The sequence below is a fragment of the Nelumbo lutea genome, chromosome 6 (genome assembly GCF_056320005.1).
Source record: "Nelumbo lutea isolate HS-2025 chromosome 6, American lotus-T2T, whole genome shotgun sequence".
NCBI lineage: Eukaryota > Viridiplantae > Streptophyta > Magnoliopsida > Proteales > Nelumbonaceae > Nelumbo > Nelumbo lutea.
This window is the reverse complement of record NC_142689.1, coordinates 69,320,964-69,374,864: the sequence shown is the minus strand read 5'-3', so window position 1 is coordinate 69,374,864 and position 53,901 is coordinate 69,320,964. Positions and strand designations below refer to the sequence as shown.

The following is a 53,901-nucleotide window of genomic DNA, read 5'->3' as shown; positions in this document are numbered from 1 at the left end:
TTACTTTTTCTGAATTGACTCTTAGACTCTAACATGAAGGCAAGCCGTATTCTCCAGCATATAGAGTCCATCAACCATATGTCCCCTACCAATCGTCCTCCCCAAGGCCAGATCCTGAATCACACAATAGAAAGGGAAAAAGGTCACCAAACAGTTTAAGGAATTTGTAACACTACTGACTGAAAACAAATTCATAGGGAATTTTGGAACATGAAGAACATTAGAAAGAGTAAGGCCGAGGGGAAGAGAGAGAGTTCCTTGACCAGCAATGGAAGTGTATGATCCATCAGCTAGTCTCACTTTATCTCTTTCGGAAAGAGGGTGATAAGTTTGAAAGTAAGAGGGCATACTAGTTATGTGTTTTGACGCTCCAGAATCAATGATCCATGGAGAGTCAAGGTCATGAGAAGCAACATGGAAAGCTGTGGCAGGTTACCTGATGTGGATGCAAAGGAGGTGGTGGGAGGAACATCCATCTAGCAAATTGCTCTACCATAAAGTTCCAAATGGTCATAGAAGGAATTTACAATATCCTCCCTTAGGTCAGATCCAAAGTAGCTATGGTGGCCATGTGGTGTTTAAGTCACAATAGAAGTGGATGGATGATTCTCCCGAGTAACCATATTGGCCATGTGGCGTTTCTTGGTACTTTGTTGCCTGGGTCTTCTAATTACATCTGAGCCTTGCTTCTTGGGTAAATCCTGAACCCACTTTGATTTCCCATGGAGATCCCAACAAGTATCTTTGATGTGCCGAGGCTTCTGACAATTAGTGCACCACAATTTTTTCTTATCTTCTGCTTTCTTCTGGTTATTCCCTCTCTTGGAAGAATGTCCACCACTAGTAGAAGAACCCCCCTTTGTCGCCAACACAATTGCATCCCTCCGGTGCTATTCATCAAGTTTCTTCTGCTCTCTTCAGACTAGACAAGAGCATAGACCTCCTGAATTGAAGGAAGATCCTTAGAACTTAGAATTGGTACTCTAATGGATTCATAGATAGGATTGAGACCATGTAAAAAGGCAAACATCCTTTGATGTGAGACAAGTTTCTTGTACAATTTTGCATCTTCATCACACTTCCAATCAACATTCTGGTAATGGTCCAATTCCTTCCAAACAGTTGACAAGTCAGAGTAATAAACTGATAAACTTCTCTCCCTCTGTTTACAAGTAGATGAAGCTGCTTGCAGTTGATAAATCTTGGCATAGTGTCGAAGTTCAAAATATGTGGATTTTGCCTATTCCCATATCTCATTTGCAGTTTCAGCCCACATGAAGCTTTTCCTTATTTGCGGTTGCATGGAGATCAAAAGCCAAGACATAACCATATTGTTCTCCTGATCCCATCTATCATGTTCTACATTTCCAGAAGGTGGTTCTTTGATCCCCCTTGACCACTCTAAGTAGTTTAACCCATCAAGAGGAACAACAACCATAGAGAAGGATAAGTCATTGTTCCCACTCATTCCATTCAGCATTGTGGAGATTCCGGATGTAGTTGAATCTTCACTATTCATGATTATAGGTTTAGAAGTACACAACCAAAAGCACACTACCTTACAGAGCTGCTACAGTCCACAACTAGGCACTTGCAGATTTTCGATTTCACGGAGAACCAAGCACAAACACTGCAGTTGCAGTACAAGGTTGTATGACCTACATTGTGTAGGAGTCCATAGAACAATATACGAACTGCACTTGCAGTGTAACCAGGTCTGAATGACCTACAATTTTACAACTTTAATACAACTTCTCAACTGAAAAAAAAAAATCAGTAGGAACAACAATACGAGTGGTGGTTCACCACACCTAATCGGTTGATATCCACTTTCCAGGACAGCCAAACAGTAACTTAGGGTCTAGGGTTCATCAACAGTCCCTACTCAGATTTTGGGACATCAACAGTCGTACAAGAAGAGAACCATAAACAGAAAAAAAAAAAATTCAGTTCAGTACCTAGGTCACCCGAACTGTGAATAGGCAATACAGTCATGGACTCAAACTTCTCTTCAGATCAAAACCTTCCTTCGTACATCTGGGATGGTTTTCTACAGTCTTCTTAGCCAAGCAACTCCAGTTACCAGCACCTAAGGCTGAAGAAGAAAAAAAAACTTGTAGCAGAACCCTTTTCTACACTAGGAAGTTGAACAGTCAGCCTTCTTGTAGCAGAACCCTACTCGACAGTGGAGACTAGTAGCAACACTAGAGAATGCTTCATCTTCCTTGTCTTCGAGCATCAGGACTATAGCTTCTACGCAGCAATGGAGAGAGACCTCAGCTGGTTGTTTTCTAGGCCTAGACAGTCCTGCTCTGATACCATGTTGAGTAGGAGAAGGAGAAGAAGAAAGGAGGAAGGAAGAAGAAGAAGAGGCAACTGAGTTAAGGCCTCAAAAGAACTGCTTCAGTCAAGTGAAGCATTGTATTTTATACTATACTGGCCGTACAACTCAATAGGCCTACAAAATTACAAAAATACTCCTGTAGGTACTAAACCTATGTACAGTACATATAATACACCTGTCAACATGGACCAATCTGAATTACCTATTCAGATGACGTGCTATTAAAATTCAGATGTTCCTATGAAGTTGAAATTTCTCGTATCACTAGTGAATCAAATCCAAGGATAGAAGTCTTTTGATCAATGCAAGTTTCAGGCTAGGGCTCACCTAATGACTGAAAGCATCCTAACTACCTGTTCAGATCCATGTTTGTGCCTACAAAACAGGAATATTGTTAACTGAAATTCTCAACAAGTTAGTGTTATTGACCTTGATTTATAACAAATGATAGACATGTGATGGTTGAGTATAGGTTTGTAACAGCTGAGTATTGGTTCAGCATGGCTTGTAATAATTAAGTACGGATTTGTAAGATTGAGTATGGTTTGTAATGGTTGAGCAGGTTCTCAAGTTTCTTATCTTTTTTCTTTTTCATATCGTGTTATTGACATAGAGTCCACATGGTTGATTTGTTCTTTATGGTGTGGCTCTCACATGTTTCCACTATATATCTGCTATTGAGTCTTATATTTATACCTATGTTATTATTTGATTAATGAAAAAAATAAATGAGAATGAAATTTGTAACCAAACAAGTTAAAATTTACTAATTCTTTCATTTTTTAGTAAATTGGTTCGTAGCAATATTTTCTCATTCTGCCCATTTTTACTCATTCTTTTTCATCTTAGAATTTCATCTTAGGTAAGAATGAGAGTTTAACCAAGCATGGCCTTAGCATCTGGAATGAATGTTAAAGTCTTGAAACTATGCAAACCTAGCACATTTATGTTAGTGTTAATCTGAGGCCTACTACTTAGCCTATGGTAGCCAGCCATGGTGGACTAGGCCCTAAGGTGATTACTAAGCTGTCCCCACTCCTGCAATATCGTAGATATGCTATTTAACCAATTCAACCCAATCAACTCAAAAGTAGATAGTGATTTATCAGTTGGATGGCCCAAAAAATTACAAAAATTGAGTCTATGGTTTTGTTTCATCCATATCAAGCACACATACGTTTTACCATAAATATATATATATATATATATATATATATATATATATATATATATATACATATATATTTATATAAAATAAAAAATCACGCACATATATGTGTCAAGGTCAACTCCATTTCCCAGTAACCTGAGCGAAGTGCAAATTATCTTCCCTATACAAACAGTCTGATCCAAATCTGGCTATCAAGTTAAATGAAGCAGGTAGTCAAATTTGATCACTTATGCAAGTGACTAACATCCAGCACTAGGAATTTCAGCTCATGATAGAAGACAGTGACACAAAGCAATAACCACATATTGGTGTCTAAATGAAAGAAATCATAGTTCAGGAGTTCAGAGCCTCCAGGTTTCTCAAATGATTCTTTACTAAAACTCATGGAAGGATATAATACAGTTTAAAAAGCTTAATTTAGTTTGAATTTCTACCTGCAGATAATTGGGAATGCCTTCATGGCCATGGGTGAAGCAGTAATATGTTAAGAACTTTTATTCTCTTCTCCTTTAACTAGTTGGGCTGTTGAGGTGACAACAATGCATTACTCTTTGTCACAGACTTGCCCAAGACATTCAGAACCGTCACCCGATGTACCTCCTTCCCTACAGAAGAGGAAAAACAAATGAAGAAATTAAAACATATTGGGTTCTTCTAAGTGTTAACTCTACCATTTATGTCTGTAATAGAACTGAAGAAATACAAATTTATGAGCAACAAATTGCCAATATATCTAATTTAACAATAAATACACTGGGTGGTGTATTTATGGGAAATAATCAAATTGAGTTGAGACAAGATGCAGAAATGCAGCCTTACAAAATCTCCTAAAAGCAACCCAAAAAAAGAGGTCTTGATTCCTAAATATATGTGGACATATTTTAGAGTTTTGAGTTGTGGATGTAGCATATGTACTCGTAGATACAAACCATCTAGAAATTGGCATCTGGTACTCCTTTTTCTATTGGTTAATTAGCATCTGATACTACTAGCTAGAGAAGAACCGCAAGAATTGTCAAAACCAATGCAAAATTGAAAACGTTGATGTGGATGCTGCTCTTTTTGATGATGGCATGCAACATACCCTCAAAAAGATGTGCTCCTCCAGCAAATATAGACAGAATAAAAGCAATCATTCATTTGCAATACTCTCATATGTAACTACCCTAATTTTAGAACTTCAGGCTCAGAGTGGAAGGAGTACAAATACAAATACGTAGAGTACAAAACCTTGTATTTTGTATTATTTTGTATGTATTTGCACTGTACATATTTGTATTTGTGCTCCTTCCAAACTGAGCCTTAAGCTCCATTTGGGAAGAGTGCAAAAAATACAAACACACAAGGTTCATGTATTTGCACTTAACATATTTGTATTTGCATTCTTCCCAAACAGAGCCTTAGGTACTCCACAGTCCATACCTACGTTTTGATAATTTTTGTTCTGAAACTTTGCAATAACATTTTCATCATTTAAAACAATGACAAAAACAAACATATTAGCCAGATATAAATAGAGTAGTCCCAACATCTTTCTGGTAGAAACTCAACTCAAATGCTCAGAATGTTCCAAATAGACACTAAATGAATATGATTCAATTATTATTCCAAATCCACCCCATTATATTTCAACAATTTCTGAATCACTTGCTCTTCCTGAGCACACTTACATTGTTTGCGCTACGCTACTAGATTTTTGACAATTTATTAGGAAGAACATTAAGAAGTGCAGAGTCTATACCTTCCTCTAGTGACAGATGGATTGCTCTTTTCTCCAGTTCAACTGCATGTCTGCTACGGCCAACAGGGGGTAATGACCGTAGCACTAATAAGTAACAGAAACAGAGATAGATCAGTTAAGACAAGAATTAAAAAACTTGTGAGCGAAAAACGATAAAATCTTAAATGGTTTACATAAATTCAAAGAACACTTACTCTGGATGTACTCCTCCTGACTCGAATGGTCACAATTCCTCAAGAATGTTTGTAGGCGGAGGAACCGCTCCTTCCAATGTGATTCACTAGGTGCCCGCTGGTTAACCATAAGAGAGTCTCCAGAAGTAACTATAGGATTTTCTGATTCTCCCAGTAACAATCCATTACCAGTCTTTCCCATAGAAAGGGGAACTGTAGGTCCTCCAGATGAGAAATTCGTCAGAGAAGCCATTGGAATGGGAGCATATGACAAAAAACAAGAAACCTTAGATTCTTTCATTTGGGTGTTTTGTCTAGGGGATTCTTGTTCATCATGGCTAAATTGTCTTGGTGGCGGATGACTAGCATCACTTCCCACATTGCTTTTCCCCAACTCCAGTTCCGATTTCCTTCTGACATACACAAGATGCCCGTTTTCACCATTACTACTAAGAGACTGATGACAGGGAGGGTTTGGTGGGATCTCAGGTGATGGTCTCTTATTTCCAGAAATCTTAATAGCATCTAAAATGGGTCCTTTCTCCTTTAGGAAAGGAGAATTACCTTGGGTTTTGGGTACCACAGTTCTGTTATAGTTCTGCAAATCTCTCAATGCTGTCTTCTTTGCTGGTACAGGATGTTGCTTATCACAAGTGTGGAAGCCTGGTCCAACATTGCCCAGCCCATTCTGGTTTGCTTTAGAGTCAATCGCTTGTTTAACCATCCAGAATATTAAACTTGGGCAAATTCTACAAGATTTCTGTACATGTTCAAGATAAGGTCTCATAGCAACAACACTTTCCTCATAACAAAGACTGTTCAGAATACATATGATAAGTATATATACATGCATAAACACACAGGAAAGTGACATAGAAGCTGCTGCTTTAAAGCCAAACCAGGCATTCAAATTCTGAACAGTAGGCATGGCCATTCAGTTAATCATCTGACTGTGAGAAAACATTTTTGATAGTGTAAACAACAGAAATGGCTGAGATGGATGACTGGAAAAGCTAGAAATGAAGTCATTCAGAGGACATTAGGAGTATCTCCAATAGGTGATAACAAGAGAAAAAGTAGAGTAAGATGGTTTGGTCACATGCATAGAAGATTTTTGATAGTACCCATAAATAAAGTGATCTTTTTCAACTAGCAAATTGAAGGGGCTAGAAAGGGGTAGGGGTAGACCAAAAAGGACATGGATTGAAGTAGTAGGAAATGATTTAAGCACAAATAATTTAACAATGGGTATGAAATTAAACAAAACAAAATGATGAAACAATGAAAATGACTATTGTGACTATTGACACATATGTTTTGGACATGAATCCTTTTGATCAATATAAATTCTTTTAAAACAAAATTGATTGTATACAAATAAAAATGTTATAGAGTGACAACAACATCCTTTTTTATCAATACTGATAACAACCTTAACAACAACAATAATAACAGTAATAATAGGGCATACTTAGGATTGGAGACCAAGGGATAACTCAACGTGACCTTTTTCCATTACCATGGTTCAACAATTCATAACAAGAGAGATTGGGGAGGGTGTCCCATAATGTTAGAGCAGGATGAGCAAATTGAGGGATGCATCCAGAAAACTAGACAGTAAGCAGGCCTACCTATTGTCATTTTACCAAGTGATTTTTTCTTATCTTCCTTTGCTACCACCTTCGTTAGCACCTTTGTCAATGACATGCAGTAAATCAACAACTAGACAAGAGAACTCTTGATCAAAGTAATACAACCCCATCTCTGCTTCAATGCTGCTAGTCTCTTATCTATTCTATCCATAATTAGGTTCAGATTTCAGAACCACCACCATTCTTGAATAAATGCCAACTGGTAGACCCAAATCAGTTATGACTTATGAGTAGGTAGACCACCAAGCAACCCATGCACCTAAAACAATCTCTTAAGAAATCTTCATCATTAACACTAACACTCACCATTATAATTTTCCTGAGGTTGGATTGGGAAATATTCATCTTCAGCACTTTGGGTTGGATCTAGTTGGCCTCAACATGACCAGATTTTCACCTCTACTTGGTTCAAGCAACTAAAGTACCATGTTAAGGATGATTTCATTAATTAAGGCGCTGATAAAAAAAATTAATAATTAGGTGCATCTACCAGTTAGGTCTTAGATGCAAAATGTCACTGAACCTTAATTTAGATATCCTAACTGCCCACACTTTTCTACATTAAGACTAGAAGTTCCAGAAAAAAAATATAAACTGAAACAGAGCTTTTGTCTTCTGATGATGACTAAAGTTCAAAAGTAACACTTACATGAGCTCAAAACCTAGTTAACATTTAACAAAATTCATAAGCATGGACGGACAGTCTATCATATAAAACACTCTGGATCCAGTGCAAGTCATTTTAAGATGCACCAGAAGTAAGAAAAGAGAAATTGGTTGTCACAGTGCTTTTTCTCTCCTCTAAAAGGCTAAAAACTTTTATCTTTCTAGTATTAAATAAATAAAATAAAGTTACAATGAGGTTACAACCATGTTTCTTCCCTATGCAAGTTGATATAATAGACGTTAGAAATGGACGGGCCTTCGAGGCTTGTTGAGGTTTTTTTCTCTTTTTTATTTTTTCTATCCAGCGATCCCTTCCTTCACTTGAAATGTCTGTTTCACAGGCCTATTTGACCAATTTGAAGATCTAACCAAAGCCGATGGAATCTGTTTCAGAGGCCTTTCAACCTTTGGTTCTTCCACAATTTTCTATTCTTCAACCTTAGTCTCTTCTTAGGCACTTGACTTCCCTTTCTACTTGAACCTTTGGTTCTTCCACAACAGGTTGTGGTCTCCTTGATTTGTTCAGTAGCAAGAATAGTAGCTTATCTATAACTGCTGGAGTAACTTCTGCTACTGTTTTTGGGGCTTCTGTTTCTGTTACCTCATCAAATGGGGGTTTTACCTAAGTTTCTTTTGCCTCAATGACCAGTTTTTTCCCTTCCTTAGGTACTTTTACATCTTTTTCTTTGGGTGTTTCTTCAGTGGTGAGTTGAGGTTCTCAGCTTTGGCTGCTGAAGGATCATGACTCTCAGGATTGTTTTGCAAGAAACCATTGAAGTGAGAGGACAAGGAACTTTTGAGATGCCTAATTGCTTTCATTGAAACTGTTTCAGTCTCCTCACTGAGTTCAGATTTGTTTTAAATTTTTAAGAGAATAAGCAAATAAGGTTGAGGATGAGGATTAAGGAGTTCTTGAGATGTTCAATCATCTTTACCTAAATTTTTAATTGCTCACTGTTGTACATAACTGGGTTTGTTTTTACTTTTTAGAGAAAAAAACAAATAAGATAATGGAATCGCCAGTTACAATGATGTAATCAATTAATGAAATGTCAAAAAATATGTAGAATTGAAGGGAAATCCTTTTGAGTCAAAACTCACTAGATCTGGAGTGTATATAAAAAAGAAGCATTAGATGCTGGTACATCTCACCTCGTGTTTTTATTACATGTCTAAGGGATGGGGTTCCATCACTCACTTACTCCATTGTCAAGGGACCAAAAAATTATGGAACTTCTCACATCTAATAGAACTGGAAAGGGTGTGAAACCAAGGTGCCTGGAATGTGGTCTACCAATGGAAAAGGACATGAACTCAAAACTTAGGGGCAAGATTTATTGATCTGCCATTATACATGCAGTTATGTGGGTATTTACAAAAGAGAAAAAGAACAACCACATTTTTCAGAACAAGACATCATCTCTGATATATCTACAAGGGGCTATAATGCTATATGCTTTTGTGTTATCAAAATAAGTCATAAGCCGATTCATTGAACCTACCTCAGTGAATCTACATATGTACAGACATACATACATGTTGATCAATTATAAACACTCCCAAATTTTTGAGTTTTTCGATTTTCACACTCCAGCAGTTGGATCCTGCTCAACACTCCAAATTTACACCTTGATATGGTGACTTATCATATTCATTTTTCACGCCACCCCAAAAGAAAAGGGAAAAAGAATTAAGAATTTAATGGGCCTAAAACAACCTACCAATTTTCCCTATATATTCTAAGTTTTAATAACTACTAATGTTTTTCCTTCAAGGAAATATTTTCTCAGCTAAAACTATGAAAGCTATTCAAACTGATCATTCCTTTTACTTTCTTTTCTTCACTTATACAGTATATTGATAACAATGTTCTAGTAAAACAAAAAAAAGAAAGGCAGTAAGGGGTATCATTTGGAGTCCTTTTTGGGCCCAAAACCATGTTACCATGCTGCATCCTGTGGTATTTAGCAGACCTATTCTCTTGCAAGTTCTTTTTTTTACCTACGTTGTGTTCTTTGATTGTGTACTTCCCAAGAAAGAAGCAACAAAACAATTTAGTACCTATCAACAACAGACTGTTTCTACTTTCTACTTTCACATTGTCTCAAGAACTTCAAACATATTCTTCATTTCAATGTTCAACATAACTACAGGGCCCCAAAGAGAAAAAAAAAAAAAAAACATCATTGCTCCACCTATACCCCAAAACACACAATAGCAACACTTCTCATTCTAGGAAATTCTGTATCCAAACAGTAAGAATTTCCTGTCTATATGCCTACATTCGTTTGTCATCTTATTCTTTTAGGTAATTCCCCAATCTCTTTAGCAAACCACGTATCATAAAAATAATTCTGTAAACCTCCCATAGTGTTCTATATTGACAAGCCCCAAAGTCAAAGTAGCTAAAAGCTTATAACAATTAACAACCACGTTATTCTTTCAATCTACAGGAATGCTAATTATAATCAATAATCAACACCAATTGGCATCGACCCAATATAAGGAAACGACTGACAACTTGTCAAAAACAAAGCATTGACTTCTATAAGGAACCAACTTTCATTTTGGTAATTCACCATATGAGCTCTCCAAATAAAAGCTCTTGCACTATCCCACCCTGCTTTAAGGTAATTTAACCACCCCACCCCAACACACGCACCAAAGCAAACAAAAGGACAAATAAATTAATAGAAACAAAACTAAAATACCGGGAAAATCAACTGTAGTATAAATGAACTGAATGAGAAAAAGAGAATCCCCATGGAAGGTTCATCATATTTGAGAAGAAAAGTAACCCGTCTATTGTAAAAAACGACTAACGCAGATCAAATTTCGCCAGAAACCCAAAACCTCGTAAATATAGACCCAGAAAAGGAGATTAGTTTTCCCATGTAGACACTGTGTTTCCATAATTAAACATGTCAATGAATCATTGATCACAGAGAAAAGAAAAAGAAACCAGCATAATTGCGGGGGGGAAAGGGTAGAATAAGAATTAAAGATGAAGATGGGAAACACGCGTATCTTAGAAGAATATTACCTTTGAGCATTGCACTCGATCGGAAAGGTTCAGAGATTGGCAGAGAGATAAAGAAAGAAGTTGGGCTTCAAAAGAAAGAAAAACAAAAACAAAAAAGAGGAAGAATAGGCAGCCTTGGCTCCACCCTCCAAAGGGACCAAAGTCTTTTTGTTCTTGGCTAGTTCTTCCTACAAAATTAAAAGAAAAGGTTTATGTATTTTGGTTTCAGGGTTCAATTAAAAAACAAATAGTAATTTTTTGCCCAGCGTACACTGGCGGGAAACCATGCAGTAAACCCGTTACCCATATCGTGGGATTTTTTTTTTTGTTTTTTTCTCGTATCGTATGAAATTTAAAAAGATAACCGGTTGCGTATTACGCACCAACGCTAGTTCCACTCCACTGCGCCCGTTGGAGTAGCAAGGTGGAGCCACAGCAATCGACGATGGAGCGGGTTTTTTCATCATTCTTGTTGATTGCTTATCAACTTATCATGTCTTTTCATAACCGTGATCGGCTTCAGTGATCGTCTTCATACCGTTCGTACCACTGTTTTGAAAATCGGATTGAATCGGATGGTCAAATCGTTTGGCCTGGAACCGTTATTTTACAAAAATTTATTAAAATGGTCAAAGAACCACCGGTCTGAGCGATCAGGCCGTTAAACCATTCGACTCAGGCAGTGGTTTGCTGTTTAATAAAAATTAAGAGAGAAAAGAAGAGATCGAGAGATGGGGGAGGGAGGGATTGAGACAAAATCTCATATCTGAGCTCACTTAGATCTAAGAGAGAGAATAAGAGAGATTTGAGTAGGCTGGAGAGAAATGTCACCATTGCAGATTTGTTGCCGCCACCGCCACTAGTATTATCGCCGGCGAACATAGTCTCCTCCTCCTCCTCCTCCTTTCTTCTTCTTTCCTTTCTTTTCTTTCTTTCTTTCTTCTCCTCAACTAGGGGTGGTAACGAGCTGAGCTCGAGCTCGATCTCGAGCCCAATTCAATGGCTTGATTAATAAACATGTCAAGCTCGAGCCTAATAGAGCTCGACTCATGAGGCTCACGAGCCGACTAGAATATATGTAATATATATAATAAAATTATAGAAAATAATATATATATAATAAAAATATTATAATTATTAATTTTTAAATATAAAATAATTTTTTTATATATAATTTTTATTTTTATAATAAAATGTTTATAAAATATATAATAAATATTTCTATAAAATATAAAACGAGTCGAGCTGAGCTGAGCTCAAGCTCAAAGTTCTAGCTCGAGCCTTATAGAATAGTCTCGAGTCGAGCTCGAGCCTAATACTATTTGGCTCAACTCGGCTCGAATCCAACCCTATCCTCAACTGATAGCTACTAACCTCTCTTTTCTCATAACCTTCTATCCTAATATTCCAATTCAACGCTTAAATACCTCAAACCGCTTGAACCATTAAACTCAGACGGTCAAATCATTGACCCAAAAACCAATGGTCAAAGTGGTTCTATTTCTTTTTAAAACCTTGGTTCGCACAGTCCCTTGCAGCCTCACATTGGAAATATCTCCCCATGAAAGAAAAAACATGTGAATATAGAGATATTCCTAATGTAAAGATGCAATGGTGTTATGAGTTTTTCAGGTATCATGTCTTTCTGGCATCAATCACCCTACCCATGTTCTTTTATTTCTCATGTAAATAAGGCAATGACCATTTTAGTCACAAAAATCCATTATTATAAAGGATATTTTTGTTCCATTTGACAACTTTCCCCCATGTGGGAAAGTTATTTATCCACCTAGAAGACCCAGGAAAATAAACTTTCCCTGTCCCACATAAATCTGAAAAAGGACATTGGTTTCTTGGTCAATAGAAATCAAAATTCCGTTAACTAACTTTCCCCCTCTCAAAATCCAAAACAAGAATGCCCCCAAGTGTTAACAGGGCTATAAATGCCCCACCCTCCATCTACATCTTAGAGAACAATAATGAAATTTATTTTATAAACAGTCATCAACAATTTTTTTTTGGGTAAAAGGTCAACAATTCTGGATATATGATAAATAATTATTGCCTTACGGAATTTTTTAAATAAATGGAAAAAATCAAAAGGAAATGATTGAAAAAAACTGTTGATAGATGAGACGGTTCATTATGTTTTGATTCCCATCCCACTGGCATAGCTATCTCTTTTCTCAAGTCATTGGAGGGTTTGAATATCTACATCTGATTCTTTTATGTGTAGAATCTGTTAGACTAACCACGCTTAGGTTGGTCACGTTGTTGCATTCATTGGGCTATTAGAAAATCGAAACATTTAGAGGCACCAAGGTCATTGATGGATAGACCTTTTGATTACCTCAAGAACATGTATAAATAGAGATAGTCACCACTCGGCCAAGTTCTAATTTTCAATCTTATTGGAGGCTTGGAGTCGAGTGGAGACTCGTCTGTCAAATCGATTTCCGGTGGGATCAAGTTTTAAGAATCATCTTTAAATCTAATTTCTATTGTTTTATCTTCAAAACATCATCAAAATTGGTATTAGAGCCTGTTTAAAATGCTTAAAAACAAAAATTGTGTTTTTCGGCGATTTGGCCAGATTCCGACGAAATATATGCCGGAAATAGATTCCCATTTGATCTCTGTCCATCTATGATCTATTGGAGGCTGACCAGTCGCCGGAAATGACCAAAAATAGACAGATTGAAATCAGTGTTTTAGCTCAGATTGCACAAAACCCAGTTGAGCAAGTTGGGCAAAGAAGATGATGTTTTCAGGTCAACTATGACCCATTTTTTACAAGACCCATACCGTATACGGTGGGTCGTGGTGGCCACAACACCATGTCCGGCACGTTACTCACACAGTAGACCCATACCATATACGATGGGTTGTCATGGCCACAATATCGTGTCTAGCATGGAATGGCCCGTGCAATGCACAGGGTATTTGATATTGATGGTGATGTTTGACTATGTTATATATTGGGTAGAGATTTGTAATTTATGTTTTTTTCTTCAATTTTTATGATTTTCTATTTTTTTTTGTAAATTTTCTATGTATTTCTTTGTTTCTATAATTTATATTATTTTCTTCATTTTATGTGTTTTTTCATAATTATTTTGCAATAATATACATATATATATAATGGGAAAAATATAAAGTTGAGGGTAAAGTTGGAAAGTAAAATTAGAGTATTTTGACCAAACCAATTGCACCATTCTCATTTTTCAGTATGCTATATAAGTTTCTATGATTTTCTACATTTATTTTTGTAAATTTTCAATGTATTTCTTTGTTTTTTGTAATTTATATTGTTTTCTACATTTTATGTTTTTCATAATTATTTTGTATTGACAATATATATAATGGAAAAAATAAAAAGTTGAGGGTAAAGTTGGAAATTAAAATCAGGGTGTTTTGACCAAACCAATTGCAACATTCTCATTTTTATTATAAATATTATATTGTTTTCTTCATTTTATATTTTCATAATTATTTTGTAGTGACAATATATATAATGGAAAGTATAGAAAGTTGAGGGTAAAGTTGGAAAGTAAAATCAAGGTGTTTTGACCAAACCAATTGCAACATTCTCATTTTTTAGTGTGTATATATATGACAATATATATATTTGAACAAATAGAAAGTTGAGGGTAAAGTTGGAAAGTCAAATCAGGGTGTTTTGACCAAACCAATTGCAACATTCTCATTTTTAGTATATATAACCATATATATATATGGTATAGAAATTTTTATCATTTTCTATTTTTTTTGTAACTGCTTTTGTGTATTTCTTTGTATTTTTTTTGTAATTTATATTGTTTTCTTTATTTTGAGGAGAAAGGTGCATAGGATAAAGAGACACCATTTCTCTTTCCTCTTTCCTACTCTGAAGTAGGGGGAATGGGTAAGATATACACTATATAGAGAGGGATTTAAAGGAGAGAACTGAGGTTTTAGAATTTATTTCTTCGCTTCATGTGTGCAAGATAATATTTGGCCTTTTGCCTTATGTCTTTCTACTCGTCAATGGTGGGATCGTTATTTGCATATCTAATGGCTAGCGTTTGGATATATGTTGATCTTGATTCCTTTATATTCGGATTTGAATTGAACATCCATCCGATTTTTGAAGAAGAGTCTGGATCTCCTGCTAACAAAATGCATTCCAAAACCCTACGACCCTACCAAGTACCAAACTCCTACGGTATTACGTTGGTAGGGTGTTAGATTATTGGATTGGCCTAATGATCGTCAAGAAAAAATACCCTAAAACAAATCAATATAATGAACTTGAAAGCATTTCCCGATCTAATACAACTTATTATGTTAATGGAGACAATCGAAATAGAGGGAAAATGGGAAAAATAGGAAGAAAACCAAAAAAGGCTTCATTTAATCATTTAATTGATTGTTCGATGATGAAAACAGAGAGGTCAAAAAAATCTATTCCTCCCTTCAATTTGAATTCGAGGGTTTTGGGAAAATCATTCGATACTTGACACATGTTGGCTCTAATCAATGAAGAGGTTCATCAGGTAGGCCTGTCAATGATACTCGAAAATCCGAGGCCCAATTCGACATCCAATCTAATTATCTTGGATTCAGACTACGTATTTATGTAATCGGATCAAATTCGAATGTTATAATCTACATTCAATTAATAATCAGATCGCATTTGGATTTGACCCAATATGATTTGATTAAAATTTGAATATGATTATATTATAATTTTTATTAATTTTTATATATAAATTCTATATAATTATATTAAAATTTATAAAAATATATTTTAGATATTATATTATATATGAGTTTATATATAATAAATTTAGTATATTATATTTATATTAATTTATTATATATAAAATTTTAAAAATAAATAAATTTTTAATTTTACTAGTATTTTAGAGAATTTAATGTTGAGTCAAATTAAAATCCGAATATGATATGGGTTTGTTAGGATTCAAATTCGAATCCGAGTCTTCTCCTGTACTATATCATCCTCCCTGGGTTGAGGAGAATCCATCATCTGATTCAAATCATCATCTGACTGATCACCAACATAAGGTACCGAGTGTTTGACAATGAAAACATTATGGGTACGTATATGGTTGAGTAGCTTTTGTCTATAAGCATTCTCATTGATGATTTCGACAATCTCGCGTGATCCAACCTTCCTTGGTGTCAACTTTTCACATTGCCCAACCGGTAGGTGTTGTTCTGTTAAAATGGCCCAAACATAGTCTTCCACATCAAATACTACTTTCCTCCTATATGTACTAAGATGAGTCTTCGGAAACCAATTTTATAAATGTTTATTCAATTGGTCTGAATCCCATACTACATCACCCCCTTAGTATTTATAATATATAGGTGAGAGGATGGGGGAATGGAGGAGTCAATGCAAGCATAGATGTGAGAGGACTACTACCTTCCCAGCTCCCACCATTTCCTCTTTCCACCATAATTAACATGGCATTCCATGCAATTCATATTCATGGGCTTTTATAGAACTTGGTAAGAGCATATAAAAAATAAATAAAATATCTCAATAAAGATGTCAATTGATCAAGTTGTCTATAGGTTTGCCTCAACCCAAACCCAAACCCAATACACCATTCTATAAAAAAAAAGAAAAGAAAAAAACCCAATACACCTTCTATTTACTTCAACCAAAGTCAATGTAATAGAATTATTAAATTTGACCCAATCTTATAAAATATAGGAGTTTTATTCTATATGAATACCATATTCATGGATTCTTCAATGTCACTTGTTCATGAATATTTCATTATATATATATTTTCGCACATTGTGTAGGTTAACCTGACTTAACCCGAATCCTGGCACTACACTCAACTAACGCTTCCCAAAACCTGATATGATAGGGTTGGATATTGAATAAATGTAGCTTTACCCTTTACCTTGACCATTGAAATCTCATTAGCTAAGAACAAGAGGTTTTTAACCACATGGTATGGAGGAGGGCCAAGAGGGATATTATCATCATATTTTACATTATTGACCATTAATAAAATGGGAATGTGTAATTGTTTCATTCGTCAAAATTACCCCTCGATATCCTTTTTATTTGTTTTATCATTTCTCCCATCGGTCAAAACACCCTGATTTTAATTTTCAAAATTATCCCTCACTTTTTTCTATTTAACTGCTTTACCATTACTTAAAATCTATTAATTTTTTACTTGAAAGCCCTGATTTTTGTTCCAAAATTACCTTCACTATTTTATTATCATCTATATGCTGTACCCTGTAGTTGTGTTTATTAATTTATTTTTATTGAAAACCAACAAAATAAGGGGCGATCAATTAGAAAAATCGGTGAATAGAAATAATGTAGCTTTTTAGATGCTTGGAATTAATGGAGTTCTAAGTGTTTTTGTGTTTCATTTTCAATCATATTCAGTATTTTTCCATTCACTCCAAGAAGTTTCAACAGCAATATATGTGGAAATCATACTTAATATAGTCTTTATCACAATTGAAAAGTCCTCTTATTTCTTTCACTCTTTTAAGTTGTCAAAATGCAAGAAGAGTTTTGGTTTAATTTCACATCATGTTTTAGTTTAGAATTTTGTATTCCTTTGATATTCCTTCCTATTTAATTAATTTTAAGTAGTTAGGCTTTTATTTTAACAGGTTTAGATTTACAAGTTTTAAACTTTTTCTTTTTGTCTTTTGGTTTAGTTCAGTATTTAATTTTGTGTCTTTAATAAATTTACATTTACCCAAATCAGGTTTGCATTATAAGTTCTAAGCATTTTTCTTGTGTTTTGTAATTTGTAAGTTCTCACACACCTGATTCTCTTAACCATCAATGAAAGACCCCCTAAAAAATTTACCAAAACTTAGTGCTTGTTCAACATGAAGATCTAAGCTGTTTGTTTTCAACATCATGCACTTGCAACTTGCAAACTAAGAGCATGCTCACATGGTTCATACAAGTTCTTATGGAGGGATTGCTCTTATTGAATTACTTACAAATATAGTAGGCATGATCTGTTTATGAACATGGTAGTTTATTGAGATTTTCTTAATTTATTTGTTTCCTTATACACATACACAAGGTATATACACAAATTAAATACAGATACATCAACCACAAGCAGCTGTTTACACTTTTTGCATACTTACACACACACACATACACACACATACATACTTTATATTATATATCAAATGAAATCCTTGATCATGTTTTAAGTCATTTTTGTTTTCTTAATCTTACCAATCCTACTTAAATAGGATTAGAGAAATTGAAGTATGATTTCATTTTGGAACAAAGCTTCAATATTTGAACAGATTGGTACTAACACAGGCACATGCAGTCAAGAATCAATCAAGTGATTACACCCAATTTGGTTAAGATCTATACTCGATTGTGGTTGATCATCCATTGGTTCAAATATCTCGTGCATTGCACAAGCCATTCTACTAGTTTTTATTCAAAAAATATATAAATCACAAGTGTGAAGATGGGAGTAGAGAGATGATTTTACACGAGAAAGGAGGTGAGAAAACCTCCCACTCTTCCTCTTTCTATGATATAGATAATGGTGATGTATTGTATCATGGTGTTGTGGAGCTATTTCACTACCATGTAATTAAGCATCATAGGTGTTTTACTTCACCAACCCAAAATTATGTTGGTTGAATTGGTGGAGTACCACCATTTTCTATTATTCTCTTTCTTGACTTATGTGAGTGACCATTTACATATTTCCTCTTATAGAGGGACATTTTCATTTCAGGTATCCTACATGGCACCTAAGCCTGGCACTTAGGTGTTATAAACAAGGGAAAATTCCTGATTAGTATCTTGTACTTTCGGCTTAGTGTCACTTTGGCCCTGAACTTTAAAATGTGACAATTCAGTACCTAAACTTTAAAAATGTGACAATCCAGTACCTACTGCTAACCAGCCGTTAAATGGCACTTGAAAAAGATATAAATGGCCTTTAAGTGTTATTTAATTTTCTTTACCATCTAAACATTGAGAAAAAATTAATAGTCCCAAATCTTTGCCTTTTCCATTCAAGAAAGTTGGGATCAGGTTTAAGTGGGCATTTTGGTGATCCCAACTTTCTTGAATAGAAACGACAAGGTTTTGAGACTGTTAAATTTTTATCAATGTTTGGATGATTGATAAAGAAAATTAGATGACACTCGAAGGACATTTGTGTCTTTTTCAAATGCCACCTAACGACTGGTTAACAACTACTTAATAGCAGGTACTAGACTGCCATGTTTTGAAAGTTCAGATATTGAATTATCGCATTTTAAAGTTCAGGGACCAAAGTGGCACTAGATCCAAAGTATAGGATATTAATCGAGAATTTTCTCAATAAACAATTATACATTGTAAATCGTGCAAAGCACCCTACTCTCCTAATTTACAATGCTTAAATCAAATATAAACACAACACTTATGCAACATCACAATACCAAAACACCCTCAATAATATTGATGTAGTGGCATGTATATACCATTGACCTCTTTATTTATTTGCAGGTGTCGAACATCCCAGTACAGTGCCATGTAGGACTGAACATTGGAATCTGCCTATTTACTTGGTGCTCTTGGTTTTTTTTGTTTCTCAATCGCTTCTTAGAGTTCATGATACATAAGCTTGGTGAAGGATTCCTACTATTTCTCTTGGCTACCTTGCTTTCACCTTTGGTATCTTCTATTTATCCTTTACTCATATAATTAAATTTCCATTATCATATTCGTTACAATTAATTATCCTCATCCCCGGGATGTATGATTTAAGAGGCATGGAAGAGTCGCCTATATGATTCTCTTCTCTTCCAACTTATGTGGTAAACAAAACTGTGTTTGATTTGCATGTGAGAAAGTATTTTCTATCAAATCAAATGAAACATAATTTTAATAATTTCTAACAAAAGAAGGTAATAAAATTTGCAGAGATGGGCATTCTCAAAATCAGGGGCGGAGCCAGGGGGTGACAGCGGGGCCATGGCCCCCTCCTATGCCTTGAAAATCTCTACAATACCCATTTTAACTTTACCTATATTTTGGTCCTCTATCTATATTTACTAACTTTTGCTCCATCTATGTTTATTACTTTTTGGCCCCCTCAAAAGAAAATCCTAGCTCTGCCCCTCAAAATTTATAAAGAGCTACCTGAGATGGAAATTTCCTCTGAAAAGTATGGAATGATGCCTAAACACAACTTTCAAGAAATCTTCGCATGCTCAATAACAACCTTGCCAGATAGATTTTATGACAGAGTGATAGAGGGAAGCTTCATTTTGAATAAATCAAAGAGCTTTAGCTTCTTCACAGATGGATTGATGATTGAGGATGAGTTGCACGTCTACAAACAGATATTGTTATATTTGCCACCGGATACAAGGGAGACCAAAAGCTAAAAGACATTTTTACTTCGCCCACTTTTCAAGAACAAGTGATAGGTCCACCCACCACAACGGTTCCACTCTACAGGTTGCTATATATGTTGTTAAAACTTTCTTATTGCCATCTATATTGAGAAAATAATCTGCATTTGGTTGGAGTGCAATTTAATTTTGCACTAGGACAAATGCATAGGAGTGCAAATGAAAAGAATGAAATTTCTGGTATAATTTTGTTTTAGAGTTTACTTTATGGGTCTACTGCAATCAAACAAAATAGAGTGATATTTGAAACAAAAACTAAACAAAATTTGCATCCAAATCATTTCCACTACCATAGTTTTGCATCAATGCAAGTAAATTTGCACAGCAATCACAAGAAGGTATTTAACATCAGTTCTCTATAACTCAATTTTGTGCCACTGCAGAGAGTGCATCCATCCTCGAATTCCACAACTGGCGATAATTGGATACTCAGAGTTTTGCAAACTTGTATACTTCAGAGATGAGGTGTCGATGGCTAGCACATTTCCTTGATGGTAGCTTCAAGTTACCTTGCATATCAGATATGGAGAAAGATATAGCAAGGTGGGAAAAATTCATGAAGAGATACAATGATCAGTTATGTAAGGATATGGGATGCAACCCTAAGAGAAAGAATGGGCCTCTTGCAGAACTGTTTGAACCTTATGGTCCTGCAGATTACAAAGATCTATCCCCTATTGAAAGCTCAAAATAATCTAGGAAGATGTTGCAACATCGTACATGAATCTCTCTCTCTCTCTCTTTGGGATACCATCCAAACAATGGTTTAACAGTCTACTAGACCATTTCTCTTAATCAACAATGTAGGATATTTATGTAATCTAATAAGCATTGGTTTATAGCTTCAATAGCTATTTCTTGCTCTCTGTTTGCTGTGCACATTTATTTTCTATAGTAGTAATACCCCCCTCCCCCAAATTAGAGATCAACCACCATGTGCTAAGTCATAAAGAAGAGTTTGGATCTGGTTCTCACAGCATATTCCAACTGCACATCTGGAATATCTCCCAATACTTGTATGCTATATTATTCATGGGAGATGTTCCAATATACAATGGGATGTGGCTATTTGGTCGGTGTGAGGAACAAATCCAAAGACACTGAGATTGGGTTCTTTTAGTTGACTTATGAATTATATAGACTACTTTTCTAATATTTTGAATTAGGAAAAGGCACATTCTTAGATCTATAGGGGATAAGGGACCCATACCAACATATATATCCACTGTTTTTTTTTTGGGGGGTGGATTTCAATTACTCCCCCCAAACCCACCCCAAATTTTTATTATGTTTTACAATTGGGAAAGTAACAATGGGGAATTGATGCCAATACAAGGGTGTATTGTGTCATAAGTAGGGTTTTTAAGTTTCAATTTGTTGTAACTGTATAGGTGAGAAAAACTTTCCATTAGCAAACTAATTTTGGGGGAGAGGGGAGTAGAAAAAAAAACTTTCCATTAGCAAATTAAAAACAAAAAATTACAACAAGGACGAGGACAAAACACAAAAATAAAGCAGCACAACTACAAAGTACAAACTAAAAAAACACCCAATAACACAAAAACGAATTCAAATCAGCCCGCCACAAAGTCCAACAGCACATCCCCACCTTTTATTCGGCCTCCACAAAAACAGTCATCAACATGCAAGTTTTTTAGGTAAAAAGAAAAATAATTCTAGATATATGACAAATAATTACTGCCCCACGAAAATTTTCATATAAATGAGAAAAATCGAAAAGAGAAGATTGTTAAAAAATAGTTATTGGATGGAGTTTCAAAATTTCAAGAATCTCTCTCCTCCCTCTCATGTTTTTGTCTTTTCCTCTTTCCACTCTTGAGTGTATGGAAATATTTCTTATTCCACATTGCTTGGAAAAGGAGTGGAAGTAGAGTATATTTGTATTTTTGCTCTCTCTATGGGTAGGGACCCATAGGAGGAGAGCACTGTAGATATTCCATGCATGTGAGGAGAGGTTGGGGGTGCTTTTCACATGCACCCGCCGAGCTGGACCAGGCCGGGCCGCCCGACTATATTGTAGGGGGCAAATGCGATTTTAAGGAGAGTGACCAAGTGGCACGACTCAACCTTCCTCTCTGCAATTCTTAGTTTCGACCTATCTCTATTCTCATAATCTCATCTCTCAAGTCGTTGGAGAGTTCGAATGGCTCTATCTAGTTCATTTATATGTAGAGTATAGGCTATGATTCAAGCATGTTTATAGGAAAAATTATACTATATTTCAAGGGTAGTGACACTAAAGAATCTGAACTTTCAAGCGCCACAAGTTTCCTAAACTTTCAGAAATATACATTCAAGTCCGACCTTTAGCATTTCCTCAATTATCTTGAGCAAGTGATGGCATATGTACTTCGAAAAATTTTAAAATCCCATCATAAGTATCATTCTCTTTAACCTCTCATCAAGCTTCAATTCTCACTCTCTTTCTCCTCCTTTAATTTATGAGTCGAACCTAGGTAAGTTGTACAAATACAATTCTCCATAGTTTAGATATGACACATCGAGGTCATCTATGCACATGTAATGAGGAAAAAACAAAACTAAATGAATATACCGTTTCAGGAAACCAGAAAAAAAAATAGATGCTTTAATAGTTTAGGCTTAGTTTGGGCTAAAGAGTGCAAATACAAATATGTATAGTGCAAAATTAACCTTAGGTTCCATTAGGAAAGAATGCAAGTCCAATGCATATATGCACCTCGGATTCAGTTTTCTTGGTATTTGGTAAGAATGCATTTATGTACTGAAATAAGTGACATTTTTCACAAATTTCAAAGTGTATTTACACTCAAAATGATAACAAAGTTTGTACATTGAAAAAAAGGATGTAAAGTTTACATTCAAAGTTATATCAATGTTAAAAAAAGGTCTATTCTAATTTTGGAATTCATGTTTGCACCTATTACAATTAAAAATAGTAAATTTATTAATGCAAAACTAAACCAATTTTGCACTTACATGGACCAGAATGCACTCCACGTATTTGTATTTGCACTCTATTTACATTCTTCCCAAATGGAGATTATATACCATGTTTCTAAACCATGTATTTTTGCACTCTTCCCAAACTAAAATACTTTGAATTCTTCGTGTGTACAACCGAAGTCCAACAAAAGATAACCAAACATTGTATCCTTTCTCAGTTTCTCCTCATTCTTAAATGATTACTTTTCTTATTATTGAATATTTGACCAAAAGAAGAGATGGACAAAGTGTTGAAGCAAAATACAAATGTAAGAAACCTCTTAAATTTGAATAAAATGCCAATATGATAGAAGTCAAAAGTCAAAACATTGAAAGGCGGTGAAGGACCAAAACCGAACTGAATCATTTGGTTTTCCATAACCAAAATCGGATTGATTCAATCGATTTGGGTTAATCGGTTTTTCGGTTTTTCTGTTTTTAAGAGTAGAGAAATGTCAATAGAATGAAGATTGAAAAGAGAATAAAAAATTAATAAAATGGACAATAAAAATCCCATTTTTTTTTATTTTTCAAATCATCATTGAAAAATACAAAGCAGAAAATATAATACCAAATGCTAAACATGAATGTAAGAGTCAGCAACCTAACAAAATCAATCACTATAATGGAGATATTGTAGATATATTTAGAAAGATATTATTTAGGAAGTTGCTAATATTGTATTTAGGAAGTTGCTAATATTGTGGATAGAGTTTTAGGAAGGTATGGTTTTAGGAAGTTGCTAATTTCTAGAGTTGCTAATTTGATCATGATGTAATTGTATATATATGGGGCGATTGCCTCCATTGAAAGAAAAGACAGAATAGCCATTCCTTTGAATTTCGATCCATACAATTATTCTTTATGGTATCAGAGCCATACTTACACTATGGCTGATTCGAAATCTCCTTATTACCTTGGTTCGCAAGACAACCTTGGCTTGGTCGTGACCCCTATCGTCTTGAAAGGGGATAACTATGATGAATGGGCCAAAGCTGTGAAAAACGCGTTCCAAGCAAAGAAGAAATTAGCTTTCCTTGAAGGAAATGTGATGAAACCTGGTGATGATGCCGGTGAATTGGAAGATTGGTATAGTGTGAATTCCATGTTGGTAGCATGGATATTCAATACCATAGAACCAGGGCTCCGATCTACGATCTCCTATATGGAGACAACAAAGGAACTATAGGAACATCTTCGGGAACGGTTCGCCATCGAGAATGATCTGTGGATTCACCAATTGAAGAGCAACTTGGCCAATTGCAAACAAGAAGGTATGACTGTATTCGCATATTATGGGAAGATGAAGACCATGTGGGAGGAGTTGGCTGGGTATGTGAAGAACCCACAATGCACGTGTGGTGGATGCAAGTGTGGAGTGGTGACCGAGCTGACGTTGGAGCGGGAAAAGGAGAAAATTCATCAATTCCTCATTAGTCTTGACAGTGCAGTTTATGGTACTGTTAGATCAAATATTTTGAGTACAGAACCTTTACCTTCTTTGAACCGAATATATGTAATAATTGTGCAAGAAGAACAACACAAAACGGTGGCTCGAGCACGTGAAGAATGAGCAGAGGCTATAGGATTTGCTATGCAAACTAGAAATAGATCCAAATCTCAGAATAAGGATGAGAAGACGTGCTCTCACTGTGGGAAAACTGAACATGAGGTATTCGAATGCTTCCAACTTGTAGGCTACCCAGATTGGTGGTTTGCAAGAAAAGGAGGTCGCTCTAGTGGTCGTGGAGGATGAGGAGGTCGAGGCACGGGAACCGGAAGAGGTCGAGGAGGATCTGGTTCAGCGGCAGCCAATGCTGTCCAGACACCAGGAAATTGTGGCACCAACACCACTGTTGCGGCTGTATGGACCAACGATAAAGCTGGTTTTCCCAGACTTAGTGATGAACAATGGGAAAAATTAATGGCGATGATCAATTACACAAGGAATCCACTTTAGAAAAATTGACGGGTAAGAAAATGTGGTTGATTGATTCAGGGTGTTCTCATAATATGACTGGGAATTTGGAGCTATTGAAGAATGTGCATGAAATCGCTCCTTGCGCCGTTGGACTCCCTAATGGAAAGAATATGATGGCGTTGCAAGAAGGAGGAGTGCAGCTTGGGAAAGGGTTGAACTTAAAACATGTTTTATATGTTCCCAACTTGAATTGCAATTTGATATCTATGTCTCAATTTATTGATGAATTAAAATGTATAATCACATTTTCTAACAATTTATGTGTAATGCAGGACCCCACTTCGAGGACAGTGATTGGTGTGAGTGAAAAGCGTGATGGGGTCTATCTTTGGCGCTATGTGGCAAGGACAAGTGCATGCAGGTTGGAAAAGGTGGACTCATATGAGCTGTGGCACAAGCAAATGGGACATCCCTCAAAACAAGTTGTTAGTTTACTTCCTTCTATTAAAAATAAACTTGCTAGTCAAGAAACATCTAGTGAGTTGTGTGATTTTTGTTTAAGAGCTAAACAAACTCGTGATGTGTTTTCTCTAAGTTCTAATAAAGTTTCTACACCTTTTGCCTTAATTCAATGTGATGTTTGGGGACCATATCATACTCCTGTTTCATGTAGTGCTATATATTTCTTGACCATCGTTGATGATTAATAACAGGCAGTGCAGATTTATTTAATGGTAGAAAAGAGTGAAGTTGGTGTTAATATTGTGAAATTTTGTGCCGTGGTAATGACCCAATTCGAGAGTAAGGTTAGGGTGATAAGAAGTGATAATGAGTCGGAATTTGTAACCTTGAGCAATTACTGTAATATTCATGGCATCATTCAACAAACATCTTGTATAGGGACACCTCAGCAAAACAGTAGGGTGGAACGCAAGCATCGATACATTCTGAATGTTGCACATGCTTTGCGTTTTCAGGCAAATTTACCGGTGAGTTTTTGGGGTGAATGTGTGTTGACTGTCGGGTACCTAATTAACTGTACTTCAAGTTCTTTACTTGAAGGAAAGAGTCCATGTGAATTGTTGTTTGGGAAGGAACCAACTTACAAACATATTCGTGTTTTTGGGTGTTTATGTCATGCTCATTATCAGGGGCGTGACAAAGACAAGTTTGGTTCTCAAAGTCGAATGTGCATATTTGTTGGGTACCCTTTCGGTAAGAAAAGATGGAGACTCTATGACTTAGATACAAATGAGTTTTTTGCATCTCCTGATGTTGTATTTTCTGAACATATATTTCCTTATAAAGCTGTTGTTTTTGAATCCCTTAACCCCGGTGTGGCCGAGCAACCGTCTTTCTGTATTAATGATGCACAATTCTTTGATGACCATGAGGCGAACAGTGCAGAAAATTCGAATGATGAATCAATTCCTGAAGAAGATGTGACTCCAGAAGCAAGGGGGAGTGGTGAAGATCTTAATGAACAGAGAGAGGGTAACGTGAACTTGGAAAGCAATAGTGAAGGAGAAAACCTTGGCCAAGGATGTAGGGAAAGGCGTCCTCCTGAGAAGTTGAAGGACTATATATGCCACACAACGCAGCACATTAACGACCCCCTCGCGGATCATGCCACATCATACCACTCCTCAGGTGCGTCCTATCCTATTACTTGTTACGTGACTTGTACTAACTTTTCTTTGAGACATAGACAGTTTTTGGCAGCTATAACTATAGGGAAAGATCCCACATATTTTTTAGAAGCAATCCGTGAGTCACATTGGAGACAAGCCATGAAGGAAGAAATTGAAGCTCTCAAGCACAATGAGACCTGGACCCTTGAACCGTTGCCCCCTGGGAAGCGAACCATCGGGTGCAAATGGGTATACAAGACCAAGTAAAATTCAAGTGGAACGATCGAAAGTCACAATGCAAGATTGGTAATTTTAGGGAACAACCAGAAGACCGGGATAGATTATAATGAGACTTTCGCACCAGTGGCAAAGATGGTGACTATTCGGTTGTTCTTGGCTGTAGCAGCGGCACGAAAGTGGGAGCTTCATCAGATGGACGTGCATAATGCCTTTTTGCATGGTGACCTGGCGAAAGAGGTGTATATGCGATTGTCGCCCGGTTTTTCATCTACACATTCAGGGAAAGTATGTCGTCTGCGCAAATCTCTGTACGGATTGTGACAGGCACCTAGAAACTGGTTTGCCAAATTAGGTACGACGTTATTACTCAATCACATTCAGACTATTCTTTATTCACTTACCATAAAAACGGAGCTACACTATGTGTTTTGGTGTATGTGGACGATCTTGTCGTGGGAGGAAACAATGGGGAGATGATACATCAATTCAAACAATATCTGAGTTGGTGTTTTCACATGAAGGACCTTGGAACACTAAAGTATTTTCTTGGCATCGAAGTCGCCAGAGGAGATGAGGGCATCTATCTCTGCCAACGAAAATATGCATTATATATTATTTCTGAAACATGACTGCTGGGGGCTAAACCGGCCCATCTGCCCATGGAACAAAATCATCGACTTGCACTGGCCGACGGGAAGTTCCTGGATGACCCAGAAAAATATAGACGTCTGGTAGGGAGATTAACTTATCTTACTATAACACGGATTGATATTTGTTATTCTGTGCATATATTGGCTCAATTTATGCAACAACCACGACAAGAACATTGGGATGCAGCTCTATGGGTGGTCCAACACTTAAAAGGAAATCTAGGACAGGGAATCAAGTTGAGCGTCAACAGTGATCTCAGATTATATGCTTATTGTGGCTCCGACTGGGCCAGTTGTCCTTTGATACGACACTCTTTGACTGTGTATTTTGTAATGCTTGGATAGTCTCTTGTTTCCTGGAAAACCAAGAAGCAACATACCGTCTCACGGTCATCTACAGAAGCAGAGTACATATCTCTAGCTACTACGACGTGTGAGTTGAAATGGTTGAAGAGTGTCCTTCGTGATCTTGGGGTGGAACATCCTAGACCTATGAAATTGCATTGTGATAGTTGTGCCGCTATATATATTGCGGCTAATCCGATGTTTCATGAGCGCACCAAACATATAGAGGTTGATTGTCACTTTGTTTGTGATGCCTTACATGCCCGGACTATTGAGACTGCTCATGTACGAACTTATAATCAGTTGGCAGATATTTTGACCAAGGCACTTGGGTGACAACAGTTTGATTTTCTTCTTTGCAAGTTGGGCATACGTGACCTACATGCTCCAACTTGAGGGGGAGTAATGGAGATATTGTAGATATTGTATATATTTAGAAAGATATTATTTAGGAAGTTGCTAATATTGTGGAAAGAGTTTTAGGAAGGTATGGTTTTAGGAAATTGCTAATTTCTAGAGTTGCTAATTTGATCATGATGTAATTGTATATATATGGGGCGATTGCCTCTATTGAAAGAAAAGACAGAATAGCCATTCCTTTGAATTTCGATTCATACAATTATTCTTTACACTGCGTGATGAGGGCGGATTTGGCCCTCCAATGACATTGTGACACGTGATATCTCGGAACAACTGGGTGACACCGGAACTACTTAGGCAACAACTTATCCAAGATGATGGTGTCCTAAACTGGCGACCTGGCATAGGCACTGAATTGGAGACCTCGACCACAATTTAGGTCGGCTAGAAGTACCTCGTCCAGGACCAACCTGTAGCACCTCATCACTAGCCGAAGTGACATTGGCGCAAGGAGCGACCTCCCTCGAGGGCGTGCCGGCCTGATTGAGGTCCAAGTGGCGACCTACGAGACGTGCTCACCGACAAATTCGGCATGCATATCCCAACATTCCCACGATCCTTGGAAGTTGGCCCACGTACTAAACGTTCCGGAGGGTGGTCAACGTGCATGGCGATTGCCTCTAGAAATCTTGAACTATTTAGATGACCTCGTGGAAATCTTGGATGCGGTGCTTGAAGCCCACACCAAACAATGCCTATATAAAGGCACCAACCCCAATGGCATGGGGGGGGGGGGGGGAGTAAGCATATTCTAGTTCTCATACTTCATGATTTTTAGCTTGTAGTCTACTATGAGAATACTGACTTAAGCATCGGAGCAACCTTGCCAGGTTAGCCACCCTGGGTCCTCTAACATTGATTCCTTGCAGGTCTCTAAAGAACTACGAAGCTCAACAATCAATCCAGCTCGCCACCAATCAACTCAACGCATAATATACAGCTCGGCCCTTTGGTCAGTTCAGCGCCTAATATGCAGCTCGGCCCTCTAGTCAGCTCAGCACCTAACCTGCAGCTCTACGCAGTCAGCTCGGCACCTAGCCTGCCCCCAGCTCGGCACCTAGTCCACTCCCAGCTCGACCTGGTCAGCTCGGCATCCAGGTCCTCACCTAGAAAAATTCTCCACCTTGGCCTTTGAGTCGTCGGTCACTTGAAAACTTACCGAATGACGAGATACTTAGTTCAAAAATTGATTCATCACTGCGCAATGGCACTTGTCCAAAACCTCAAATTTGTCTTTTAGAGCCACAAAACCTCAAATTTGTCTTTGAGAGCCACAAAACCTCAAATTTGTCTTTGAGAGCCACAGTTCCAAGCCTACCATGTGGGATTTCTTCACTTCTTCGATCACCAAAGCCGATTTCCATAAGTCGTTGGGGCAAGTTTTTGTGGTAGAGACAGATTACCAATAGAGACAAGAGAGATTTGAAAGTAGAGTGTGTTTTAGATGGTTAGTAAATGACAAATCGACAACCTATAGGTATTACTGTTTTGAATAAATAGCTATTTAGACTATTTAGGTATGGTAAACAGTAGGAAGTGTAGACTCCAAGATGACATTGGAGAGACAGAAATTTAAATGGGATTTTTTGCTCTGACGACTCTTAAACTTGTCAAAAAGCCAATTTCGATCCTAAAGAATAATAAAGAAAAAGGCTATTTTCAACCCTAAATTTTGGTGAAAAGGCCATTTGTAGGAAAAAACAAATCACATTGGAAACAACGTCGATGGATCCGTTAAATAATGTTATGTGGCTTTATCATGGTTTTCAAAATTGGACTGGACCAGAAAAGTCAGGAACCGGTTAGGTGACTGATTTTGTTTTACCCCAGAACTGTTATTTCCCCAGAAACTATTGATTTGGTCATCAAACCGCTGATTCGGGCGGTTGAATCGTTCAAACCGTTTAATGGTTTGACTGATTTTTATTTTTTTGTCAGAACAGGTCGTTTATTCAATTCAAACGGTTAGACCGTTCAACCCGGGAACCGAACCCTTGACTGGTTCATTGTCCAGTCCGATTTTAAAAACATGGGCTTTACTAAAGTTTGAAAAAGGCCACTTTCAACCCTAAAGTTTGAATAGGGGGCACTTTAACAAAGTTAATTAAGTAATTTACTTCAAGGTTTAAGTAAATGACCCTAAACTATAATTTAGCATTTAATTTATTAATTAATTATGTTAATTGATTAAATGGCCCTTAAGTATCCAACTTACTTGATTAAGTTAATAAAGTAAATTAAATAAATTACTTTAATTAAGATAATTAAGGAAACAAGCTAATTGGTTAAATTAAATACCTACCCAAATAAGTAAATAAAGTCAATTATACAATGTATGGGTCTAAAAAATTAACCCATGGAATTAAAAAAAATAAAAGTATAAAATATAAATAAAATAAAAATGACCTAAAAACCATTTACTGGATCAAACAGTTTAGCGGTTCAATTGTCTAGGGCAGAGTTTGTTGACCAAATCAATGTTTTTTGAAAAATATCTAGCTAAGTATAAAATGTAACTGGACAATTGATTGGTTGTAGGTCGAAAAGTGCGACCGCCTATGTATAAAATGGAACTAGACAATTGACCAATTCTTGGGTCAAATGGTTGGACCGTCAAAGTTTTGAACTTGGTCAACAAACTATTAACACAAATGGCTGAACCGCTGAATTGTTCAATTTAATAAATGGTGTCATTTTTTATTTTAATTATATTTTACTTTTTATTTCAAAACATCTTGAGTTAATCAGTTCAGACCAAACAATCGAACTATGAACCTAAATGCCGGTAGCCAATGGTTCCGTTTTGGGTTGATTTGAAAACCTTGCATAATTGACTTAATTTACTTATTTGAAATGATTAGCTTTGTTTATTATATGTAATTAATTAAATAAGCAAATTAAATACTTAACTATATATACTTTAGGTTCATTTAATTATACCCTAAAGTAATTTACTTATTTAACTTTATTAAACTGTTTATTAAACTGACCCGTTTTCAAACTTTAGAGTCAAAGTGGCTTTTTTCAAACTTTAGCTATGTCATATAACATTGTCTAACGTATCTATCAACATTGTTTCAAGCATCTTCCGTATTTGCGTATAAATGACATTTTCATCAAAATTTATGTTTCAAAATGGCCTTTTTATTCTTTAAGACTGTGTTTGGTTGCAGTGCAAATTTATTTACAGTAGTACAAATGTATGGGGTGCAAATGTAAAAAATGCAAATTCTTGTTTAATTTTGTTTTGGATTTTACTTGATTCTGTTTCATGTCTTAATTTACTTATCAAATAAAATAAGTTAAAATTTGAAATAAAAATAGGTTAGAATTTACATTCAAATAATTTGCACTGTCATAATTTTGTATCAGTGCAAATTTAAATGCATTGCAACCAAACACAGCCTTAAGGTCAAAATTGGCCTTTCCAAAATATTTAGGGGTGATATAGCCAAAAGTCCAATTTAAATGCATATGTCAGACACCACCTAAAATTGAATAGAGCCAATCAGCCAACAGGGACCATGTCCATTTGTATTTACACCAAACCACTCATAGAATGATCCTCTCTCTCAATCAAACTGACTACAACAATGGCGAAGAGAGTGGCGATTATCGGTGCCGGAATCAGTGGCCTCCTTGCCTGTAAGTATACTTTGGAGAAGGGTTTCCGTCCGATCGTCTTCGAATCCAGGGGAGGAATAGGTGGAGTTTGGACACAAACTTTAGAGACTACCAAGCTCCAGACACCGAAGCTTGCGTATGAATTCTCAGATTTTCCATGGCCATCTACTGTAAAAGAAGAGTTTCCCAACAGCAACCAGATCATGGAGTATCTTGAATTGTATGCTCGGGAGTTCGACCTTCTTCGCCATATCAAATTCAATTCCAAAGTCATCGGCATCGACTACGAGGGAGAATCTAACGATGAGATTCTCTCATGGAGTCTTTGGGGTGGCACTGGTGAGGCCTTCGGTCCTAGAGGCAAGTGGAACATCACCGTTCAAAAGGCCAACACTGAATCAAATCAGGTAACGGAAAACTGTAATCTTTCTATCGATCTTCCACAGACACACACAACTGATGACTGATGAGATTGGTCGGGTTAAAAAAAAAACAGGTTTACGAAGCGGAATTTGTGATCCTTTGCATCGGACGCTATAGTGACCTTCCAAATATTCCAGCATTTCCAAAAAACAGGGGACCGGAGGTGTTCGATGGCAAGGTAATACATGCAATGGACTACTCAGCCATGGATAATGCTACTGCAGCTGAGTTTATCAAAGGAAAGCGTGTTACAGTGGTGGGGTTCCAAAAATCAGCGTTGGACATTGCAGCGGAATGTGCCAAAGCAAATGGTAAGTCTCAAACTTGTGATCAAACCTTTTTTTTCTTTTCTGTAGTCTCGACTGACTGCACGTACAGCTTCTACAAATTGCGTTACCATAGCCGAGAGTAAACATTAATGGAACCTGGAAACCACAACTTTTAACCAGTCGCTCGGAGAAGGGTTAAATTATTAAGCCGGCGTTACCGAGATTCCGAGAACTAGAATCCTGATTTCATCGGTTCATCCTCACAAAAGTTGGTCCTCGTACCCTATGCACAACATTTTCAGTCGTGCATGGTGCATTGGCATCGCATCTTCTCAATTCTCATGAATGAAAAACATATTATTCTCAAGGCTGAATAAGGACGAAATCCTATTTCCGATAATCTAACTGTCTACGCATACCAATCGACAAGACATTAATTGCAGCCATACATACTTCCACGTCCCACAGGCGAACATTTTCTTACAGATAATAACTTTGGATCATGTTCCCGATGCATGCTGAATGTATACGGGCGCCCTCATTGGAGTGCAGATGTGATCCAGAAGTAGGGTGTTCATGCATTAATTGTTTTGGTTCGTTTGGTCAATTGAATAGAATTGATTAGGTTGGGAATTGGGGAGCGGATTAGCTGAAGACAAAAACATAGCTGAATTGATGGACCATTATAAAAAGCGGGCAATTGTATTGATTTGAATCAATTTAAAAGACTGTTCATAGTCAATCAATTCATTTGTAATGGTATTATTAAAAAATAAATTTAAAATATAAAATAGGTTGATTTACACACACAAATCGAGACCGACCTAACCTATTGGATTAATATTACTCATGAACGACCAAAAATAGTTAAAAGCCGACTAATTCAGGCCAAGTTGGATAGGCTTGATCAATCTTATGAACTGCCTTAAGTAGGAGATCTGAGCGGGAACATTTAACTCCCTAACTAGTTAGAGTCAGAGAGGGTCTTCTTGCATCTATTTGTTTTAATGATTTGAGGGGACATGCTATCCCTATCCTGTATAGCACTTCTTGGTTTCATCTATATATATAATAAAATTGGATGGTCCATATCAGCCTGTCTTTCCTTTGAGATAAGTTATTTATCAATTTTCTTCATTTTTTGTTTTTTTATTTTTTTTTATTTTAAAATATAAAAAAGTAATCATAGAGAGAGATAGAGGAGGGAGGGAGTAGAAATAATAATTATTGTACTCTAAAATTTATAGTATTACAAGATTTTTAATAATTAACAATATTTTTATTAATTAATAGTATTAATTGTATTTATGAAAAATAATGTATTTATTAATTAACAGTATTCATTCAAAAACAGTATCAAATAATGTATTTATTAATTAACGTAATATAAAAATTTATTAGAAAACAGTATTAACAATTAAAATATTTATTAAATAACAATATCTGGATTAGATTAATAAAGATGCACATTATTAGAGAGAGACATTTGTATTTTCCAAGGCCTCTTATTTTAATGCATGTTATTATTATATTGAAAAAATACATTTAAGAGAGAGAGAGAGAGAGAGAGAGAGAGAGAGAGAAGGAGTAGTAATAATAATTACTATATTTTAAAATTTATAGTATTAATAAAAATTACAAGATTTTTAAAAATTAACATCATTTTTATTAATTAATAGTATTAATCATATTTATTAAAAATAATGCATTTATTCATTAACAGTATTTTCAAATAATTATCAGTATTTATTCAAAATCAATATTAAATAATGTATTTATTATTTAATATAATTTAATTATTAAATAATTAAAGTATTTTATTAATTAACAGTATTAACTGTAATTTTAATTTATTTAGTATTTTTAATAATTATAGTATTATTAATTAATTCAGAGTATTTATGAAAATACTAAATTTATTAATTAACAATATTTTTAATTAATATAGTACTTTTAATAATTACAATATTTTTAATAATTACAATATCATTTTTTAAAAATAATGTATTTTATTAACAGAATTTTTAATAATTTCAATATTAATAATATAACTATATTTTGTAAATATTTTCAATAATTGCAGTATTATTAATTACATTATTTATTAATTAACAATGTTTATTAAAATACTGTATTTTACAATATTAATATTATTTATTAACCGTATTTTACAGTATTAATATTTTTTATTAATTAACATTTTCAAGAATTTTTAATTATATTTTGAGATATATCTAATATAATTAAATTTTTAAACAGAAATTGAAAGTAATTATACTTAAATTATTTATTTAAATATAATTTAAGATATAAATAGCAGAAAATTACATTTAATGGTCATAAATTATTGAAGAAAATAAACAAAAAAGGATTAACATGATTTCCAATAAATATGATATATTACCAAAAATAAAAAATATAACCATTAAAATTACTTTTTGAGAGAAGCTATTTATCTATTTTCTCAATTTTTTTTTTTGCATTTTTCCATTCTTTCTTTTGTTTTCAAAATATAAAAAAGTAATAATTGCTTGATTAGATTAATAAAGCTGCAGACTATTACTGAGATAGACCTTTGGATTTTACGAGGCCACTTATTTTAATGTATGTTATTAATACATTTCAAAAAGACATTTAAGAGAGAGAGAGAGAGAGAGAGAGAGAGAGAGAGAGAGAGGAGGAGGAAGAGAGTGGGAGTAGTAATAATAATTACTATATTTTAAAATTTATAGTATTACCATATTTATTAATTAATAGTATTTTTAATAAGTATCAGTATTTATTCAAAAATAGTATTAAATAATGTATTAATTAATTAATATAATGTAAACTATAATTTATTAAAAAGCAGTATTAAAAATTATAGTATTTATTAATTAATAGTAAATAAATAGTTACCGTATTTTATTCATTAACAATATTAACTATACTTTTAATTAATACAGTATTTTTAATAATTGCAGTATTGTTAATTAATTAAAAGTATTTATTGAAATACTGAATTTATTAGTTCACAATATTTTTAATTAATATAGTACTTTTAATAATTATAGTGTTTTAATTAATTTACATTATTTATTAAAAATATTTTTTGTTAGCAATATTTTAATAATTAACCATTTTTATAGTATTTTAATTTATTGCATTATTATTAATTACAATATTTATTGATCAATAGTGTTTATTAAAATACTGTATTTATTAAAAATATTAATATTTTTATTAATTCATTAATTAACAGTTTTTTAAATTGTTAATTAATGTAAGTTATAATTTAAATTGTATTTTAAATATTATTTAATTATATTTGAAACTGTAAGTAATATAATTAAATTTTAAACTTTAGTTAAAAGTAATTATATTTAAATATAATTTAAGCTATAAATAGCAGAAAATTACATTTAATGAACAGAAATTAGCCAAGAAGGTAACCAAAAATAAAGTACCTATAATTTTTTCATAATTACCAAAAATTATCCAAGAAATTATAAAAAATGGATTAACATGATTTCCAATAAATATGATAAATTACCAAAAATTAAAAAAATATAACCATTAAAGTTACTTTTTGAAAATATGTACTAATTATCAATAATCTTCAAGAGGTAAATGTAATTAGTTCAAACTATATTTAAAATACATTTTTTTCATATAAATTATGAATTATATAATTTAAACATTGTAATCCTAGCCTATGATGATATTAAATCATAGTATTACAATGGAAAATAGAAAAAAATGCCTTTACTATTATGTGTTTCTATTATTTCACTTTCACTCAACAAAGCCCGTGCATCGCATCGGTCCCTACTAGTAAAAGTAAAGGAGAGGGCTTAATAAATAAAGCCGTATGCAATCAAACAGAGAAGGGAGAGGGCTCAAACATTTGTTGGTTTCATTATTAAGGCTTCAAAGGAGGGGGGAGGGGGGACTTCGTAGCTTGATAAAAATAAGAAGTTTGAAAAGAAAAATTAATAGAGTTAAAGAAAGTTATAATTTAAAAGCCCTTCCATACCTAACATAACATGAATTAAGGATACAACTTGGTTCAGGTTACCTTGGAAAGTTCTTAAATATTGAAGAGCCCTAATCCTAATGCAAGTCCAATGTAGCTAAAATTCTTCAAATCAACTTAGGTAAGGAATATTTACATTTTTAATGGGCCATGATCCTAATGCAAACCCAAAGCAGTTGAAATCTTCAAACTAGTCAACCCAACTTGCAACCAAATAATAGTGTATTTTGGTATATAAATATTTACATTTTCAATGAGCATAGTGACAGGACTATGCTCCATTCTAGATCCATCCACTTAGGGGTAATGGAGGGAAAAAACTGGGATCACTTTATGTATTTTGGTAGATAAAACAATGCATACTTGAAGCAAGTGTTCTATATTATCAAACAAAAAAGCAAATGTTCTATGAAATATGAAATCAACAGCATTTCCTAGATTATACAAAACTAATATAATGAGAGATGGGTGAGCTTTTGCAATGGGTTATTCTTGAATCATGAGAGAGGGGTTGTAATGGTAGTGGTTTTGACATTTGACAATGAACAAATGACAGAGTAAAAAGAGGGCAGAGAAAGGAGAAACAAGAACAAAGTTGAGGATGAAGAAGCCATAGGTTTTTTTGTAACCTAGAAGAAGAAGAAGAAGAAGAAGAAGAAGAAGTGAGCGTAAGACCATTAGCTTCTCAAAAAGAAGAAGAGAAGTAGTGGTTTTGACATTTGGCTGCATTCAATTGTGCTATGTCCGACATTGTTGATTGATTTTCCTGAAATTTTTTATTGGTTGGGTTTTATTTTGAAAATTTTAAGAATAGTGGAGGGCAAATTTTTCGTTTCACTTTTTCCATTAGTGCTTAACAACAATGTTAATTGTTAGAAAACTTGGGGGGTACTTTAAGAATATACATAACAGTAAGGGTAGATTTAGTCAATTTCCTAAACCATAGGAGTATTTTAAGAAATTTGCCCTTATATTTGTGTCGTTTGATCTATCAATGGATCCCACTAATCCTTAAGCAATACATTTGGATGCAACAGGCACATTATTCAACAAGAGTAAGGTCTAAGAGAAACATAGGGGGAGAGATGTTTACTTTTAGGCCCCATTCGATTTTTGCTAAGTTACTTACATAGGTAAATGCACTTACCCAAGTAAGTAGTTCCTAGGAAACACTTACTTGAGTAAGTGCATTTACCCATGTTCTTTTATTTTCCAAGTAAATAAGACAATGCCCATTTTAACCATAAAAATTCATTATTAAAAGGGGCAATTTTGTTTCACTCAAGTGTCGGTGGCTTTCCCCCCAAGTGGGAAAGTTACTTAGCCACCTAGGAGAAGTTTAAGGCTGAAATGCTTGGAGGTTTCTCATGAATGAGGGCTATACAAAAGTTAGGAATTTTTTTAAGTCTTTCCTGTGCTTCTCTCTTCTCAAAAGTTCGACCTTAGAGTTTGATTTCTGTCCTATTTATAGAGATGGAAGGATTAGGAAGATCTAAATCTCATCCTCCATGTGTACAAGGTTCCAAAAAAGCCTTAACATGCAAGGAAGCTTAAGAAATTTGATCTCGATAGGCTTTTCAAAGGGTCTCAATAGTCAATCCGAGATTTCCATGAATTCTTCTGAGGTTTCTTGTGTCTAATGGGGTTATTTGTGTGTTTGTTTATGTCAGGCTTGAGTTTAACATTTCAATGGCAGATACCATAAATTTGAAATGGCCATAATGGCCTTTATGTCTATTTCAATGTTTAAAAGAGGTTATTTTGGGGTTTTGGGCTCTTTTGGGCCATGTGGCCTATCTTAATTGGTCCAATAGACTAGGGGGATTTAAGTGAAGAGTTGACATCAACCTTCACTCTTTTGAAGTCTTAGGTTGGAACACATGAAGTGGTGATTTAGTCCGATGCATCAAAATGAAATCTTTCTAGTCCAATGATCAAATGGGTGAATTAGATCGTGAAATTTGATGTACATGGGTTTTTTGGATCTCTGAACAAGGTCGTATGGTTTTTCCAATCAAATGAATCTTGGATGAAGGTTGATAAACTCTAATCAACAAGCTTGGTTGAAATAAAATCTTAACATAATTGAGGGCCAAATGAGGGAATTTTAGGATTAATTTGGTGGGAAGGCATTTTTGGATGTCTTGAATTTGATGGTAATTGTTGGACCATATTGATTAAATGTTTGGATTGAATGATTTGATTCGGGCAGAGGTTTTTGCTCATCCAAATCTGATTAGTAGTTTATTTTGAGGATCTTGAACTTGGGATATGACTTTTTTGCGTGGTTTAATCATAAACGTTGAAATCTTTGTTTATCAAGCAATTAAACAAGGGAATTTTGAGTTGAAATTAGGTGTGTAAGCATGGTTTAAGGCAAGGAGTCAGGTGTAAGGTTCAAAGTTGAGAAAGAACCTGATGATCTTGATTCTCTAGCTCTCTATTCATTCCTGACCATCGAAATAGAATCTTAGCATTTTAAGGGTTGAAGTTGTAGATTTATAGTGGGGATTTGGGGGTTGATTGTATCTCAGCATCCTTTAGGCAATGAATGTGTTGGATTTGATTTTGTTGAATTATGGTTTGGACATTGCATAGATTGGGACCATTAGAAAGGAAGTTAATGTGATGAACGGTGGATCTTCGAGGTTTGATCACAAAATTGAACATGTAATTATAGGGTTTCACATAAAAAATGGGATCTTGATAGGTCTCAGGTTAGTTTGGTTTTGTTTTCATGTTTTGGGTCTAAAAATGAGGTTTTAAGGAGATAGGATGAAGGGGCCGAGCAAAAATTGGGTACTGGCACTTGGTCCCCATATAAATCTGAAAAAAAGAACAAGGGTTTCTTGGTCATTGAGAACCAAAATCCAATTGACCAACTTCCCCACTCTCAAAATCCAAGAAATGACTGCCCATTATTATTTATGATATATAGGCGAAAGGATGAGGGAATGGAGGAGTTCATGCAAACATAGGTGTGAGAGGACTACTACCTTCCAACTCCCATTATTTCCTCTTTCCACCATAGTTAACATGGGAATCCATGCAATTCATATTCATGGGCTTTTATTGAATTTGGTAAGAGCTAGCATATGAAAAATAAATAAAATTTCTACGTAGAGATGTCAATAGATCAGGTTGTTAACGGGTTTGCCTCAAACCAAACTCAAACCCAATACACCTTCTATTGACCTCAACCAAACTCAATGTAATAGAATTATTAAATTTGACCCAATCTGATAAAGTATTGGAGCTTTATTCTATGTGAATATCATATTCATGGATTCTTCAATGCCACTATGTCATTTGTTCATGAATGTATCATTGTATATATTTTCACACATTGTGTAGGTTAACCTGACTTAACCCGAATCCTAGCACTACACCCAATTAAGGCTGCCCCAAACCCGATATGATAGGGTTAGATGTTGGATCAATGAAGCTTTACCATTTTCCTTGACCATTGAAATCTCAGTAGATAAGAACAAGATGTTTTTAACCACATAGTATGGAATAGGGTTAAGAGGTACATTATCATTATTATACATTTTTTATTTAAAAACTACATAAATTGCGGAGATGGGAGAGGAGAGATGAGTTTACATGATCAGCATTAATTTGAGAAGATCCCTCACCTCCCACAGCTATTTAACTTCAATCTAAGCATCATAGCCTCATATGTGTTTTGACTTCACCAACCCAAAATTATGTTTGGTTGGATTGGTGGAGTACTAGCATTTTCTACTATTCTCCTTCTTGATTTATGTGAAAGTGACCATTAAAAAATACACCATTTACATGTTTCCTCTTCTACAAGGACATTTTCATGATTTCAGGTCTCCTATAGGACACCCAGTGGTGGCACTTAATTGTGCAAACCACCCTACTCTCCTATCTACGATGCTTAAATCAATTACATACACAACACATATGCAACACCACAATACCAAAAACACCCTCAATAATATTGATGTAGTGGAATTAATGTAAATACCATTAACCTTTTTTATTTATTTGCAGGTGTTAAACATCCTTGCACAGTGCTATATAGGACTGAACATTGGTTTATGCCTACTTACTTGGTGCCTCTTATTTTCTTGTTGCTCAATCGCTTCTTAGAGCTCATGATCCATAAGCCTGGTGAAGGACTCCTACTATTTATATTGGCTACCATGCTTTCACCTTTGGTATCTCCTATTTATCCTTTACTATACTCGTATAATTAAACTTCCACTATCATACCATTTCATTATCCCTATCCCCGGGATATATGATTTAAGAGGCATGGAAGAGTCGCTTATATGATTCTCTTCTCTTCCAGCTGCCTAAATAAAATTTACCCAACTTAATGGTAACCAAAGAGAGATCACATCTCCGCCCCACAACGCCAAACAGCACATTCCTGCCATGCATTGAGAACATCTCTCAAGATGATGATATTATCAGGTCTGATATTATTATTGGGAGATATTCTCACTACACGTCGGGGATGTACTGTGCGGTGTTGTGGAGAGGTTCCTTGTGGGGACGAAATGTAAACTCTTTCGAGAGAAGGAATTTAGACTGTGTTTGGTTTAATTTCAATGTGAAAAAGTTTTTTAATTTCTCTGGTATTTTCTATCAAATCAAATGAAACATAACTTTAATAATTTCTATCTAAACAAAGTAACATAATTTGCAGAGATGGGCATTGTCAAAATTTATAGAGACCTACCTGAGATGGAAGTTTCCTCTAAAGAAATATGGAATGATACCTAAACACAGCTTCTTTCAACAAATTTCCATGTGCGCAGTCGCAACCTTGCCAGATGGGTTTTATGACAGAGTGGTAGAGGGAAGCATCGTTTTGAAGAAATCAAAGTGCTTTAGCTTCTACAAAGATGGAGTGATGATTGAGGATGAGGTTGGACCTCTACAAACAGATATTGTTATATTAGCCACCGGATACAAGGGAGATGAAAAGCTAAAACACATTTTTACTTCACCCACTTTTCAAGAACAAGTGATAGGTCAACCTACCACAACGGTTCCACTCTACAGGTTGGTATATGTTAAAACTTTCTTTATTGTCATCTATATTGAGAAAATAATTTGCATTTGATTTGAGTGCAATTTAATTTTGCACTAGGACAAATGCATAGGAGGGCAAATGAAAAGAATGAAAATTCTGGTATAGTGTTGTTTAAGAGTTTACTTTGCTTCAGGTCTACTTCAATCAAACAAAATAGAGTAATCTTTGAAATAAAAATAAAACAAAATTTTTACCTAAAAATCATTTCCACTACTATAGTTTTGCATCAATGCAAATAAATTTGCACTGCAATCAAAAGCAGGTATTTAATATCAGTTCTCTATAACTCAATTTTGTGCCATTGCAGAGAGTGCATCCATCCTCGAATTCCACAGCTGGCGATAATCGGATACTCAGAGGGTTTTTCAAACTTGTATACATCGGAGATGAGGTGTCGATGGCTAGCACATCTCCTGGAAGGTAGCTTCAAGTTAACCGGCATATCAGATATGGAGAAAGATATTGCAAGATGGGAAAAATACAGGAAGAGATACAGTGGTCGGTACTTTCGGGGAACATGTCTTAGTGTGGTACACATTTGGTACAATGATCAGCTATGCAAGGATATGGGGTGCAACCCTAAGAGAAAGAATGGGTTTCTTGCAGAACTATTTGAACCTTATGGTCCTGCAGATTACAGAGATCAATCCCCGATTGAAAGCTCAAAGTAGTCATCTGAGAAGTTATTACAACATCATGCAGGGCTATCTCTCTCTCTCAATTTCAGTTTGTGGGTCAATAAACAATGGCTGAACAATCTATTAGATTGTTTCCCTCAATAAGAGAAAGTAAGATATTTATGTTATCTAATAAACGTTGATTTAAAACTTGAATAGATGTTGCAGATGCTCTCTTTTTATCTTTCTTTCTTGCTCTTTATTTGTTTGCAGTGCACATTTATTTGTTCTGGTACAAACGCATGAGAGTGTAGATAAGCACCCCTGAAATTAGGGATCAACCATCCATGCGGCATGTCATAAAAAACACTAGCGTTAGGTTTTTTTAGTTGATTTATGAAACTAAATTTGATTATAAATAAAAGGATGCATGTAGACTATTTTTCTAATAATTGAATTAGGAAAAGGCATATTCTTAGATCTATAAGGGATAAGGGACCCATACCAAAATACCAAATTACCAACATGGTGTTTGGAAGCGCTGGCGCTTTTTGGGACTCATTTTTAAGAAAAAAGCCTAAATTTCTAAGACCCGTTTTTACAAAAAAAAAGTGTTTCTGCCATATAGGCAGTGAGCAACACTATGCTGTTTGGTCAAGTGATTTTCATCACCGTTTTACATGTATGTACTGACAGATAAGCACCACATAGGATAAACATCAATCTACCGTTGAGGGAAACGATACATGAAACATCAAATCGGTAGGGTCCCGATTTTCGAGGCATGCCCGAATTTTTAATAATCAACTGAACCAAACAATGAAATACATGGGCATTTGTTGAAATACCTATGTGAATCCAATGTGGCACCATTTTTTTGAAAAACGGCCACGGTTCCAAACATCCCCCAACATATTCACGTGCTTTTTTGGGGGCGGGTAAAAAACTTTCCATTAGCAAACTAATTTTGGGGGGAGGGGGAAGTAGAAAAAACTTTCCATTAGAGACTAAAAACAAGAAACTGCAACACAAATGAAGACAAACACAAAAGCATAGCAATACAATGACTAAGTACAAAGTCAAAGACACCTAATTAACTAACAATTAGGTGGGTAGCTCTTTTTCCTTGTTTTCCCACTTCAAAATCAAGTAATTAACTAAGAAACACTACTACAACACTAACTAGGTGTGGCATAGTCACTTTCAGTGGTTAATGTCTAAACTCATATCTGCAATCGTACTCGAGTGGAACATTTTCCATGTTTTACTCGATGCACTGTACTATGGTGGTATATTGTATTTTATGTAATCTTATATTGAATTAATGTTTTAAAAAATGATTTGGAATTGGAATTATTCTAGTCATCGGTTTTTATGGTGATGGTTTGATCATCCAGTTCAAACAGACGGTTCATTCTAATAAAACAATTAAAAAATAATTAAAATAAAAATCGACCAAAAACCACTGAACAGATCAACGAATCGACCACTTGAATCAAGGGGTCATTGATGAATTCAACAGTTTTTAGCCAGAGGCTGAGTTTGGGGTAAACTGGAACTGATTTCTTGAACAATTCCTGGGTCGAACGGTCCGACCATCCACATCAACGATGGTTCAAAAACATTGTCTTGAATAGTTATGTGACCAAATCTTTTTTCTCTTCTAAAAGCTTGAAGATGCTCCCGTATTGTCAGAAACAGAAGGATTAAGTAAGTTCATAGGAGTCAAATGGAAAACTCACTGTGACATCTTTACACGTGGAGCTTGTTGGAGGGTTGACAAAGTTTTTTGTTTAATAAGCAGAGCATGGACAAAGCCTTTAACGGTTGGTGTCACTTGGAGCAGGTGGACCCCTTATAAGATGGACTGATGGAGGCCTTTATATGATTAGTCTTGATTTATGATTAGCCTTTTGATTTTGTAGTCGAGCTCTCTTCTGATTTGTCATAGTCATGGAGTTTCGATGTGGAGGATTAAGGGGCTCTTTGTTCAGAAGGTCAGATGGAGGGAAGGGAGGTGGGATCTAGGGAAGTAGTGAAGGAATTAGTGAGGTGGGGAAGGAAGGAAAGGAAAGGATTGTTAGGTAGGGCTGGCCGTGAAGGGGGCAATGACAAGAGATCGAATGTTTTTTTGCTGTGTTAGGGACACTGAAGAGGTTTTGGACTAGAATGACAAAACTGACTCGTCAGTAGTGTGCTGATCACCAAAAGTTTGAAGCCTCAGTTGGTAGGATTGGAGTCCACCTTGGTTGGAGAAGAAGTGTGATCGAACAAGGAAGGAATTGTGGAACCCACTAGAAGGGGTGAAGAAAGCTAGAGAGACAAGTAAGTTTTATTTTGTACACGTGTCAAAGGTTTTTCAAGGCTAAAAGATGGATTGACTGGGGCAGGTTCTTCCAATAAATATAATAGAATTTACAAGATTCGATCAAGGGTGATGAAAGGAGGGAGAGGAACTTCAAGCTGTAGTAGGGGAGATAATGTCGACTTCGACAAAGGAACGTCTGGAGGATAGGCCAGAGTCAGGGGATAAGGAAGAGAAGGGAGGTCAAAGCTGGTGAGAGCTGTTTCGCTTTGTCTCAACAAGCTGGAAAAAAGAAAGAAGGGGATAAAGTAGAAGGAAGGTTAGAATTGACAAGAGTTATATTTAGGCCTTTTTCACTTTTCAGTAAGTTACTTAACCAGGTAAATGCAATCTGGAAAACACTTGGGTAGTGCATTTATGCATGTTCTTTTATTTCTCAGGTGAATAATGTAATGACTATTTTAGCCATAAAAATCCATTATTAAAAGGGGCATTTTTGTCCCATTCAAGTGTTAGGATTTTCTTACTAGGTGGGAAAGTTATTTATCCACCTAAGAGATGGGTATTATGAAAAATGAACATGGGGTTCTTGGTCAATGGAAACTAAAATCCCATTGACCAACTTTCCCCCTCTCAAAATCCAAAAAGAGAACACCCACTTAGGACCATTTTTTGGGATGCAAGGAGTCCACTCAAAGAGCTTTAGATTGGAAAGACTTTTGGTATTCGGTGCTATTCACCATTAATAACTTCTGTCTCACCCTTTTTTCCCAAAGTACTGGTTACAAAATTTGCTTTGGCATCAACACTAGAACAAACCAGATAGAATGGAGAAAGACTTGTTATGGAAAGAAAGAAAAGGTTGAGACTTGTTATGGAACAAACCAGATAGTGGGTGGTTCTCTAATTTCTTTTTGTTTGTTGTGTCTTTGTAGTCCTGTTGTTGTAGTTGGTTTGGGTGTTATATATCTTAGCACCCTCTGCTGAGTTGTAATCAGTTTTTTATTTTTTTTTTGGGAAAAGTATGGACCGGTTCAATGCATATTTCTGAATTCCACTACAGAACTATAAACATTCAAAAAGTCACAACCCCCATTGTATACACCAATGCCCACCGTAAATTGTTGGCACCCACCCCTTTGGGCCTAAAAATCCTGACTCTGGGTTGAACCGTCATTCTCCTGTTTTTTTATCAATAAAATTTTATTTTTGCTTTTCAAAAAAAACAAAGTCAGGATGATTGGCCATTTAATGCTTTAATATCACAAAGGAATATTGGACATTATTGCAACTTGTATTAGCTAATCAAAAAGATTTTTTGCGTGATGTATGAATCACGTACATGAAGGTGCTATTTATATTTGGGTCTATGCAATCATTTTGTATTGGCATTTGTGCTAACAAATCTATGCATATTGAATTATATGACCATCATTAGCTTATGACTTAATTTGATGGTTTAATTTGCTTTCTCGCATAATGTAATTGGTTTATTTCAATTCTTATGTTGCAGTGCAAATTTATTTGTACTGATACAAATTATGATAGTGCAAATGATTTATGTGTAAATTTTGATTTATTTTTGTTTCAAATTTGATCTTATTTTGTTTGGTTGTAGTACAAATGAAGTAAAATAAGACCTGAAGCAGAATAAAGTAAAATCTGAAACAAAAATTAAACCAAAATTTTCATTTTCTTCATTTGCACTCCCATACATTTGTATTAGAACAAATAAATAAAATTGCATTGCAACCAAACACAACAGTAATGTCTTTCAATTACCTAAACTTCTTTTGCACGTGTTCTTGGAACTAAGTTGTTCCTATAACATTGAAACATCAGATTGGCCAAGGCTCAGTTTGGAAGGAGTACAGATGCAAATATATAGAGTGCAAAACTATGTATTTTGTATTATTTTGTATGTAATTGTCTAGTCCATATTTGTATTTGTACTCCTTCCAAACTGAGCCTAAACAACAAGTGCCTGCATTTAAATGTTTTTATCTTTTATATGCTTCTATATAATACTTCTAATTATTTTTTATTAGTTTTCTTAGTGTTTCTAGTTCATAGAAGCTCAAAAGAACTTATAACTATTGCAAATATCCAGGGGTTAGGGAAGTTATTAGTCCATGTAATGGAACAATTTTATTAGTCCCGGATGAAGTTGACACTCCATTTGATGTTTCTGCACGAAGACATTTTGCCAAGTATAGAGGTTTGAAGTCTTTCAGACCTTTTCATGGGATTCCAATGTAGGAAACATTCATTTCTCATTAATAGTCAGTTTTTTTTTTTATCAGTAATAGAATTTCATTAAAATTATAAAAAGATAATACATGAAATGAGGTATGATGCCACTCCTATTGACCATGGCAACTCTACAAGGGCAGATCAGCCTCCCTTCTTGTTAGAGTTAAGCATAGCTTGTACACATACGTTCTTCTACAAAAGAGGTCTTAATGACCTTTCTCTTTTATTCCTTTTTAATCTTCTTCTTGGTCTTAGGAAATGGGGACATGTTGGCAATTGCAAGGGGATTCACATCTACAATGAATGTTGCTTTGTAGGAAGGTTATTTTAAGCCCTCATTTTCTCCTTTTCTGCAGCCGTAAGTTCAAGGTAGTGAACAATTGCTTTTGGTGCCATGATTTTTTCTTATATAGGCACAACACAAATATAAGGATATTGCATGAATCATTAACATTTTTTTAGTTTTAATGTATTTTTTCATTTCAACTTCTTTCACTAAAGATGAAAAGGAGAATGGGTCCCATCGGGCATGCCAAAATTATGTTAGTGGAAAAAATTTTTTAGTATAATTTCTCATATAACATAATTCACCTAATTAGACTAATAACTGGGTTTTTTTTGTTATTTAGGTAAGCTCCATTTAGGATAACTGAGTTTTTTTTTTTTCTCTCTGATAAGGGCAGAGAAAACCTTTTGATTCTAATTTAGAAGTACAAATGAATAGACTAAAGTAAATATCATTTTTCTATGAAATTTTCAAAGGAAAATTTTGGTATATATTTTTCTTTGTTTGAGAAAAAATCAACAAATAAATAAACAAGTTTTTTTATGAATAACAAATAAATAGGTATCATAAAAAGTCATATTTCATCAATAAAACTACAAATGGTATTTAAATTGTGATTATGTGCATTATCATGGTGTGGGGAACCATATTCAACCAAATTTCATAAACAAGGCTGTAGATGATTGTCTCCCTCAGATATGATTAAAAATGAGACGAGGAAAAGAAAAAAAAAACAATAAGGAAAGGAAGTGTGAAAGGAGTATAAAGAAAGACATAAGCCTAATAGAGGAAGTTGTAGGAGTATCATAATGAAGAGGTGGAGGAGGAATACTACAATACCTGCCTTCTTCTTTCTCCTCTTCTTCCTTCTCTTCACACCACAATCTTCTTTTCTTTCTCTTTTTGTTTGTCTCTTGTTGATGTAAATTCTATCAACTAAATAGCATTAGCGAGCAAAATAGCACTAGCCCCTTCTCCTTGCAGGAGAGGGGTTTATATAAAGGATGGAAGTGGTTAAGTAACAACACCCCTCTTCTTAGGATGCCAAGTGTCACCCAGTTAAAATGAGTTAAGGAGGGAAAAGAAAACTCTTCCTTCCTAAGGTGACAAATGTCCCTTCACTTAAATGGTTATAGGAGGGAAAATAACTCATTTCCTTAAAATTTTCCCTATCTACAAAGCAAAGACCATAAACTAGATGTTCAATATCATTCTTTCATTGCATAATTCTGTCTAAATTAGGCTTATCTATGAGATTGCGTCAATATCTTAAATTAAGAATATAACTTTTTTCATTCCCTTGTCAGCACCAAGGGAGTGAACATGAGTGTATATCAGCTGGCTATCATGTGAGGGTTCATGTTAGGGAAGATTCAGTTGATGTTGCGTCCAAACTCTGCATGTTGGCAAAGAAATTGCTTATCATAGCTAGGGGTGTCAATTGGATTAGATTTGGTCCAATCCGATCCAGTCCAATGCAAGTTCATTATAAATTGACCAGGTCCAATTGAATCCAATAAATATTTTAGACCATTTTGGACCAGTCCAATTCAATGTCTAGATTGTCCAATCTATTCAAATTTGTTTTGATTTAGATTGGTTTCAGCCTAAACCCGGTCCATTGGCACCTATATTCTTGTCTTATATCAATGGACCAAATATTGCCTAATCCAACCCGATCTAATAAATATTTTGGACCAGATTGGTCCAATCTAATATGTCTTATTGGTTTATCCAATCTGTTCAAATTAATTTTGGACTGGGTAGGGTCCAATCTAAAACTAGTCCATTAATACCCTTAGTCGTAGCATGTGAGCTTCTGCAGCATGATTCCAAGATGTTTGTCCTTCACTTCAGGTATTTCTTCCTTTGTCCTTCCTACATTTGTTGCTATATTGTTGGTTATTTTTAATTTTTAACAAACTCCTTTTTTTTAAGATTTACTTTAAGAATTTTTGTTAATGCATGCACTATACTTGGTTCAAATCCAATAGAACAGGAGTCCACTTTCATTCATTGGTTCCTTAATCATGTAATCCTGAATCAGAAGCCTTTTAGATATATTAATGTTATCAATTTCCTTCTGAAGAGTTACTTTCAAAATTTGTTGTCTCCGTACCAATAATTTGAGAGGGTTGGGTTTGCCTTCCCATTTAATGCACAGAATGGAGCTTTTTCTACTATTAAACTGACTAATTTTCTTGCAATATTATGTAATTTGTATGTGGTTTGTTTCAATATGAACTTTGTAACTATTGAGGTAATTGTTTTGCAGGCTAACCTTTTTTTTCTAATAATATAAAGTATGTATTTGGTAGAACTTCCATTTATTAATTAAACATTTGTACTTGATTTATTTTCAAAATTGAGAAAAATAATAATGTGAATCATTTATGACAAGTAGGAGCCACTATGTGTCACATCAATAAAACAGTGAATAAATATGTCTAATCATTGGGGGGAAGCATTAAAATGAAACTTCCCCCAATAGACGTCCACATAAATCAATGCCAACTTTTATAAGTATCTATATGTATAGATCATCATGATGGGCTAAATGCTGATATAATGATAACATAATATTGTTTTGATAAATGCCTATCACGAAATGCCTACTGAACAAAATACATGCCAGATAAGCACAGGGCCAGAAATAGCTTTTCTTAGTACACACATTTTGGCTTCATACAGATTTTGGGTGCTGCCTTTTAAATGGTCTTTTTAGGTTATGTTTGGTTTGAAGCAAAAATCAAGGAAAAGAAGGGAAAGGTAGGAAAACTCATACAAGGTTTATAAAGGTTTCCCCACCTTTTCCTTCATTTCCCTACTTTTTGCTTCAAACCAAACACAGCTTTAAGGAAAAATAGATGATATCAAATGTGGACAGAATCATTTGAATTTATGGCCATGGAATCATCCTAGGTTGGGCTGTTGGATGGTGGATCTTAAACATGTATGTCACTGGCATGCAGGAGGAGAATTTTATCTTTTTTGGATGAATAATTACATGAATAACCAACTTTATCTTCTGTTAACTAAGACACTTGTCAATTGGATTTGAATTTCAATGGTTTTAATTCCTGTTTAGATTTAATGAAGATTTTATATAACTCATTTGTCCAGAAAAAAATCATGGTTGATACGTATTCTAAGGCATTTTGTTAATTAGTTTCCTTTTTCAGTGATTAGTGACCCATGTCCTAATGAATGACCCATTTACCCGGTAGCAGGAGTCATAATGATCTATTCAAGTGCTTTTGTATATCATAGACCTTATTAGCAAGAAGCCTACATGAAAGCTTGATTGAAATCCTTGTGGATCCAAATTAATGAGATGTCTACAAATAAAATGTGATGCGGCATGGCAACTCCAGGAGAAGATTTCTCTTTTCTTCTATAATGCTTCCTTGGATTGCTGACAGAGAGTACTATGTGTTTGATCTCTTAGTAGAGACTCCAAAGTGAGCTAGATTTATAAATTTTCTTGTTTCAAAGATTTTGTTAAAGTTATTTTCTTGTTTAGGAAGTTCGGTGAAGTGTTTGGATCTTATAATCACCTTTATTTCTTTTTTTACAGGGCTGTAAATTAATGCTCTATTATGTAGTGGTGCTAATTCTATGCCTAATTGAGTTCAGCATTGACGGTAGCTAGGAGTGCAATTTGGGCGAGGCCAGCCTGATCCTGAACCGGTTCAACACGAAATTTTACATAGTTTGGGTTTAGATTTTTGGTTTTTGGGCTGGGCTCGGGTCTAAAAAGTTGGATTTTTTATTTTTTGGGATGGGTTCAGGCCTAGCCCTTAGGTAGCCCAAGCCCAGCCCAAGTCTGACCCAATTATATACATTTATACATGTGTATATATGTAAATGTTGCATATCTATTTATATATATTTGTATATAAACATTTGTATAGATATTTTGCATACATATTTACATACATACATAAATATATGTATATATTTGCATAAATACATTCATATATGTATAATTGTAGAGTGAGTTCATTGACCAACCTGAGCCCGGCTCAGGCCCAAGTGCATCAAATTATAGGGCTAGCTGGGCTTGAGTTGAAAAATCGGGCTTGACCTTGGGCTCAGGCCGAGCTCGGTCCTTAAGCCCAAATTTTAGGGCCGGGCCTGGGTTAACCATAAACCCGGCCCAACCTGTCCGACTTGCACCCCTAACAATGGCAATTCTGCCAACTTAATTGTCGTTGATTAGTTTCTATACCAGGATTCTAGATCAGATGAGAGAGAGTTCCTACTTATTCATCAAAAAAAGTTCCTACTTTCCCAATTTCTTGATTAGATTATTTTATTTTACTTTATTCTTGATCTTCAATCTTGAATATTAGGATATAGGTAATTAATTGTTAAGGTTTGATTGATTGATTCCTGAACTGTAGAAAATTGAGTCTTAGCCCCGTTTGGTTCATGGGAATAGGGTCTGAAATTGGAATCAGAATGGGCTATTCCAATTCTAATTGTTTGGTTGGGTGGAATCAAAATCCCATTCTCATTCTTGCTTGAATGGCATTCCCCATTTGAGGGAATAGTCATTCCTTGCCCCTCCCTTGGGAATGAAATATCACTTCTATCGATTTCAATTTTCATTTCCATTCTTGTTTGAACCAAATAGAGGAAATATACCATTCTGATTCCGATTCCAAAGGATTTTGGTTCCAATACCTATTCCGATTCTGACTGTGAACCAAATAGGCCCTTAGATTTTCGTTAGATTTGATTTACTTAACTAGGTTTGTGACTAAGTGACTTTTGCAAATCCCTTGACAAAAGTGATCACATATCCAAGTCATAGTTGCCATTCTTGCTGGACACTAGATAGTAAATCATAAGATTTCATGATCAAATAGAAAATTTGTTGGTTCCTCATGACAAATATGGTTCTTATTCTCTCTTGTGTGGTCTCACAGGAAATAATTAGAGATGATTCACACAATGCAACGACTCTTTTATAATTAGTTACGCTTTTATTCACCAAGCTTTGTCCATTTGCTGATGCGGTTATCCTCAACGGGTGTCATTTTAAATTTGTTGGTTCGTCATGACAAATATGGTTCTTATTCTCTCTTGTGTGGTCTCAGGAAATAATTAGAGATGATTCACACAATGCAATAACTCTTTTATATTTAGTTACGCTTTTATTCACCAAGCTTTGTCCATTTGCTGATGCGGTTATCCTCAACGGGTGTCATTTTTCCTTTTTTTTTTTTTTTTTTTTTGAAACAGTCCTAGGCTAAATTCATTGCACCAAATCTTCTTACAATACAGGAATAAAAAAAATCAGTAGGTAAGGACCAAGTAGTGATCCTACACACATGATAAGTAAATTTTGCAATTACATGGGCAGCTCTATTACCTGTACGAGGGATAAAGGAGATTAAAACATAATGAAATTCTTGCAAAAGATTCCTATAATCAACAATAACTATGTGAAGTTGCCAAGGGACGTCTAGAGAGGCATCCAATATGATATCTATTTATCTTTAGTGCATCTCCTTCAATGTGAATATGAGAGCGGTGGAGTCCCTTCATCATTTGGAGTCTAGCTCTGAAAGCCCATGCCTCATTAATGTCAAGATCTGTCATTTCCATGCAAATGGCTCTACTAAACACAAAACTTCCAGTGTGGTCTCTCAAGATAATGCCAAGTTCAGAAAAAGAATTTGTATTTGCACCATCGACATTAATCTTTAAGAATGGGTGAGAGAGAGGAGACCATCTACACTGGTTTTTGATCATTTGGTTGCTTTGAGAGACCATCTACAAGAATTTGTATTTGCACCACCGACATTAATCTTTTTAGTGAAGCCAGCTCCTCAATCTGTGCATGGGCCAATAAAATAGTTACGACTGGGTTGAAAGCTTTATTCTCTATTGCCTTCTTGTATCTACTATTCTAATAGTGCCAGAGGATTATAGCAAATTAACTGAAAAGACCAAGATCATCTGTTGGATTATCTCTACTCTGTTCCCACCAAAAGGACATCCAATCAAGAAGAGACCAGTCCGGTTTTTTCTCCGTGCACATGGCTAAGCAAGATCCAAACTAAACTGGTCTTACAGCTTGGTAATGGATGAATACATGACCTGCATCCTCTCCCATAGAAAGACACAAAAGACAAGATCTATCGTTTTTCTTAGAGATTTTAACTAATGACGCTTTTAAAGGTAAAATGCCTTTAAGACAACGCCATATGAAAACTTGGATTTGAGGAGTAGTGATTTTTCTAAGGTTTCAAAAGTCTTTACATGAGATGCCACTGCAAGCTATATGACTTGAGGAAGTTTCAGCTACTTCATCGTTAAGAAGCTTATAAGCAAATGCAGTAGTGAAATGGCTATGTGGCATAGATTTCCATATGATCACTCGATCTTGTAGAAATTGCGCATTAGAAGGAAGCTCAATACTAAGAACCTGAGAAGCGATAGTGGGCTCAAAATTTGAGTAGATGAACTGAGAATTCCAGGTACCATTAACAGAGTTGAAGGTGCCAACTTATCTGTAAAGCCAGTATCTTGGGTTTGGTAAAAGAGCATTTGAAATCCAATGATCTCCGTAAACGCTTCTATTCCACTCATTAAAGATAATGTGGCGGGTGCCTCTTA

The 53,901-nt window shown here is 35.2% G+C and overlaps 2 protein-coding genes and 1 pseudogene across 2 annotated transcripts; 2 read left to right on the top strand and 1 right to left on the bottom strand.

The window, feature by feature from the left end:
• Positions 1 to 3,797: 3,797 nt before the first annotated feature.
• Positions 3,798 to 10,967, bottom strand: LOC148849506 (integral membrane hemolysin-III-like protein). The gene is made up of 4 exons (XM_088947975.1): positions 10,791 to 10,967; positions 5,451 to 6,189; positions 5,257 to 5,340; positions 3,798 to 4,120 (listed from the first exon to the last, which is right to left on the bottom strand). The coding sequence occupies exons 2-4, from the start codon at positions 6,151 to 6,153 to the stop codon at positions 4,029 to 4,031; spliced, it is 879 nt and encodes a 292-aa protein (XP_088804101.1). The 5' UTR covers positions 6,154 to 6,189; positions 10,791 to 10,967; the 3' UTR covers positions 3,798 to 4,028.
• Positions 10,968 to 18,279: 7,312 nt separating this feature from the next.
• LOC148849505 (putative flavin-containing monooxygenase 1) lies at positions 18,280 to 20,907 on the top strand (annotated as a pseudogene).
• A 10,994-nt stretch (positions 20,908 to 31,901) lies between these two features.
• On the top strand, positions 31,902 to 42,675 carry LOC148849504 (putative flavin-containing monooxygenase 1). Its single transcript, XM_088952322.1, has 5 exons — positions 31,902 to 32,436; positions 32,526 to 32,763; positions 40,760 to 40,926; positions 41,421 to 41,779; positions 42,118 to 42,675. The coding sequence occupies exons 1-5, from the start codon at positions 31,999 to 32,001 to the stop codon at positions 42,479 to 42,481; spliced, it is 1,566 nt and encodes a 521-aa protein (XP_088808448.1). The 5' UTR covers positions 31,902 to 31,998; the 3' UTR covers positions 42,482 to 42,675.
• The last annotated feature ends 11,226 nt before the right edge of the window (positions 42,676 to 53,901 follow it).

Excerpts from the sequence above, each read along its gene's own strand:
- LOC148849506 (XM_088947975.1), bottom strand. The coding sequence starts at position 6,153 with ATGGTTAAACAAGCGATTGACTCTAAAGCAAACCAGAATGGGCTGGGC. Across the intron at positions 5,341-5,450 it reads TCAGGAGGAGTACATCCAGA|TGCTACGGTCATTACCCCCT; the intron begins GTAAGTGTTCTT and ends GTTACTTATTAG. Across the intron at positions 4,121-5,256 it reads CCATCTGTCACTAGAGGAAG|GGAAGGAGGTACATCGGGTG; the intron begins GTATAGACTCTG and ends CCTCTTCTGTAG.
- LOC148849504 (XM_088952322.1), top strand. The coding sequence starts at position 31,999 with ATGGCGAAGAGAGTGGCGATTATCGGTGCCGGAATCAGTGGCCTCCTT. Across the intron at positions 32,764-40,759 it reads GGAATGTGCCAAAGCAAATG|GTGTTAAACATCCTTGCACA; the intron begins GTAAGTCTCAAA and ends ATTTATTTGCAG. Across the intron at positions 40,927-41,420 it reads CTACCATGCTTTCACCTTTG|AGATGGGCATTGTCAAAATT; the intron begins GTATCTCCTATT and ends CATAATTTGCAG.